The 60,948-nt window shown below is 45.7% G+C and overlaps 3 protein-coding genes across 4 annotated transcripts in view; 2 read left to right on the top strand and 1 right to left on the bottom strand.

Moving 5' to 3' along the window:
• The first annotated feature begins 341 nt into the window (after positions 1-341).
• Positions 342-57,458, top strand: LOC102914016 (H-2 class II histocompatibility antigen, I-E beta chain). 2 transcript variants are annotated; one of them, XM_076558311.1, is made up of 6 exons: positions 342-544; positions 5,031-5,300; positions 8,425-8,706; positions 9,431-9,541; positions 9,821-9,844; positions 53,736-57,458. In XM_076558311.1, the coding sequence occupies exons 1-6, from the start codon at positions 445-447 to the stop codon at positions 53,747-53,749; spliced, it is 801 nt and encodes a 266-aa protein (XP_076414426.1). In that variant the 5' UTR covers positions 342-444; the 3' UTR covers positions 53,750-57,458. The 2 variants fall into 2 exon arrangements, with proteins under 2 accessions (XP_076414426.1, XP_006997452.1); XM_006997390.3 differs by lacking the exon at positions 53,736-57,458 and adding an exon at positions 10,139-10,481 and having other exon boundaries at positions 343-544.
• On the top strand, positions 26,853-57,458 carry LOC143270017 (H-2 class II histocompatibility antigen, E-D beta chain-like). The gene is made up of 5 exons (XM_076558312.1): positions 26,853-26,985; positions 48,175-48,441; positions 51,236-51,517; positions 52,874-52,983; positions 53,736-57,458. The coding sequence occupies exons 1-5, from the start codon at positions 26,886-26,888 to the stop codon at positions 53,742-53,744; spliced, it is 768 nt and encodes a 255-aa protein (XP_076414427.1). The 5' UTR covers positions 26,853-26,885; the 3' UTR covers positions 53,745-57,458.
• A 1,414-nt stretch (positions 57,459-58,872) lies between these two features.
• LOC102914628 (H-2 class II histocompatibility antigen, E-K alpha chain) overlaps positions 58,873-60,948 on the bottom strand; it is a 5,168-nt gene continuing 3,092 nt past the window's right edge. The window contains exons 3-5 of the mRNA XM_006997392.4: positions 60,531-60,812; positions 59,826-59,994; positions 58,873-59,226 (exon numbers count right to left, since the gene is read on the bottom strand). Of these exons, the coding sequence (XP_006997454.1) occupies positions 59,837-59,994; positions 60,531-60,812 (440 nt within the window). The 3' untranslated portion in view covers positions 58,873-59,226; positions 59,826-59,836. The remainder of the gene's footprint in view (positions 59,227-59,825; positions 59,995-60,530; positions 60,813-60,948) is intronic.

Here is a 60,948-nt window from a genome sequence, read left to right as displayed (position 1 = left end):
TGCACGAGGGGACATGAACTACCAACCAACAGCCACCCTGCCCTCACAAAACAACTACCCCTTCATTTGTTAGGTTCTTGGTTTGTTTGAGACAGGCTCTTACTATGTAGACCAGGATAGCCTCTAACTCACAGAGACCCAGCTGCCTCTGCCTCCCAAGTGCTGGGGTTGGAGGCTTGGACCACCAAACCAGGCTGAGTGTCCTTTTAATGAAGAGAATAGCAAGTTTCAGAAGGGGACCTTCTTACTGAACCTCTAACCAGCAACTGATGATGCTGGTCTCCTCTGCTGCTGATTGGCTACTCACACTGACTTTACCTAATTAGCACCAGAGCAGTGAATTCCCCTGGCTCTTACTATCCTGGCAATGAGTAAAGAGAGGACATAGTTTCTACAGAGTGAACTTGTCTGCTCCTGTTATTTGGGTCTCTCATCTCCTCCAGCATGATTCGACTGTGGCTCCCCGGAGGCTCCTGTGTGGCAGCTGTGGTCCTGACACTGATGGTGCTGAGTCCTCCCGTGGCGTTGGTCAGGGACCCCCGACGTAAGTGCACACCTCAGGGGCTGAGCTGCTGGGGGTGGGGGAGGAAGGGGACGACTTCTCATTGTCCAGGTCAAGTCACTTGAATCTGCTGATATTTTCTGTGACCACCCACAGTCCTCACATGAAATCCAAACTGTTTTCCCAAATAGGAGGCTGGCTGCTGTTCTCTGAGATCTGTGTGAGCCCCCCCCCCCATGTCAGCCATTGCTCTTCAGTTTCTTCCAGTAACATCTCCAGCCTTGTGACATATTCCCTCAGGGCCTCGGGAGGATTGATAATCATGATGTTAAATTAACCTCTTGCACAGGGCTTGTGCTGCGCTTTGCCAGACAACGAGGTTTCTCTTTAAAAACAGAACTGCACATGTGTATTTTATTCTATTTTGTATGTGTGTTTCTGTTGTTTTAACTACAAAAACAGTCAAATTTTGAAGTAATCAAAAGCTTTCTCTGAAAGCATCATGAAGTCACGGGAACAGGGTGGGCATCCCAGGGAGAATCCATGTGCGTCCTCTGCAGGCTGTGAGGCCGCTGCCTGGGCACCTGGGCCGCTGAGCCCAGGGCTCTGACTTTCTCTCTCCCTGTGTCTGTGCAGCCTGTTCCGGTGTGGGAGCTCCGTGGGGTGGTGGGTGAGCTCCCTTTCTCCTTGGGAGCACACAGCAGCTGAGGCAGCCTTAGAGAGGATGGGCTGTGAGCTGTTTCCAAGTGTGTGCGGCCTCTTCTGAGAGCCTGGGGTGGGTTAGAACCAATTTTGGTTTTGTTTCACACACCTGTACTTAATTTTTTTCCTTCATTCTCTGGCTGGGACCATGGAAGAGGATTGAATCTCATCACCCCTCCCCTCAGGTCAGATCTGGCAAATGAATTTGGCATTGAATTTTAAAAAGATCTGGTTTGTGAATTCTCTGGTTCTGTCATTCAGATAAGAGACTGTGGGTCAGTGTTAGGATCATAGTTTTAATTTCTGGAAACCAAAAGTCTATAGGAAAAACCCAAAATCTACACCATGCACAGAATTGAAGTCTGGGATCTGCATGTGGGATACAAAAGACAGGGTTATTAGCTCTGCTGAAAGCTGTGATCCTGAAATTCCGGAGCCATCTAACCCCTCTGCGCTTTAACTGATGTAAAATGGGAAGAGATGGTCTTTTTCATAGAGCTGTTTAGGGATTGGGAGGGATGGTCCTGTAGAGCACTGGGGCCTGCTGCCACACTGTGTGCTTCCTCTCTATGTTATCATCTCACTCATCAAAGGACACACAGAAGCTTCCAGACTGCCTCTCACCTCATTGTCACACTCCACAGACCAGGCTCCTGCCCTTGCATCATCGTCCTTCTCACAAACTATTCTGATGGCTTCCAAAACTGTTGTTTTTTTTCTCTATTTTGTCTTTTTACATAAATCAAACCCATTCTTACTATCATCAGTGATGTCTCAAAACACAGAGATCAGTGATTCCATCTCTGAAACCCTCAGCAGCCTCTCTCTTAAAGTCATGAGTAGTGATGACTGACACAAATATTTTCCCACGAAATGCACCAAACTTGTTCATCTTCCAGTGCATTCAGTGAGATGATAATGTCTGGTGCTCGCATGGACTTGAGTTACTGTTAACAGATCTCCTGTTCATTGTCTGAGTTAGATTAAACATGAAAATGAGAAACTGTGTATCTGGTCTCACCCCATCTCTATAGAAACTACAGAAGCTCACATGACTGACTGACACCCTCTCCTGTCCCTGGGATCACATTGGGCATCTGATTTTAAAAAGATCTGGTTTGTGAATTCTCTGGTTCTGTCATTCAGATAAGAGACTGTGGGTCAGGTTTATGACAGTGGTTTTCATTTCTGGAAACTTGTTCAGTAGTTTTTTTTATGAGTAACAATCTAAAACCTCCCGCCAACCCCAAGGCTCCTGAGTGCGGCTCCTCTTGATCCCAGTCTCGTCTCTCAGCTGCCGCCCTCACCCCTGTGCCCTGTGGCTCATGAACTCAGTGTTGGCAGGAGGTGTCACCTCAGCTGAGATGCCCCCTCCCCTGACACTGGCAGTCACACCCTCCTCCTCTGGCTCTCATCAGTGACACATCTTCATTGTCACTCCCCAGAGTGCCTCTCTGTCCCCTGTCACTCAAGTCTGTCAGTACAGCTCCACCCCTCTCCTGCTTGTTCCTCGGTCTCACAGTTTTAAGCTCCAAATGGAGGGGGAGGGGGGAGGGGCATCTGTTTTCCCTCTCTGGATTCCCTGGGTGTGCAGGGTCCAGGCTGAGGGAGACTTCCTGTGTTCTGTGTGAACAGGATGGTAGTAGGAGTGGTGTCTTTTGAACTGGTGAGTGCTGCACCATGTGGGCAGGTGTGGGATCAGAGGGGGCAGGTGTGGGATCAGAGGGGGGCAGGTGTGGGATCAGAGGGGGCAGGTGTGGGATCAGAGGGGGGCAGGTGTGGGATCAGAGGGGGCAGGTGTGGGATCAAAGGGGGCAGGTGTGGGATCAGAGGGGGGCAGGTGTGGGATCAGAGGGGGCAGATGTGGGATCAAAGGGGGCAGGTGTGGGATCAGAGGGGGCAAACCCCCTGCTCCCTCTGCCTCTGGAAAACAAGAGATACAGCTGTTGGGTGCTGATCTTTGGGGAGGTGACCTGAATATGGACACCACGCCTGTTCCTCTGGCCCATGACAGGATTGTTGTGTTCTCAAGTTTATACCCAAATGGGACATTTTTCCCTTGGAGCCCTGGGACCAGCAGTAGCATCCAGCCCTAACTGAGCAGGGGACACTTGCCTTAACCAAGAGTGTGTGACAGGGAAGCCCACAGGCTGTAACCTACACAGGAACCACAGGCAACTGGGGAATGCTGGGGTGTGAGAAATAATCTTCCCCAGGAGGAGCACACCACTCGGTTATCCAATGCCCAAGGGTCAGCCTTGAAAACATACATGCAAGTAACATTCAGAGACTGAGAAAGGTTTGTTCATGTATCTAGGAATGTATATGTGTATACACGTATGTACATAGTAACAGTTAATGACAAAAGAGGCCTGGAATTTGAAAGAGAGCAAGGGGGGATGTAGGAAGCCCGGGGAAAGGAAAGGGGCAAATGATGTAATTATACTCCAATCTCAAAAATAAAAGAGTCCCACTGGCTTTGTAAATCACACTTAAGGGCAGGCCCTGGGCCCAGCAGGAGAAGTTCCAACAGACAGTGAACTCAATGGTATTCTTGGAGGCTCTTCCTTCCTTCCTTCCTTCCTTCCTTCCTTCCTTCCTTCCTTCCTTCCTTCCTTCCTTCCTTCCTTCCTCCCTCCCTCCCTCCCTCCCTCCCTCCCTCCCTCCCTCCCTCCCTCCCTTCCTTCCTTCCTTCCTTCCTTCCTTCCTTCCTTCCTTCCTTCCTTTCTGTTTTTCACCGTATAGATCTTTTGCTTACATATTATGGTTTCATATTTTGTGGTTTTTATGTTCTTTCTGTGTGTCTGAATTTGTGTGTTTATGTTTCTTATGTTTTTTTTTTTTTTGGTTTGGCTCGTGTGTGTGTGTATGTGTGTGTGTGTGTGTGTGTGTGTGTGTGTTGTTCCATCCTAATTTTTTTCCTTTGTCTTAGTTGCCTATTTGTTTTCTAGAGGAAAACGTGGATTTGGGTTGGTGGAGAGGTGGGGAAGACCCGTGGGGAGTTGAGGGAGGGGAAACTGTGATCAGAATATATTGTATGAAAAAAGTCTATTTTCAATAATAATAATAATAATAATAATAATAATAATAATAATAATAATAATACCCTGGGAGATAAATGTCCAATCAACCTCTGCATCCACTCAGGATCTGGAGGTCATAGGTCAGGGCTAAGGACAAGTGTGGGCACCTCCTCTCCTGTTAAGGCTGGGTGAGGTAAACTAGATAAGCCATGTTTGGTTGATGTCCATGGGATCTCACCGTCTTCTGAAGAGAAACTGGATGAAGAGTGAGTGGGGGTGGGGTGGGGGGAGGGACTGGGAGGAGAGGAGGGAAGGGAAAGGAGATGGTGATGTAAATGAAGAAAGGAAGGAGAAGAGTGGTGCCAGGCGGTGATGACACACGCCTGAGGCAGAGCCAGGCAGATCTCTGAGTTCGAGGCCAGCCTGGTCTACAGAGTGAGTTCCAGGAAGGCCAGGGATACACAGAGAAACCCTGTCTCAAAAACAAAAACAAAACCCCTCAAATAAAAAACAGAAAGGAAGGAAGGAAAAAAAGAAGGAAGGAAGGAAAGAGTGAGCGGGAGGGGAGGGTATGGAGGAAGGACTGTCCTGCCTCTCCTAGGAATGGGGCGATTTTCCCAGAATTCCACCGTCTCTCCTTGTTTACACCCTTGTCAACCTGTCCTGCCTGGGCCCACTCAGTGGGATGTGGTGACATTGAGGAAGGATGAGAGAGTTTGGGTCTGGTCATTTGGGGCAGCTGAAGAGGGTCTGGGACTCAGGCATCCTGTCTCCAGAGAAGAAAGTAATTCCTGTCTCCACAGCTCGGTACTTGGAACAAGTTAAATATGAATGTCATTTCTACAACGGGACGCAGCGCGTGCTGTATCTGGAGAGACGCATCCACAACCGGGAGGAGTACGCTCGCTTCGACAGCGACGTGGGCGAGTTCCGTGCGGTGACCGAGCTGGGGCGGCCTGACGCCAAGTACTGGAACGGCCAGAAGGATCTCCTGGAGGACAGGCGGGCCTCGGTGGACAATTACTGCAGACACAACTACGGGGTTTTCGATAGCTTCATTGTGCAGCGGAAAGGTGAGGGGCAGGGTGGGACCAGGGTGAGGGAGGGGACTGTGAGGGAGCAGCAGGAGGGCGTGGTGTGTGTGTGTGTGTGTGTGTGTGTGTGTGTGTGTGTGTGTGTGTGTGTGTGTGTGTGTGTTCAGGAACCTGTGTGCAGGAGCCGGCAGAGGCTGCTGGGTTCCCCTGAGCCAGAGCCTCCGGTGGTTTTAAGCAGCCTGACTCCAGCCTGGGAACAGAGCTGAGTCCTCAGCGGGAGCTGCAGCACTGTTAGCTCAGATCACCTCTCCAGGTCTGAGGAGAAAGTCAGGACCGCCCAGGACAGAGAAGGGGGTGGACACTGTGTTCATGATACATTAATCTAGCTTAAGTAGGAGAGTTAGGAGAAGGGGGTGGACACAGGGAGGTAACAATGCACCCCAGAGTGCCGGCTTCTCAAAGACAGAGTCACACAGAGGAGACCTTGGCTATGGGCTCCCGCAGGAAGCGCAGGCAAGTGTGTGTGTGTGTGTGTGTGGGGTGTGTGTGTGTGTGTGTGTGTGTGTGTGTGTGTGTGCACCTGTGCGGGGTTATCTCGGCGTCAGCCTTATACAGTGTTTGACTCTCAGGTGACATCTCGAATTTTCTCTGAGAAATTTACTTTTCTCTCCCCTCTAATTTGATGAGAGACACAGGAGGTGGCCCTGCAGGTGCCTTGGATGGAGTGAACTCAGGAGCGACTACTGTTTCATGAAGGACTGACCCTGTGTTCCTTCCCTGTAGTGGGTGTGGAGTGAGATTCCCAGGAAACTGCAGGTCACAGCTGGGGACAGAGAGGTCATGAGCAATTGCTCCTTTGTTAGCTGGAGGCTTCAGACAGACCCCAGAGTGAGGGACCCCTCTCCTCTCATGTCCCTGGTTTCCTGGACTTCCCCTCCTGCCTCAGGTGAAAGAAAGTGTGCTGTGCTCACAAAAGCAGCTCACTGAGAATGAAGTGTCAGACCAAACTGTGTGAGGAGAGTCAGGGGTGGGGAGAAGCGTGACCTGTGAAAGGAAGATTCCAGAAAGAACCGGACCTCTGCAGGGCTGGGGACTCATGAGGGCTTCATGTGGGGAGGTTAAAATGTTGCAGGTCCAGGGCCTAATTATGATTAATCCTGTCTCTGTCATGACATCCTTGACTACTGAGTGAAGCCTTATAGGATGTGTGAAATTTTCAGACACATAGTTTCCCTGCTCAAAAGCCAAACTGTCATCACTGAGTACCTGAGGCTCATGGCCACGGGTCCCCACGTTGCTGTGACCCACCCACCTGATACTTTATTCATCAACTCCTTTGTTCTGTTACTATGGAAACATCACAGAGCAATCATCATATCGAAACATGGAATGTGGGGTCATCCTACTCTGTATTCTTGGGCCATGATCACACATACTTGGCTCTAGAATCAACTGTCCCTTGTCCCTTCTGAGGTGACACTGTGTCACACACTGACCGATTACAAGGCGCCTCTGGCTTTTCTGAGGCTTCTTAGGTCTAAATCCCCTGATGTTGTTTGTCTGTTTCCTTATTTACATTTTTTACTTCATGGGATGATCCACCTTTAATTCATCATTTCCTCGTTTAATATGCTAACATTGCTGTCTTGATGAAGCTGATGTGTTTTCAGGTCCCATGTTCTTTCTCTGTGTCACCTGACGATGTTTGCCTCATGTCCCCTTGTTAGATCTGCTCTCCTGTCTGGTGTGGAGAGGCTGTGGTTCCAGGACCCCAGGACACCTGACATCCAGACACTCAAGTCCCTTCTATAAAATGAGCCAGCATTGCCATGTGACCTGTGTAGGTGGAAGTTTCTGTCCCATTAGCAACTCCCAAATACCCAGCAGCTGCTTCCCAAATAATTGACTCGGAGGCTTAATATTAATTACACACTGTTTGGCCTATGGCTCAGGCTTATTACTGACTAGCTCTTACAGTTAAATTAACCCATAATTCTCATCTATGTTTAGTCACAGGGCTTGGGTGCCTTTTCTCAGTTCTGCCTTGTCATCTTGCTTCCTCTGCCTCTGGATGGCGACTCCTGACTCCACCCTTCCTCTTCCCAGCATTCTCCTAGTCTGGTCACCTGACCTATACTTCCTGTCTGACTACTGGCCAATCTACATTTTATTAAAACAACTTAGTGACAAATCTTTACAGTGTACAAGAGCATTATCCCACTGCAGACCTGTGTACCTGCTCCTGGATACTTAACCATGTCTGGGTTACTCAGGATGTCCCTGGCTGCCCAGACAAAGTTCTGAGTTTGACAAACTGAGGTTCTGTCCCCTCAGATGATTCAGCTTGTGTCAAGTTGACATAAAACTATCCAGAACCAGTGTGTGGTGTTGAAAACCCCATTTCCAGATCTCAAGGTGGGGAGAGTCTCTTGACACAGCTTGAGAAGATTGTGGAGAAATGAACTGAAAATAAGAAAAGAAAAGGAAGGCTTCTTTAAACCAGTTTTAGAGGAGGGGGAGATTCACAACAACAGCCATGAGAATGGCTGGTACACTGTGCTATCCAGACAAACACAGTAAGAAAACCGCCTGGCTTCTTCGGGTCAGCTAGGATTCTCCCCAGTTGCCTTCTGCAGCTCGTCCACTGCTCTGCATGGGTCAGGTTGCAGACTGCAGCGCAGCCCACAACCCTGCAGCTCACAACTGACCGACCGGCCCCTGCTGAGGTGACTGTGCATCCCCGGGTAACACGTTAAGAGAACGTTGACCCAAGATACGGCATAGCTGATTTATGTAGGGCATGGCAAAAACAGACGAGAAAAGACTTCTCAGTAAGTCTCCCCGCAACACACACACAGAACTGTCGCCATCTATAGACAAGAAGAGACAGAACTTAGAGACACACTTGTGTATTTAGCTGTTGGGGAATTTACCACAGCTGGGAGATGAGCCTTCCTCTCCCTGCCAGGATGTTCACCTCCCCCTGGTGATTCCTCCAGGGAGGGGGCTGACAGCTGAAGTGTGAAAGCAGACCCTAAGTCCTGGGACAACTGTGTTAGAATCTTAATCCTGCCTGGACTTGACCTGGGTGGATGGAGCAGACAGACAACCTGGGAGGACACTCCGCCCTCGTGACTTATTCTCACCTCCCTTTCTCCTCTAGCTGAGCCCAAGGTGACTGTGTACCCGACAAAGACGCAGCCCCTGGACCACCACAACCTCCTGGTCTGCTCTGTGAGCGGCTTCTACCCCGGACACATTGAGGTCAGATGGTTCCGGAACGGCCAGGAGGAGAAGACTGGGGTCGTGTCCACCGGCCTGATCCGGAATGGAGACTGGACCTTCCAGATCCTGGTGATGCTGGAGACGGTTCCTCAGAGTGGAGAGGTTTACACCTGCCAGGTGGAGCATCCCAGCCTGACCAGCCCTGCCACCGTGGAGTGGAGTGAGTGGGAAGCTCCTGACTTGTGAATCCCCGCCCACCAGGGAGGGGGTGTGGCTTACCCCTGCCTATCAGCTCTCTGACCCTGAGAATCCCCGCCCACCAGGGAGGGGCGTGGCTTACCCTGCCTGTCAGCTCTCTGACCCTGAGAATCCCCGCCCACCAGGGAGGGGGCGTGGCTTACCCCTGCCTGTCAGCTTTCTCTGCCCACACTGTTTCCACTGGTCTGTGCTGTCCACTCCTTAAGCGCGGCTCACAGGGGCAGGTGTGCGATGCTTCAACAAGCACCGTTGCCCCCTGGGAAGCACTTGTGCCACCACACACTCTTCTGAGCCTTCCAGTGACTTCACAGGTCCAAGACCTGGTTGGCCTGGGCTGCAGCCTCTGCCTCTGGCTGGGTTGTTTCGACTGCTGCTCCTGGTGACAAGCAGCAGCCCAGGGTCATGGCTGACCTCAGGGACGTCCAGTCCCAGCTCTGCCTTTGCTTAGGTCTGCCACCCTCAGGACTGTGGGGTCTCAGAGCTCAGAGGCTTCCTGTCAGCTCAGGCGGCCATATTAAGTCTCTTCATGGTGTGAACTCTGATGTTGGATTGCTGTCAGATATCACCAGGAGTGTTCGATTCCAGCTCTTCTAGAACAGGCTTCTTCCTTGATCTCAAAGATCTCAGAATCCTAGAAGGAAATGGGATTTGGGCTGAAAACCTCTAAACATGGCCTCCGTTCTCAGGGGCACAGTCCACATCTGCACAGAACAAGATGCTGAGTGGAGTCGGGGGCTTCGTGCTGGGTCTGCTCTTCCTCGGGCTGGGGCTGTTCATCTACTTCAGGAACCAGAAAGGTAAGGAGCCTGGTGAGGGTCAAGACTCCACAGCATTTCAGGGAAGAGCCATTGCTCTGTTCTCGGGATGTCACTGGCCCTGTGACCCCAGGTTTCAGTGGACTCTGAACCCAACAGTCTGGAATTGAGCCCTCTCCCTGTCCACACTCCCCTCTGCCCTGGCTGCTGTGGGCTGTGATGCCAGAAGAATCTCGGGTAGCAGCTCAGAGTCTGGGGACATGTGTCTGGGGACAGATCTGCCTCCATGCACTTACGTGTCTATTTTGTTCTCTTTTCTAGGACAGTCTGGACTTCAGCCGACAGGTAACACCCTTCAGTCTTTCCTCAGAGACAGATCTGCTTTCCCTACAGTGTGGGCTGGGGTGTGATGGACCCCAGACAGAAACACTGGGGAAGGTGTAGATCCCAGGGTCCGGCCAGCGGTTCACACTGAGCCTTGTTCCTGCACTTACTGAAGGCCTGTGCTCTGAAGCAGCGCTGGCTTGGGGCTTGAGAAGTTCCTCTGCTCACGTCACGGTGTGAGGAGAGGCCTGGGGTGGTGAGAGAAGCCACTGCAGGGTTAGGTCTGGAAAGGCCACTGTCCCCTGTGCTCTGCAGGACTCCTGAGCTGAGGAGAGGTGACAAGGCTGAAGGAAGGAGCTCCCCTGTCTCCATGGCATGAAAGCGTGTCCTGTCTGGTTCGCATTCCTCCACTGACACTGCTTCCCCAGGCCCTGGCTCCTCCTGACTCTTGACCCTGCAGACCTGTGCTCCCTGGTGGTCTGTGCTCCCTGATGGTCCTGCTCAGCCCCTGCCTGGGCCTGCAGCCCCAGGACAGAAGTTCTCTCACCTCCCTTGTCCCACTCTCTTTTGCCCCCCACCCTTTGTCTGGAGCTTCTGAGCCAGATGATGTCATGATGCTTTCTCACATTTTTCTCAAATAAACAAAGAATGGAAATAATCTGCCTTATTGTCTTTCAAGAAGAAATAGCAAAGCGAAAGGAATGACCTCTGTAAGACACTGTTTATGCAGGATGAGCATGGCAGATTGTATATAAGAAATAAAAATTCAGTGTTATACACTACTTGTTAATTAGAATATATTTCTGAATTGGATTGAATTTGAAAAGACAATATATGATCAGATCACACACAGTTGTTCAAGCACACAAGGAGGGAATCCGTGAGACTGTGTCAGAGGAGGGAGATGCTGCTGTGGTTTTTGTCACAGTGTGGGTGAGAACACAGTCAGGGCGATGCTCTGAATCCCCTGAGTTCCGTCCTTGCTCTATGGAGCAGCTCGGTGGGAAGAGAAATGTGCTTGCATTGATTGAGAATCTGGGCGGTTCTGCTGTGGGGATCCACCTGATGCGGCAGTCTCCAGACTCAGATTTTCCTCTGTTCTCCACACACAGAGACACACATTTAAAAAAAAAAAAAAGTGAACCATTAAGTGTAACAATGAATTCAACTACAATGAAACAAAGAAACCAAGCAAAATGATGGCTTTCAAAAGTTCATATGCTGGTCAGTTATTTACTGAGGAAAACATGTTTCCTAGAGAAATCTCTAGAGAAAACAAACCTGTGAGGATCCGGGACGTGGCTCAGTGGATGAAAGCACAGGCTGTGTGATCCAAGTGACCTGATTTCACTCCTGGAGCCCACACAAAGGTTAGAGGAACAATTTTTCAAAGTTCTCCTCCTAGACAGATGGACACACATTTTTAAAAGGAAATTTTTAAATTAAATGGAAAAAGGAAAAAAAGTGGTTCAAAGACTGATTGATTTTATAGGATGCTAAAACATACATATCTATTTTCTTTCCTCGTGTTTTTGCTGCATGTGTGAACATGCATGTGGAAGCTGGAGACTCACACTTGTGTCTTCCTGAGTTACTCTCCACCTTCTTTTTGAGACACAGTCTCTCAGTGGACCGAGAGATCTCTGGTTGATCCCTCTGTCTCTGCCTCCCAGACAATGGGATTCCAGGCCACATCACCCAAGGCCTGGCTCTTTATGTGGGTGTTGGGACCCTGAGGTCAGGTCCTCACACTTGTACTTACAGATGGAGTCGTGACTCCTGCTGTACGCATCCATTTCAATAAATACATTTGATATCCATTTTCTGTTGATTAATGTGCAGTCAGAATCAGAACCCCGAATCCTGAGACTGATGTAAGAACAAGAAGAGGTTGAAGTGAATAGAAGAATCTAGCTCCAGCTCAGTCCTGTCAGTAAAATAAATCTCTGATGAATAAAATTAAAACAAAAATGAACACACAACAACATGTTATTGGGTCCATCACCATCACCCATTACTACCATCACTGTAAACACATACGAGGATAAAAATCCCCTCTGACCCTCGAAGCTTTGGTGGACAGGGGTATAATATGTTCAGAAAATGCTTTGACAATGTCTTAAAAAGTTGTGCATCTTAGCCTAGTGATGGTGGCGCACACCCTTAATCCCGGCACTTGGGAGGCAGAGGCAGGCAGATCTCTGTAGTTTGAGGCCGGACTGGTCTACAGAGTAAGTTCCAGGACAGTCAGGGCAACACAGGGAAACCCTGTCTTGAAAAACAAAACAAAAACAACAACAAAAGTCGCTCAATTTCCATATAACTCAGCAATGCCACCTCTTAAAATTTGTCACCCTTAGAACTTGTCTAAGAAAAAGCAAAACAATGCCCCCGCCCCCAGGAAGGTAGTGGCAAAGATATTTGGAAAAATATTGGCTTCTGTAGCCACACCACAGAGACAACCCAGATCCCCACCAACTGGTAACAGGGAACGACAGCCACCTTTAGGATGCTGCCAACAGTCCTGTGAGTCAAGCATAGGAAGAGGAATGAACTTGAGAAAGGTGTGAAGTGAAGGAAACCAGACACACAGACCGCAGGTCACGTGTGACCCGCTGAGGCACAACAGAGCTGTGCTCCTGGTCTCAAGCCCTCACTGTGAGACTCCCAGGTAACAGGACAGTGAACTGTACTGGGGTGGGTTTCCACAGCTCCCACCCAACCTACCACCTGACCCTGGCTCTGTCAACTTCTGCGCATGCTCAGAGGCTGAGCCTCTCTCTTTTGGAGCCCAGTAGCCAATCTTAAAAAGAAGGCGGGTTCCAGCCTCCAGTGCCCCCTTCAATCCCCCGCACAGCACCAGGTCAGGCTCAGCACTGTTGTGGGACCACACTGAGCCTGAAGAGAGATGTTCAGGAAGACCTGTGACCATTTTTGCTGTGAGTCCCAGAGAAGGAAAACAGAGGCATGTTTTTCCCAGAGTAGCAAGAGAGACACGACCTTGTGCCCTGTGGCAGCACTGAGATCACATGCTGAAAACACAGAGATCTTCCCCGTGCTGGCTCAGCAGACCCCAGAGAGCCACATCCAGACTCCTCACCGTCGGCTGACTGTGCTCCCCCAGTGTCTCCCTCCTCCCTGCTGTTATCCTGACCCTGGCAAGGCTGCCTGCAGCCACACACCTGCCTGACACAGTCTCTCCTGCCCTCTATTCCAGCATCCAGTCCCAGGGTGGCTCTGGTCTCTGTCCCGTGCTGTGCGTCCCACAGTCACCCACCCACAGTAGCTGATCTGCAGTTATTGATTCCAAGGCAGCCAGAGAAAGCTTCTTACTTGGAATCCTCTATGGAGCGCTACAGGAATGCTGACATTTAATTCATGTGAGAACAGTCCTATGGGTTCAGAGTCTGTAGCAAAGGTCTATGCAGACCGATCCAGGTTCCCAGAAACCACCTCAACTGCCCCTTCCTCGGGAAATCAGCCTCTGCTCTGCCTCCTCACATCAGCAGAAGTGGAGACTGTCTCTGCTTTGCCCTCAGTGGAGTGGAGCCCAGACCACCCATGGTTCGGGGGAATTTGTAGCACTGTTTTACCCGAACGATCAGTATTTTAAATTAATACTGAAGGAAATAAAGAGATGTACAATTTTAAACAGCTTGCTTTTGACATTCTTAATTTATAGAAACAATGTACAGGTTTCAGGTACAGTGTGGGTCAGTCCAGTCCTCCTAAAAAGAGATGTGGGGGCTGGCTCAGTGGCGAAGCACACTGACTGCTGTTCCAGAGTGTCCTGGTTCAATTCACAGCTCCCACAAAATGGCTCACTACTGACTGAAACTCCCAATCCATGACTCTGGTGTCGTCTTCTGGCTTCTCTGGGCACTGCATGCATATGGTGTAGACATCACAGACATACATGCAGGCGGAATGTTCATATACATAAAATACTCAAATCCTAAAATAAAGGTATATCATTTATAAATTATCAGAATAATATGAATGAGTTTTGACAGCATCCCTTTTAGCTGTAATCTACTGTGTGCCTGTCATATGATTTTTTTCTGCCATTGTTATTATATAATTATTAGGAAAGCTCACCTTAGCTTCCCTTGATCAGTACCTGTCACAGTGGCCTAGTTTCTAGGTCAGGGTTTCTTTGTTGGCCACAGTAGTCTCACCTTCTTCTTGGTGCAATTAAGAACTTCCCCATAATACTGGATGTGGGGGTCTCTGCAAACACCTCGCCAGCAGAGTAATGACCCCTGTGAGACAAGAAGGAAATCCTGTTCAACATGACTCAGGAGCTCCTGTTGGCAAACTTCACGAGTTTGACACTGAGCAGTTTATTTTAGGCATGTTTATGTACTGTACAATTAGGAAAAATGTCTCCTGATGTAACACAATTCCTAGTTAACAATAAAGCTTAAGGCAAAATTGCATTGAAACCCTTTCCAAAATGCATGTTACTTCCTCCATGAAGATGGGTTCCACAGACAGACTACATGTGTCATCTTCAGGACCAGCGGAAGACACGGTGTGGACTCAGTCATACAGAGAGAGTGGGGGTCACCAGGCTTGTAGCCACACCCATTCCCAGCCTTCTGGGTGGTAACAGATAACACAGCACTCCCCTAGAAGAGACAATTGTTTGTCTTTAACATTCCTGGGTTCTCTAGTGCTTATCTGTGAGTGTTTATATGATTTTTTAAAGAAAACAGAGTGACTTTAATAGAGGTCAGGGTTGAATGCATTACCTCTACAGCTATTCTAATTAATATAGGCAAGCATAAGAGAATTATAAAAATAGCTAACAGAGGACCAAGAAAGGGAGAAGCCATCTTAATCATGATGGCCATTCAAAGGTCACTTGAGAAATTTTGTTTATCTCTTTATGCAAATCATTAATTTGATCATCAATAGTATGAGAAAAATATGACACATTAAAGAAATACATGCCAGGGAATTGTTGACAGCCAAGATAATATGTGAACAACAAATAATCTACAGTAGCTGTATTTTTTATAAAACTGTGGTCCTCCATTCACGCATATCTTGATTAATCCATGCTAATACTTTCCCTGTACCTTTAGTAGTTTTACTAATCATGTAGACCATCTTTGAGACCTCCCTCTGTAGTCCAGTAACCATTCCTGGGAGGAGCAGTAAAGAGCGGCTGTGGTTGCAAACATGTAGATGCAAAGAATTGTTACAGTTTCAGGAGAGCTCTTGATTCCATTGATCAATTGCAAAGGTTTACTGAGCAAGATGGTGTAACACTGTCTATTCCATATAGCTCTTTGTAACACACAGGAAGCGGGGTATAAGTAGCATTTTCACACACACACACACACACACACACACACACACACACACACACACACAATTCCATCTAAATGCAGTTGTTTACCAAAGGGAAAGGTGTGATTAGAGGTGGAATTCCAGTAAGGAGAGATGTAAGTACATTCACAGCATAAACAATGTAATTAAAAACAACGCACCACTGACAGGAATATGGAGAGAAGCCCAGTGAATATGGGTATAGGTGGATACCATACTGTCCCTGTTATTTGTGTATAGTGCTTATGAGTGACTCCATGACACACAAATTTCTTTTTTAAGAGGCCAGGGATAGAAGTCTCTTCTGATACATTAAAGATTGTTCCTGTTCACTGCCATGCTCCAAATGAAGCCAGGTGTTATTTTCCAAACCACTGGCAAAAGATAGCTGTAATCTAGGTACAATAATATCAACTTTTGTAGAAATGAGTTATGGGGTCTTCCTTTTCCTCGTGGTCCATTGGTCACCAGACCACGAGGACAAAGGGAGAAGAAGTAAGTGTCAAACAGAGTTCAGACACTTGAGAATACAATGGAAAGAGCCTTCTGGGAGACAGCTTCAGTCTTTATCAAACAGCTCAACTTTATTCCAGAGTGAGGGGACTGTATAAAATGGGGACAGCAGCCACAGCATCACCTAATTTGCATTTGGCAGCATGGTCCTATCATACAGCTGGAGCACAATACCTAATTATCATATGGTTGGGCAGCAGGCGGAGAGCATCTGCAGGGATCTGTGCCAAAGGTCACACCTAAGATGAGTCAGGCATCCAGGCTTAGGGACAGTGTAGCTAGAGTTTTCCTGCCTTGCCCACAGTCAGGACAAATCTTTGTCACCCACCAGTCCCACAGCCGCTCAGACCCAACCAAGTAAACACAGAGACTTATATTGCTTACAAACTGTATGGTCGTGGCAGGCTTCTTGCTAACTGTTGTTATAACTTAAATTAATCCATTTCCATAAATCCATACCCTGCCACATGGCTCGTGGCTTACTGGCATCTTCACATGCTGCTTGTCCTGGCGGCGGCTGGCAGTGACTCCTTCTGCCTTCCTGTTCTTTCTTTTTTCCTCTTTGTTAATCCCACCTATACTTCCTGCCTAGCCACGGGCCAATCAGTGTTTTATTTATTGACCAATCAGAGCAACACATTTGCCATACAGAGCATCCCACAGCTTCCAAACAAGGTCAGGCGTCCAGACCTAGAGACACTACCCAGAGAGGGTAGAGAGGGAGCCCTGCTGCAAAGGGAGTCTTCCATAGTACACCAAGCTCAGAGATCTGTCTGGACACTGTGAACTGCAACCTTAATCAGTGGGGTCTTCCAACAATGTATCAGATATTCCTTTGTCATCTTTATACAACTATAATTTCCACTATCAGAGCTTTCTAAAGAGTTCTTAGTTATGATAAAAAAAAATCTGTAATATTGTATCATACTGATCAGTTAGATTTGTCCAACCAACATAACCCTCATTCATGTGGTTAAATATTTGTACACCATCTTTTGTTCACACAACTTGTGCTAAAGGATAAAAACAACCCTTAGCCTGGCGAAACAGCATCACACTGTCTCCTATTACAGGTGTGCCATTTATTCCCACAGACAAAGGCATTTGGTAGTCTCTGGGATGCTGTCCTTGTGGGATGCATCAAAGTGGAAGCCATCTGGGACTGTGCTCATTTTCAGGAAAGACACAGACAGTCCTAACCTCATCCTGGTGTTAAAAGAACATCAAGCCGTTTCTACTGCTTAGTTTCTAGAGTTTTACATCTGACCTGTCACGTTTCAACAGGAATGGATTTGTTTTTATTTACTTTTTACATGGTGTCCCCTCAATTCTAGGATAGCAGAGGATTCTTTCCAACTGCTTCAAGAAAAATAGAATTTATTTTCCCCAAATGGTGAGATCCCATTTCTGTCCTGATCTGATGTAGTTGAGCTTAATGTGAGGTATACCAAGACACAGAACCAGAGCAACAGATCACAGTTAGGAACTCTGTGAACACCACTGGGTCACATCAGGATGTCTGTGTGAAGCTTCAGGTGTCATTCCACATGATAAATGCAATTGTGTTCTTCCCAGAATTGGATAATGGAGGAGATGTGGGAAGGAAGGAAAATTCCAATCATTAAAGCAAGGTGTCCAGTTGTTATAGGTACCCATGAATTCAAGTGACTAAAGCCATTCTGATACAAAAAATCTTCAGAAGGTGACTGTGAAGCAGTGTGATGTCATAGATGAATTGGTGAGATCTGGAATCATGGGGAACTCTTGAATCTAGAGTATATTGTTTGCGAGCTTTGTGTCCTTGCATGAGGTTAGTCGGGATCACTTGATCTCTCCATCAGTTGTGGTATTGTGTTCACCAAAATATTGTGTACTCTAATAAATTTATCTGGGGTCAGAGAACAGACAGCCACTAGATACAAAGGCTAGAAAATGGTGGCACTCACACCTTTAATCCTAGCATTCCAGAGACAGAAATCCCTCTGGATCTCTGTGAGTTCAAGGCCACATTGGAAATAGCCAAGCATGGTGACCCACGCCTTTAATCCCAGAAAGCCAGCCTTTAATCCCAGGGAGTGGTGGTAGAAAGTAGAAAGATATATAAGGCGTGAGGACCAGAAACTAGAAGATTTTGGCCTGGTTAAGCATTCAGGCTTTTAAGCAGCAGTTCAGGTGAGAGCCATTGGGATGAGGACGCAGAAGCTTCCAGTCTGGGGAAACAGGACCAGCTGAGGAAATGGCAAGGTGAGATAGCTGTGGCTTGTTCTGTTCTCTGATCTACCAGCATTGACCCCAATAACTGGCCTCAGGTTTGATTTTATTAATAAGAACTTTTAAGATTCATGCTACAATCAGTGTTGGTGACACTAGTACTTTCTCTACCGTGACAACAGAATTAACTAAAAATAAGGTGGAGAAAAGGCCCTGGGGACCCAGCTTATCTCTGTCCCCTTGATGCTCTCAGTCTGTCCTCATAGCTCATCTCTTTCCTTTATCTCACTCCCGGCCCACAGAAGGGTATGGGGTTGGGAAATTTTCTTCTATGATTTTTTTGAAAATATCTTCTGTGCCTCTGGCCTGGGCTTCTTCTCCTTTCTCTTTCAATAATATTCATAGATTTGGACTTTTTCTGGAGTCCCAGATTCCCTTGAGGTTCCATGCCTGGATTTTCATTGTTGTTTGGTTGGTTGGGTTTTGTTTTGTTTTTGTTTTTTAAGATTTAACATTTTGCTTCACTGAAGTATTCTTTTCTTCTACCTTGTCTTCAGTGCCTGAGAATCTCTCTTCCATGCCCTGTACTCTGTTGGTGAGGCCTTCCTCTAAGGTTTTTGTTTGACATCCTAAATTTTTAATTTCCAGTTTTATTTCATTTTGAGTTTTCTTTAGTGACTCTAATTCTTTATTAAATTCTGCTCTTATATCTTGAATTGTTTTCATTATTACACTCAACTGTTTGTGTTCTCACAGACTTTGTTAAGCGGTTGATTCATATCTCTTCAAGATCCTTGAATATATTCTCAGTTGCTATTTTGAGGTCCTTGTCTTGTACCTCAGCTACATTGCATTTCTCAGGTCTACTGCAAAAAGGTTATTGGCTTCTGGAGGAGGCATATTGGTTTGGCTGTTCATGTGACAGTAGGTGACTTCAATACCCCACTCTTGCCAATAGACAGGTCATCCAGACAAAAGCAAACAGAGAAATCTGGAGTTAAAGAACATCATAAACCAAATGGACATAGCAGAGATCTACAGAACATTCTATCCAAACACAAAAGAATATGCCTCTTCTTAGCAGCTCATGGAACTCTCTCCAAAACTGACCAAATACAAAAAGCAATCTCAACAGATATAAGAAAACGGAAACAACACCCTGCAACCTATCTGATCAACAGCAGAAAGTGTACAAACGCATGGAAACTGAACAACTCACTGCTAGGTGAGAAGTGGGGCAAGACAGGAATCAAGAATAAACAAAAACTTCTTAGAACTGGATAGAAATGGAAACTCAACACATCCCAGACCACTGGGCACAGGAAGGCAGTTCTGAGGCAAGTTCAGAGCCCTTAGTGCCTACATCAGAAAATAGCAGAGAGCTCACATTAGTAACCTAGTGAGTTGCCTGAGAGCTCCAGAGCAACAAGAAAAAAATAACGGAAAGAATAGACAGCAAGAAAAAACAAACAAGCCCAGGGTATCGGGTGACTAAAGCGACCCTGAGGCCCTGGGCTGGTGGGCGTCACCACAAGGAACAAATATGTGATGGAGAGGTAGGAAAGATAAAAAAACAGAGCGGTGTGCACTAGGGAGAGAGGTGGAACTGGGGGCTTGACGGCGGTGACAGGAGAGGGGGGCTGAGGTCGACATGCTGTCAGTGCCCAGTAGGGTTGGCGGGATGGTGCGCAGCAGCCTGGAGCTAATACAGACACAGACTCAGCCCCTGAACCTGCTGCCTAGCCTTGGAAACCCCGGAGCTCTGGGCAGTGATGGAGGCCCGAGACGAGGAAAGGTTCACTTTCTGGATCAGACCTCCTGAGGGACCATCATGGTCCTCGATACCACAGGAGGCCACGTTGGTGTCAGAATCCATGCCGCTGTCCCAGACCTCGATGAAGCCTGAGATCCATGTGGACATATGCAGTCTGTGCCACTGCCCGGTGCTGATGAAGGATATTGGATCTCACTGTGATCCCTGAGATTGCATTACTCACCAGAAAAATCTGTTTCTAGTTGTGGTGTGGCTCATCCTCAGCACACATCTTTAATCCTAGAGCTTCCTGCCTGAATATTGTAAACAGCATTCAATAAAGTCAGCCATTAGTCAGGAGGCAGAGCAAGAAACCAGTTCACAGGAAGTGGACATAAGATTATTAAGAAAAACCATAGAGAGTAAGAGGGAGTCCGGAGAATGGATAGAGAAATGCACAGGAAGTAGAAGGGAGGGACATTGAGTTGGGAGAGAGTTGTTGAGACTGAGGAGAGAGAGATGTCTGGGACATTGGCTGGAAGAGGAATGTCAGCTGGGTGCTTTCTCTGCCTCTCTGAGCTAGCAGGCTTTCGCCCCAGCATCTGGGTCCAGAGTCTTTATTGGTAAAAATCAAATGATTGAGATTTAGTTAAAAACAGCATTTGGTACTCTAACGTGTAGCATGACCTCACTCACAGAGAAATCATGCCAGCTGGGGACAAAGAGAGAAGTTATCATATGTGGTATTACACCAGAGAAGTCCTCAAAGAAAGAGTTAAGTAGTATTAAAAGGAAAATCTTTCCCATGTTAAGGATGAGGACTATCATAATTACAGAGTGTTACAACCCTGTGTAGTGCTACATTAGATGGCTTGAAAATAGAAGCACAATGAAAATATAAATGACTTACCTGGCATTGACATAATTCTGACTATAATCACTATCAGTCTGGCAATTCATATTTTATCCTTACTATCCATAGTGGGGTTTTGTGCCAAATATGAAAAGTGGATTGATAAAATACAAGCCTTAGAAAGACATAAATGAAAACAAAAATACTCAGACATGGACAGAGGAATTTAGACAAGAATCTACCACACCACTTTATGAAGATACTGAAGAGGAGTGGCCCAAGGTGTTTCTCAGTGGCAAAGGTTTACCTTCTCTGTTCCTTGTTGGTCTGTATTCATTATTCCACTGCCAGCCTTTGCCACATCATCTGCATGCTCCAGAAAGCCAGGGTCTTCTGTTTGGATTATCTCTAGGAAGAAAAAAAAAAAACATTGTCTCTAGGGAACACCTTGCCTCCAATCTCTTTTCAAATGACCTTGTTTACCACAATTAAAACATCTGATATTTTGATTTTTCTTGAAACTTTTACAAATTACTTCTATCAGAGTAGCATCATAAACTATTGATATTGAAATCCAATATCAGCCTATTTCTAATCCATTCATCTATTGGTGCTGATCTTGTCTTTAGAGGCCTAATCACCTTTTTGCATTCTGAATTAGCATTTTCAAAAGCCAAAGATTCAATTAATACTTGCCTGACTTCTGGATCTGATACTATTCTATTTACAGCTGAAGTCAATCTTTGCAAAAAATCAGGGAAGGCTTCTTTGGGGCCCTGTATAATTTTAGTAAATGACTCAGACTTCTTTTCTGATTCTTCAACCTTATCTAAGCATTTAAAGCTGTTAAAGGATGTAGTGCCAAGACGTCATCATCAAATTTAAACTGTCTTTGCAACTCAGCACACTGATCTTCACCAAGAAACTGATCTTGGGAAATAGTAATATATCCAGCCCTATTCTGTTGTTCTATGGCCCTAGCTTCCTCTTTCTACCATGTTTGCCATTGTAACTGAGGACCGGCTTCCAATATTGCTGTTGCCAAATCTTTCCAGTCTTGGGGGATAATTCTGTTCTGAGTTGTCCTTGAATTTAACATCTGCTTCACATAAGGTTAAGGCATATAATACTTAAATCTCCTCAAATCTAACTCTTCTGTAGGATTCCATTTAATTTCTTCATAACCTTGAAGCTGCCTATCATCTCCTGGCAGTTCTTCTATAGTAGTGGGATAAACTAAAGTTGGTTTTCTAACAACCTTGGGCCCCCATCTTCAGGCTCATCATACATTAGCATGGTAGATTCTTGTCTAAATTCCTCTGTGTCTGAATATTTTCCGTACTTTCATTTGTAAGTCTTTTTAAAGCTTGTATATTATCAATCCACTTTTCATATTTGGCACAAAAATGACTACTATGACCACTAAGGATCAAATATGAATTATAAGATGGATAATAATTATAATCAGTATTATGTTAATGTCAATTAAGTCATTTGTCTTTTCATTTTCTGCTTCTATTTTCAAGCCATTTAAAGAAGCATTGTAAGGGTCCTACATTATGATACTTCCCATCTTTAACATGGGAAAGATTTCTCCTTTTACTATTACTTAACTCTTTCCTTGAAGACTTCCCAGGTGTCTTACCAAATCTGCTGACCTCTCAGTTTGTCTGCCACTGGCATGATTTCTCTGTCCTGTGGGTCATGCCCCATGTTGGGTGCAAAATGTTGTTTTTAACTAAATTTTGATTGTTCTATTTTATCAACAACAACTCAGGAGCCAGATGCTGTAGTGAAAACCTGCTAGCTCTTGTGAAGAGGCCTGACTTAACATTAGTGCAGCCATGACAAGCTGCAAACTAACAATATTAGAAGTAGGCCTCACCCATACAATAACCAGGAAAAGCCACTAACTGTACCCTGTGGGGAACCAATCAGAACTGAGACAAACAAGTACTAAATACTCTAGAACATTAAGGATCGCTTACATAATCTGTATACAAGTTGCCAATTTCCTTGCAGTGACACCAGTACCAATCACTGTTTGACAAAAACTTTTGTGCCCCACTCCTGCCCAATCAGTTCAACCCCCATCTGAATCCAGAATCCTCCTACTCACCCCTTCTTTTACTGCTTAAAAACCTTGTCTCAACTGAGCTTGGGGCTCTCCCTGATCCAACTGCTAGGTTGGAACAGATGGAGAACCCAAGCTCAAGCTTGCAATAAAAGCTCTTTGCTTTTGCATACAAACTCAGACTCCTGCTGATCTCTGGGGTGCTCATGATGTGGGCATTAACACTGAGAGGCACAGAAATCACCAAGCTGCTCCTTCCTCCATCATCATCCCAGAAAGAGAGTTTTATCCTATGCCATCTCAAACAAAACTCCAACCAGAGGTCCCTCTCTTTTACTTCCTATACTTCTCTCTGTCCTTCGTTGTGGGGAAAGGGCTATGGAGCCAGGTGTTAGTAAAGCTGGCCAGCAGGAAAAGTGTAAAGAGAGTGGAACTCAAATTGCTTACAAAAAATATGATTGGAGCTTCAGGTCAAGAAATATGATGTCAGTACATGATTCTCTCATAGACAACACTGTAAATACTGTAGACTAGGTGTGTGATTGGGTAACCTTTAAGCTGATCAGCCCAATGGGGCATTTACCCCCACCCCCATCTTGTTTTCTTTATGCTTTAAAAAGAGCTTGTTGTTTTTAAATAAATGAGTCCTTGCATGACGTGGCTCCCTGCTAATTGTCTCCTGGGAAAAAGGGAAGTTGGGGAACGGGTGAGCAGCACACTTACCTTTCCTCGGTTTCAGGTCTCCCTTTTTGGGGGACCTATGTTCCCGGTGGGATAGGACCCCACACTTCATCCTGACTCCTTATTCTCTGTTTTTTTTTTTTCCTGTCAACTGGTTGCTTGCTCCACCTCTTGACCTATGGTTCATTTTATCTAATCCTGTTTATAATATTCAAGCAGAAAGTTCTTGGATTAAAGGTGTGTGCTAGGGCTTAGCCACACCACAGCTAGAAGTAAGTTTTATAGTAAATAATGCAATCTTGGGATTCATAGAATAATTAAATATTGATATATGAAACATTGATATATGAAAAAAATATAAATAGAGTCACTGTGATGGCTGTTCTTGGTTGTCAGCTTGACGATATCTGGAATGAACTACAGTCCAGAAATGCAGGGCACACTTGTGAGAGATTTTCTGCTTGGTTTGAAGTGGGTGAATCCACTTCTAGTCCAAATCTTTGAGGCAGGAAGACACATTCCTTTAATCAGATCATGAGTCCTGAAGAGCTTTAATATGGGCCACACCTTCTGCTGTGGTTCTATATTGGGACAGAGAGGAAGGAGCTTTCGGTTCTTTGCCTGCTTGCCCTCACCTTGGTATCACATCAATTTCTTCAATGGTATGGGAGTCTACTTCTTCGGGATTCCGGCATCTATAGAAGACCAGCTGAGACATCCAGTCCTGTGGGATTTAGCAACTATCAGAAACTTGGACTTTTCATTCACAGCTAGCCAATGTTGGATTCACTGGACTGCAGCCTGTAAGTCATTCTAATAAATCCCATAATACATGCATACATACATACATACATACATACATACATACACACACACACACACACACACATACACACACACACACATACACACACACACACACACACACACACACACACACACACAAGAGTAGGGGGAGATTCATTCCATAAGTTATGTGACCCTAGAGAACCCTGACTAATACAGTTACCAAATAATAGGAGAGACACCACCCCAACTAGATGTCTTACTCCACTAAGTAAAATTTCCTGTGCCAGGAGGTTACATCTTGTTGAGTTGTTTGGAGAAGGGGCCCCATGAAAACCCCAAACATCACTGGTTACTGTCAAGGCTGTTGGATGGTCTCTATAACCTGATGGTAAGTCTCTATTATTGAAGAGAACACTTATATATGTGATTGAACATGGAGAAGTTGACTTGATGCCTAAATGGAAGCTTCAGCTCTCCTGACTAGAGTTCATGGTACTGGAAGATACTCTGCTTGCTACCAGAGAAGAAAGTATCTCCCTACCACAATCCCTGTGACTTACAATGGTGAACCTCCCTGCATGATATACTCTTGCAATTGTGGCACAAATGTTATGAGAGTTACCAACTACTTTCTGCTTGAGTTTAAGGCACATTCCATGAGATGGAGTCCATAACTGACCGTACTAATGTAACCAAGAACCTGAGACTAGATAGGTCTCAGGCCAAAACCTAATACTACTATTCTGCTAAAAGAACATAGCAGAAAAACAACTGCTAATGACATATCGCTATACCCATAGATGAGTACCTTGCTCAGCACCCAGCATAAAGCTTCTTGCAGTAGATGGGAACTAATACAGAGACTCACAGTGGGCAATGTGCAGAGAGTGAGAGACTTTGAAGCACTCTGTCCTAAATGGAATGTCTTTAATGCTTTCTCCTCAAGACTCAAGATCTAAGTCAGAAAGATCCTAAGAGCCAGAGGTGATATATTTCCCCTAGGAAACAGTGTCTGCAGACACAAAGGGACTGATGCACATATGTACCAGGTTTTCTTTTAGGCCACCAACCAGCTCCCAAATCATGACATGGAGATAATATTAGTTATGAATTCTTGGCTTTATCTTATGCTGGTTTCTTGCTAGCTTTTATAATTTAACTGTTTCTCTTCCTCTATGTTTTGCCTTGGATTGTTTTTAAACTTTATTTCCTTCTGTATGTCCTACTCCATCTAGCTGGCTAGCAGGTTCCTGGCTGGCTGGCTCCAGAATTCTCCCTCTTCTTCTTCCTCATTCTCTGTCTTCTTTCATTCTCTCTCAAGCCTAGATTTCTCCTATTTATTCTCTTTGCCTGTCAGCCCCACCTACCTCTCCTGCTTAGCTATTGACCACTCAGCTTTCTTTTAGACAAATCAGGTGCCTTAGGCAGGCAAGGTAAACCAGCAACACATCTTTACATAATTAAACACATGACCATATTCAAATGTAACACATCTTTACATTGTTAATAAAGGCAGCAGAAATAAATGTAACACACCTTCACATAGTTAAAAGAATATTCCACAACACACATATAAACTCACAGACTGGCATCATGCATAAGACCTGCACAGGTTCCGGGCATCCGTGTCCCAGCACTGGGAGGATAAAGAGGACACAGGTTCCTGCCCCTATCTAAGGAGTTAACTGCAATTAACTCCTGGGTCCCTCAACCACACCTCAGGGAAGGCCCGTGCCCAGGAGTCGCTGACCAGAACAAAGTGAACTCAATGTGATTTTGCAGACTTTTTTTTTCTCTCTCATTTGCTTTGTTTGGACATTTTTATCTATCTGTCTTTTCCTTGTTTGTCTTGATTTTCATTTGTGGGTGGGTGGGTGGGCATGTGTGTTTCTTGGTTTTTGTTTTGAGACTGAAAGAGAGAGAGAAAACAAAGTTGGGTGAGGAGGGAGGTGAGAAGGCACTAGAAGGAATTGAGGGAAGGGAAAACATGATCAAAATATACTGTATGAAGAAAATTCTTTTTTTTTTTTTAATTTTAAAAGAAAGCCCTCGGTATAGCTCCGAGTACAAAGTCAGGTGCCCCAAAACTTGGTCAATTAATTCCAGTGATTTTCACTGTAGGGTTTTTCACTTCAGGGTGGCAAATTCTGCCCTGAGAAATATCCAGACAGATAAAGAGTGACTATCAGAACAGAGTGAATTAATGTTGGGCTTCCTATACTGAACTGTCACTCAAAGTAATCTTAATCTAAGTCATAGTGTTTATATTAATATGATGTGTAATAGTTATGCAAATGAGGTGCATATTTCACAAATAGTATGATTGTGTTTATATACTGTAATTCACACTTTATGTTTAGTGTATCTTCCTAAACACTTTATAATGCATCCATGAGCAAGACTTCTTCTGTCCTTTATTAGGATAAACTAGGAGGGGGATAAGTAATAGAGGGATTTCCTCAGCAAATGGGGAAGTCACTGGAGGAACCACAGTAGGGACAGGACTCCTACAGGCTCAGTTGTCCTGAGGCAGAGTGATAGTGCCAAGGCTGAGCAGCCTCAGAAGAGGTGGCTCAGCATGGTGTCCATTCAGGTGCTGCAGATGCAAACCGACCAAAACTTTACAACCCTGAGCTGAAGCCCTCTGCTTAACAAAGGAAACTGGAAATTTCAGAAAGACATTCATACTGAACCTCTGTCTAACAACTGATGATGCTGCCACCCTCTGCTGCTGATTGGCCCTTCAGCACTGAAGGTACCCAGCCCAGCACCAATGGGTGGAGTCGAACACAGTCCTCAGTCAGCCAGGCTGGCCTGCTTCTCTGACTACCATCCTCTCCTCTCATCTACCATGATGGGTCTGTGGCTCCCCAGAGGCCCCTGTGTGGCAGCTGTGGTCCTGATGCTGATGGTGCTGAGCCGTCCTGTGGCTTTGGTCAGGGACCCCCAATGTAAGTGCACTCCTCAGGGGCTGAGCTGCTGTGGGTGGGGAAGGCAGGGTGTTAGCTTAATTTTGTCTACACTAGGTCTTTTAAAACTTGCCATTTCTTCTTTGACCACTTCTTTTAATCACACACATCTTAAATTATTTCCGTATGAAAGGATCTTGCTCCTCTGAGACCTGTGAATGGCATCACACATGGGCTCTGTCCCCGTCTTTCTCCATGACACTCCTCCAGCCTGACATCGTATTTCCTAGGGTCTAGAAAAGATGAAGAAATCAGAGTGTTAAAATGATGACCTGTCCAGAACCTCTCTAAAGTACTAAGATAGAAACAGGGAATATTTCTCTAAGATTTTATGAGCAATTAAGAAGAATTGGGAGGCTCTATCCTTGAAGACTGTGTTGTGCCCTCACTGGGATCTGTGGCATTAGTATATCTGGCTAATATCCCAGGAGGGGTCAAGGGCATCCTCTCTTCTCCCTGAATTCCAGTATTCATGAGCCCTGCACCCCTGCGATGGGGGTGCTGTTGTAGGAAGTAGTCAGTGTTCCCTTTCTACTATGGGAGGGACCCTGGAGCCGACCCTGGAACATAATGCTTGTGTCGTCCTCCTAGACAAGGAGCATCCATGGTGTGCTCTTCAGTGTAGCTTGATTTTTTCCGCCTCGCCCACAGTCAGGACAAACCTCTGTCACCCGCCAGTCCCACAGCCGCTCAGACCCAACCAAGTAAACACAGACACTTATATTGCTTGCAAACTGTATGGCCGTGGCAGGCCTCTTGCCAACTGTCCTTATCTTGCTAACTGTGCTTTTATCTTAAATTGATCCATTTCCATACATCTATACCTTGCCATGTGGCTGGTGGCTTACTGGCGTCTTCACATGCTGCTGGTCATGGCGGCGGCTGCAGCCTCTCTGGTCATGGCGACGGCTGTAGCCTCTCTGGTCATTGCGGCGGCTGCAGCCTCTCTGGTCATTGCGGCGGCTGCAGCATCTCCTTCTGCCTTTCTGTCCTTTTATCCTGCCTAGCCACGGCCGATCAGGTTTTATTTATTAACCAATCAGAGCAACTTGACATACAGACCATCCCCCAGCACAGCCAAGTGCAGACCATCTCAAACACCTGCACTCAGGCCCATGGTCCTAATCATCCTCTATACGGACCTGCTGGGTAACGCCACAAAGAACCTGAGAATGGGCTCCCACAGGACATACAGAACATCCCACAGCACTTCAGTGTCTTGAAGACTTAACAGTTCCTCTGACAACCCATGACACAGTCACTTCTTAAATGTTCTACTTCTTGTCTCTGTTGCAAGGGGGATGGTGTTTCCAACACTAGAGGACATGCACACACCAGAGCACCAGGACTCCAAACCCGAGTCCTTCTTTCCTGCAGAATATGAGGGAGTGGTCCCTTGGGGTATCAGGAGCCTCCCCCATGGCTTATCTGGCCCCAGCCCACCAAGCAGCTTCCCTGTTTAGTCCAGTGGTCAACCTCTCACATGGATATACTTGGCTTTGCCTCGTGGGGACTCTGTGGTGGCCTTAGTCCTGTGGTCCCCAGGTGGCGCCTGGGTGAGGTCTCTGTGGTGGCCCAGCCCTTGCAACAAAACCTGGGTCATGCTTCACGTGAATCTGGGTGGAAACCCCCACGGCCGACAGCCCTTGCTCTCAGTGCACCTGCAGCATTAGCAGCACATTGGTGCCTCCGCCGTTAGCAGCGGTGGCCTCTGGAGTGGCTGCTAAGCCACCCTGGGCCTCCTTGTGCTGTGGACTGGGAGGGCAGGGGGCCCTGTGCTGGGAGAAAGTGAAGCATCATCAAGTGTCCCTTCCTCATCAGTCAGGGTTTCCAAGTAAAACACGAGGCGAGAAGCTCAGTCTGAAAACCTGAATTCAGACAGCAAACAAGTGCTCAGCTGGGCACCCCATTTCCTTATTTGCTGTGTCCTGCACCCTTGTGCCGGGCAAACGGCTGCAGGAGGCAGTCACGCGGAGAGAATGAGAGCAGGCTTATGCTGCTAACCACAGGTGACAGAGAACAGCAATTTGCATGCACATGTGTTTTAACTCTCTCTCCTTCAGGAAGGCCCTCGGGGACTTGTGGATAGTAAAATCAGCTTCGTCTGCTCTGGAATTCACTCCTCGGTGTCAGATTCCTTCTGGGCAAAGAGAGTTTTGTGGTGCAGGTCTCTGCTGATGGTCTGGCTCACAACTGTCTGTAACTCCAGATCCAGGAGACCGCACACCCTATCCTGGCTTCTGTGGGCATTGCACACAAGTAGTGCACGTACACACAAGCAGCATGCACACACATGCACATGGATACAAATAAGCACGTACAATTCGGAGGAAAACAAGCTTATCTGAGGGCCCGAGAGACGGTTAGTGGGTCAATGGGCTTGCCATCAAGCCTGGCAACCTGAGTCAGAACTCTGGTCCTGCATGGTGAAAGCAGAGAACTGAAGTTGTACACATGTGCCATGGCACGTGCGCACGCGTGCGCACACACACACACACACACACACACACACACACACACACTAAATAAGATGCAATAAAAAACAAACAGAAAATTTATTAAAATATGCTATCAGTGTATCTTTCTGGGCTACATTGTGTTGATATGACACATAAATATTTAAGATCTATTTTTACTACTTTTAATTATGTGTGTGTGTGCGCGCGCGTGTGAGTGTACACGTGTGTGTGTGTGTACACATGTGTGAAGGTGCTCACAGAGTTTAGAAAAGGACATTGGATCCCCTGGAGCTGGATTTACAGGCAGTTATGAGCCACCTGATGTAGATTTGGGGAACCAAACCTAGGTCCCCTGTAATAGCATCGAGTGATCTTAACTCTCGAGTTATCAGTGTATGTACAAGTGGCTGGTAATCGTGCTAAGCACCCCACCTTCCCAAGCGCCAGCCGTTTATGTGTTGAATTCCTTACTCTTTAGCTGTGTGGATGTGCACTGTGGATTTGCTTTAACTCGGCAATAGCCCCACTGTGCCGTAGAAAAGCAGAAACAACCTCTGACCCCCTTTTGTCCCCTTTCAACTTTGTCACCTACCTTCCTCTGCCGTCCCCGGGCTCCAGCGACCACTGAAGTGTGATCCTAATTAGTCTCATCAATAAAAAACAGGGGTCAGATATCGGGCTGAAAGCTGAAAGATTGGAGGAGCAAAGGAGCAGCTACTAGAGACTTCTTACCTCTGCGAATCCTCAGACCAGAAGGGGGGTCAAGATCCTGTCTCCATCCACCTTATAGTCCTGTCTCCACCTCCCGAGTGCTGGGGCTAAAGGTGTGGGCCACCACTGCCTGGCCTCTGTGGTTAAGTAGTGGCTAGGTCTGCACTTTGATCTCCAGGCAAACTTTATTTGTTAGAACACAAACCAAATATTCCACAACAGACCCCACACACACACTTTGTTCCTCATCCAGGTCGACTTTTCAGTTCACAGGTGAGTAGGAATATGTCCCATTTGTCTTTCTGAATCTCGCTTTTCTGAATCTCGGATTTCATTTAGCATAATAGCTTCCTGTTGCATCCAGGTTGCTCCAAGTGATGGGACCTCATTCTCTTCACAACTGAGTAGGATCCCACTGTGTACACACACTTCCTTTATCCGTCCATCCATGGGTAGGCGTCGCGGCTGACTGCACACTTCACTATGGGGAGTAGCACTGCGGTGAACAGACTCAGATTTCTTTGGGACACAAAGATTTCATCTTTGGGTATTTAGTTGTATGAGGAATCTCCAGTGTTCACTGTGATGTCTGTATTAATATTCATCAGTGACAGTGTGGGATTTCCCCTTTCTCTCTATCCTCACCAGCACTTGTTAATTTTTGCTGAGCCACCCTACCTGCTGGGACAATATTCCACTGTGGTTCTGGTTTGCACTTCCTTCGTGGTTGGTGAGACTATTCCTCAAATGCTTGTTGGCCACTTGCACCCTATGTCTTGTTCTGAGAGGTGTCTTTTTAGATCCCTTCCCTGTGTTTTAATTGGCATTTTTGGTTTTCCAGTGATCACATTTAAAAAGATTGTTTTATGGGCAGTGGTGGTACACACCTTTAATCTCAGCACACCGGAGGCACAGGCAGATGGATCTCTGTGGTTCAAGGACAACCTGGTCTATAAACTGACTTCCAGGTTAGCCAGAGCTACACAGAGAAACCCTATCTTGAAAAAAAATTGTTTTATGTATATGGGAGGTTTAACTGCATGTATGTGTGTGCACCATGAGAATGCAGTTCCCACAGAGGCTAGATAACAGCATCAAATCTCCAGGAACTGGAGTTACAGACAGTTGTGGGCCACCGTGTGGGTGCTGGGAATCAAACCCAGTCCTCGGTAAGAGCAGCGAATGTTCCTAACCGATGAGCCACCTCTCCAGCCCTGGTCTTTAAAGATCTCTTTCAACAAGTTCATTATTGCTGCAGAAAATGCTGCTGTCTTTTGTGTGCTGCAAATTCACTGAATTTATCAGTGAACAGCTTTTTGGTGGCTTGTTTAGGTTTTCCTGTGTATTAAAATCATGGTGCTTGCGAACATGGATAACTCCCTTCCGATTTGGAGATTTCTGATTTTTATTGTTTAATAGCCCTTGCAAAGGCTTCCAGTAATGCACTGAACAAGGGCAGTGAGTGTAGATGGCCTATGTCTTACCAGATCCAGGAGGAAATGATGTTAGCTCCACCCACTCTGAAATTGACTGTGGTTTTATATATATATAAATATATATATATATATTATATAATATATATATATAGCCATTATCATTTTGATGTATGTTTCTTCTATACCTAACTTTTTTTGAGTTTTGCTTATCATAAACAGCATGAATTTTATCAAACACTTTCCTTATGTCTACTGAAATGACATGTTGTTTTAAACCTTCATTCATGTTGATGTGTTATTTCACATTTATTTATGTATATCAGACCATCCTTGCATCTGGAAGATGAATCATACTTGGACATGGCCGACGGATTTTTTGATGTGCTGTTGAATTTGATTTGCTAGAGTTTTATTGGCACCTTTGTTTATAAAGGCTATGACAAAGGGTTGACAAAGAGCTATCCATTTCAGTTTTTAGATGAGTGTAACTACAATGGGAATTAATTCTTAAAACGCTCCATGAAATCTGGCAGCACCATCAAGACCTAGAGTCTCCTTCCTGATTGGCCTATTTTGCTGTTATGTCTCTTCTTGATTCAGTTACTGTGGGCTGTGTTTGTTCAGGGACTTACCCCTCTGCTCCAGGCTTGCCCCATGTCTCTCAACCCTTGTATTACACAGCTAACAGATAATGCCCTTTCTTTCTTTTTTTTTTTTTTTTTTTTTTTTTTGAGTAAAACTGAAATTTATTATATGCCACAGTCGTCCTAGGGACCTCCATGCTATATATATAGCCTCTATGGTTCTATGGGTTGTGGTCTGATTGTTCATTTTATATCTAGAATCCACCAATGAGTGAGTACATACCATAACTGTCTTTCTGGGTTTGGGTTACCTCACTCAGGATGATTTTTTCTAGTTCCATCCATTTGCCTGCAAATTTCATGCTTTCATTGTTTTTCTCTGCTGAGTAGTACTCCATTGTGTATATGTACCACATTTTTTTCATCCATTCTTCCGTTGATGGGCATCTAGGTTGTTTCCAGGTTCTGGCTATTACAAATAGTGCTGCTATGAACATAGCTGAGCATGTATCTTTATGGTATGTATCAGCATTCTTTGGGTATATGCCCAAGAGTGGGATGGCTGGGTCTTGAGGTAGTTCGATTCCTAATTTTCTGAGAAACCGCCATACTGATTTCCACAGTGGTTGTACAAGTTTACATTCCCACCAACAGTGGAGGAGTGTTCCCTTTGCTCCACATCCTCTCCAACATTGGTTGTCATTGGTGTTTTTGATCTTAGCCATTCTGACAGGTGTAAGGTGGTATCTCAGAGTCGTTTTGATTTGCATTTCTCTGATGATTAAGGATGTTGAGCATTTCTTTAAATGTTTTTCAGCCATTTGTAGTTCTTGTTTTGTGAATTCTCTGTTTAGCTCTTTAGCCCATTTTTTAATTGGACTGTTCAGTGCTTTGATGTCTAGTTTCTTGAGTTCTTTATATATTGTGGAGATCAATCCTCTGTCAGATGTGGGGTTGGTGAAGATCTTTTCCCAATCTGTTGGCTGTCTTTTTGTCTTATTGACTGTGTCTTTTGCCCTGCAAAAGCTTCTCAGTTTTGAGAGGTCCCATTTATTAATGGTTGTGCTCAGGGTCTGTGCTGTCGGTGTTTTATTTAGGAAATGGTCTCCAGTGCCAATGCGTTCAAGAGTGCTTCCTATCTTCTTTTCTATTAAGTTTAGTGTAACTGGATTTATGTTTAGGTCTTTGATCCACTTGGACTTGAGTTTTGTGCATGGTGACAGATATGGATCTATTTGTAATCTTTTACATATTGACATCCAGTTATGCCAGCACCATTTGTTGAAGATACTTTCTTTGTTCCATTGTATAGTTTTGGCTCCTTTGTCAAAAACCAGGTGTTCATATGTGCATGGATTAATGTCAGGGTCTTCAATTCGATTCCATTGGTCCGTATGTCGGTTTTTATACCAGTACCAAGCTGTTTTTATTACTATAGCTCTATAGTAGAGTTTGAGGTCCGGGATGGTGATGCCTCCAAGGGTTGCTTTATCGTATAGGATTCTTTTAGCTATCCTGGCTCTTTTGTTTTTCCATATAAAGTTGAGTATTTTTCTTTCCAAGTCTGTGAAGAATTGTGTTGGGATTTTGATGGGGATTGCATTGAATCTGTAGATTGCTTTTGGTAAGATTGCCATTTTTACTATGTTAATCCTACCTATCCATGAGCATGGGAGATCCTTCCATTTTCTGATATCTTCTTCAATTTCTTTCTTTAGAGATTTAAAGTTCTTATCAAAAAGGTCTTTCACTTGTTTAGTTAGTGTTATCCCAAGGTATTTTATATTATTTGTGGCTATTGTAAAGGGTGATGTTTCTCTGACTTCTTTCTCAGCCCTTTTATCATTTGTGTATAGGAGGGCTACTGATTTTTTTGAGTTGATCTTGTATCCTGCCACTTTACTGAAGGAGTTTATCAGCTGTAGAAGTTCCCTGGTAGAGTTTTTGGGGTCACTTATGTATACTATCATATCATCTGCAAATAGTGAAAGTTTGACTTCTTCCTTTCCAATTTGTATCCCTTTGATCTCCTTTTGTTGTCTTATTGCTCTAGCTAGAACTTCTAGTACTATATTGAATAAATATGGGGAGAGTGGACAGCCTTGTCTTGTTCCTGAATTGAGTGGTATCGCTTTGAGTTTCTCTCCATTTAATTTGATGTTTGCTGTTGGCTTGCTATAAATTGCTTTTATTATGTTTAGAAATGTTCCTTGTATTCCTATTCTTTCTAAGACCTTTATCATGAAGGGGTGTTGGATTTTGTCAAAGGCTTTTTCAGCATCTAGGGAGATGATCATGTGGTTTTTTTCTTTCAGTTTGTTTATATGGTGTATTACATTGACTGATTTCCGTATGTTGAACCATCCTTGCATCCCTGGAATGAATCCTACTTGGTCGTGATGGATGATTGTTTTGATGTATTCTTGGATTCGGTTTGCCAATATTTTGTTGAGTATTTTTGCATCAATGTTCATGAGGGAGATTGGTCTGTAGTTCTCTTTCTTTGTTGCATCTTTGTGTGGTTTGGGTATCAGGGTAATTGTAGCCTCATAAAAAGAGTTTGGTAGTGTTCCTTCTGTTTCTATTGTGTGGAACACTTTGAAGAGGATTGGTATTAGTTCTTCTTTGAAAGTCTGGTAGAATTATGCACTGAAACCATCTGGTCCTGGGCTTTTTTTAGTTGGGAGACTTTTGATGACTGTTTCTATTTCTTTAGGGGTTATTGGTCTATTTAAATGGTTTATCTGGTCTTGATTTAATTTTGGTATTTGGTATTTATCCAGAAAATTGTCCATTTCTTCCTGGTTTTCCATTTTTGTGGAGTACATGTTTTTGAAGTATGATCTGATGATTCTCTGGATTTCCTCATTGTCTGTTGTTATGTCTCCCTTTTCATTTCTGATTTTGTGAATTTGGGTGTTCTCTCTTTGCCTTTTGGTTAATTTGGCTAGTGGTTTGTCTATCTTGTTGATTTTTTCAAAGAACCAACTCTTTGTTTCATTGATTTTTTGTATTGTCCTCTTGTTTTCTATTTCGTTGATTTCAGCCCTCAATTTGATTATTTCCTGGCGTCTATTTCTCCTGGGTGAGTTTGTTTCTTTTTGTTCTAGAGCTTTCAGTTGTGCTGTTAATTCATTGGTATGGGATTGCTCCATCTTCTTTATGTGTGCATTTAGAGCTATGAATTTTCCTCTTAGCACTGCTTTCATAGTGTCCCATAAGTTTGGGTATGTTGTACTTTCATTTTCATTGAATTCTAGGAACTCTTTAATTTCTGTCTTTATTTCTTCCTTGACCCATTGATGTTTCAGGTGGGTATTATTCAGTTTCCATGAGTTTGTGGGTTTTCTATAATTTTTGTTGTTATTGAGTTCTAACTTTAAGGCATGGTGGTCTGATAAAATACAGGAGGTTATTCCAATTTTTTTGTATCTGTTGAGATTTGTTTTGTGTCCAAGCATGTGGTCAATTTTTGAGAAGGTTCCATGGGGTGCTGAGAAGAAGGTATATTCTTTTGTGTTAGGATGGAATATTCTGTAGATATCTGTTAGGTCCATTTGAGTCATAACATCTGTTAGGTCCTTTATTTCTTTGTTAAGTTTCAGTCTGGTAGATCTATCTTTTGGTGAGAGTGGTGTGTTAAAATCTCCCACTACTAATGTGTGGGGTTTGATGTGCGTTTTAAACTTTAGTAGTGTTTCTTTTATGAATGTGGGTGCTTTTGTATTTGGAGCATAAATGTTTAGAATCAAGACTTCATCTTGGTGGATTTTTCCTGTGATGAATATGTAATGTCCATCCTGGTCTCTTTTGATTGATTTTAGTTTGAAGTCTATTTTATTAGATATTAGGATAGCTACACCAGCTTGTTTCTTAGGTCCATTTGCTTGGAAAACCTTTTCCCAGCCCTTTACTCGGAGGTAGTGTCTGTCTTTGGAGTTAAGGTGTGTTTCTTGTATGCAGCATATGGATGGGTCCTGTTTTCTGATCCATTCTGTTAGCCTGTGTCTTTTTATAGGTGAGTTGAGACCATTGATATTGATGGATATTAATGACCAGTGATTGTTAATTCCTGTTATTTTTTTGGTTGTGTTGTGTTGTCTTTCTGTGGTGTATGTTGGTGTAGGATTATCTATTGCTTGATTTTTCATGGATGTGTTTAGCTTCTTTGGGTTGAATTTTCCCTTCTAGTGCTTTCTGTAGGGCTGGGTTTGTGGACAGGTATTGATTAAATCTGGTTTTATCCTGGAATATTTTGTTTACTCCGCCTATGGTGATTAAGAGTTTTGCTGGGTATAATAGTCTGGGTTGGCATCCATGGTCTCTTAGTGTCTGCATGAGGTTTGTCCATGATCTTCTATCTTTCATAGTCTCTATTGAGTAGTCTGGTGTTATTCTGATGGGTTTGCCTTTATATGTTACTTGGTCCTTTTCCTTTGCAGCTCTTAATATTTTTTCTTTATTCTGTGTGTTTAGTGTTTTGATTATTATGTGGCGAGGGGACTTTTTTTTTGGATCCAGCCTATTCGGTGTTCTGTAAGCTTCTTGTATCTTCATAGGTATTTCTTTCTTTAGGTTAGGAAAGTTTTCTTCTATGATTTTGTTGAATATATTTTCTGTGCCTTTGAGTTGGTATTCTTCTCCTTCTTCTATCCCTATTATTCTTAGGTTTGGTCTTTTCATGGTGTCCCAAATTTCCTGGACGTTTTGTGTTAGGACTTTTTTGTCTTTATTGTTTTCTTTGACTGACGAATCTATTTTCTCTATCGTGTCTTCAGTGTCAGAGATTCTCTGTTCCATCTCTTGCAATCGGTTGGTTATGCTTGTTTCTGTAGTTCCTGTTCGTTTTGTCAGGATTTCTATTTCCAGCATTCCCTCAGCATGTGTTTTCTTTATTGTCTCAAATTCATTTTTCAGATCTTGGAATGTTTCTTTTATCTGTTTAATTGCTTTTTCTTGGCTTTCTTTGATTTCTTCCCATTTTTTGTTCGTTTTTTCTTCCATTTCTTTAAGGGAGTTTTTTATTTCCTCTTTAATGGAGTTTTTCATTTCCTCTTTAAGGGAAGTTTTTATTTCCTCTTTAAGGGAGTTTTTTATTTCCTCTTTAAGGAAAGTTTTTATTTCCTCTTTAAGGTAGTTTTTCAATTCCTCTTTAAGGAAAGTTTTTATTTCCTCATTGAGGGAATGTTTTATTTCTTCTTTAAGGGCCTCTATCATCTTCTTAATGTCATTTTTAGGGTTGATTTCTTCTGTTTCTTCTGTCATGGTATGTTTAGGTCTTGCAGGTGTAGAATCACTAGGTTCTGATGTTGCCATATAGGTCTTTATGTTGTTGCCTGTATTTTTGCACTGGCGTCTACTCATCTTTTCCTCTGTGAGGTGCAGGTGGTGTCTGTGTCTGAGAGTGCCTCTCTTGTTCTAATTTTTAGTCTTGGTTTAGTAGTGGTTCTTGGTTAAATTGGTGCTATTGGGCTATTTCTTCAGGGGCAGCTGATTTCGATCGGTGAATTATATACTTATGATTCTGGTGATCTGGTTTGGTGTCTGGGTAGCGCCTTCTTCTGTGTTCTCAGGTCACTTTTTGTTCATTTGTCAACTCCTCAGCTGATCTTGTTTCTTCAGACTTTAAACTGTAGGCATCTGAATCCTCTCCCAGATGGGTTTCAGCTGAGCAGGGTAGTCTCACCAACACCTCCAAGTTGTTGGGTTTCACAGGATCAGCAGCTGGGCCCTGGGTTGTCCTCAGACGGAGTGTTCAGATTCTTTCTGGTTCTGACCCACGGAGATAGCTTCTTCCTCAGATGTTGGGGTTAGGGGCGTCCCTGTTCCAAGCTGCGTCTGCTTGTCTCCGTCCCTGGTCTGTTTACCTCTGCGGTCCGCCGCCGGGCCTGTATGTCCCTATCAGCTGCCGCTGGGTCTGTCTGCCTCTGGGGGCCGCCACCGGGCCTGAATGTCCCTGTCGGCCTCTGCCACCGGGCCCGTTTACCTCAGCGGGCCGCCGCTGGGCCCGTCTACCTCTGTGGGCCGCCGCTGGGCCTGAATGTCTCTGCCGGCTGCCGCCGGGTCTGAATATCCCTGTCGGCTGCCGCCGCTGGGCCCGTCTACCTCCACGGGTCCCCGCCGCAGGCCTACCTGCGTCTGCTTGTCTCTGCCGCCGGGCCTGTCTACCTCTGTGGGCCGCCGCTGGGCCTGAATGTCTCTGCAGGCTGCCTCCGGGCCTGAATATCCCTGTCGGCTGCCGCTGCTGGGCACGTCTACCTCAGCGGGCTGTTGCTGGGCCCGTCTACCTCCGCGGGCCGCCGCCGCAGGCCTACCTGCGTCTGCTTGTCTCTGCCGCCGGGCCTGTCTACCTCTGTGGGCCGCCGCTGGGCCTGAATGTCTCTGCCGGCTGCCGCTGGGCCTGAATGTCCCTGTTGGCCGCTGCCACCGGGCCCGTTTACCTCAGCGGGCTGCCGCTGGGTCCGTCTACCTCTGTGGGCCGCCGCTGGGCCTGAAAGTCTCTGCCAGCTGCCGCCGGGTCTGAATATCCCTGTCGGCTGCCGCCGCTGGGCCCGTCTACCTCCACGGGCCCCCGCCGCAGGCCTACCTGCGTCTGCTTGTCTCTGCCGCCGGGCCTGTCTACCTCTGTGGGCCGCCGCTGGGCCTGAATGTCTCTGCCGGCTGCCGCCGGGCCTGAATGTCCCTGTCGGCCTCTGCCGCCGGGCCCGTTTACCTCAGCGGGCCGCCGCTGGGCCTGAATGTCTCTGCCGGCTGCCGCCGGGTCTGAATATCCCTGTCGGCTGCCGCCGCTGGGCCCATCTACCTCCACGGGTCCCCGCCGCAGGCCTACCTGCGTCTGCTTGTCTCTGCCGCCGGGCCTGTCTACCTCTGTGGGCCGCCGCTGGGCCTGAATGTCCAATGCCCTTTCTTAATCTCTAATTATATTGCCTTGGGCTTTCTCTTTTTTGCTTCTTGGTCAGAATAGCTCGTGGTTTGTCAGTTTTGATAATCCCTTTAACAGCTCTCTGCTTCGCCAATTGCTTGTGCCACATATTTTTGTTTTACTTTTTTAATTTATGATCTGTATCAAGTCTGGGTTACTGGAAGAGGCAGACAGGCAGAAGAAGAAAACAGGTCATGAACATGATCACAGTACATGCTACATTTGATTATTGATGTCTGTATGAAACCCACCACTTTGTACAATGAGCATACTCTGGTGTATAACTCTAAAAAAACAACAAAAATCTACCCAAACTTCCCATCCTAACAGCTTTTGCTGATACCCACAGGTAATATGTCGTGTGGTTATCTTTGCTTCTTTCTGGAAAGTTCTTTATTTTCCTTCTTAGTTTCTTCAATTATGTGTTGGCCTTTCAGGGGCATGTTGTATAATCCATCCCTGTTTGTATTGTTTCCACTTTACTAATTGTTTTTTAATTGTAGTTTGGCTTTATTATGATCTGGGATGATGCATGAGCTGATTTTGATGCAAAATTTATTGAGCCTTAGTTTACGATTCAACATGTGCTCTGTCCTGGGGAATGTGCCCTCTGCTAGGACAGCTGTGTGCTCTGCTGCCATTGGATGGGATGTTCTGTGACTGTACCTTAGGTCCGTTTGCTGTGCCTTGTAGTTTAACTCAGCAGTTTCCTTGATGATTCTCTGGTCATTGAGAGTAGGGTATTGACAACCCTATTTATTACTGTATTAGAGTCTATTTCTCTCTTTAGACCTATTAATATTTGATTTATAAACTGTGGTGTTCCCATGTCAGGTGCATGATGTATGTCTATTTATAACTATTTAGTCATTTTGTTAAGTTTATCATTGTATCAATATGCAGCCGCCTTCTTTGTCTCCTTCACTCTTTAAAATGTAAAGTCTGCCTAACCTGGTAGAAGTATTGTTACTTTGTCTCACTTTTAGTTTCCATTTGTGTGATGTATCTTTCCTCAGCCTTCATTTCTAGCCTCTATATGTGTTCATGAATGTGATGAGTTTCTTGTAAACAGTATATACTTGAGTATTTTTTTATCCTTTCAGCCAGTTTATATCAGTTGATTGGCGAGTTTAATTTATTTGTATTCAAGGTTATTTTTTATTACATTTTCCTTCCAGCCTGCCTGCCTGTCTGCCTTCCTTCCTTTCTTCCTTCCTTCCTTCCTTTCTTCCTTCTTCCTTTCTTCTTCTCCCCTCCCCTTTTTCTTTCTTTTTTTCTTTTTTGCATGCCACAGCATATGTGGAGGTCAGAGGACAATTTGCAGGATAAATTCTTTCCTTTCACCATGTGGAAACTGGGGATTAAAGTCAGGTCATCAGGCTTGCCAGCAGGTGCTGTTACTCACTGTTACTTGATGTTTCTCACTGTTACTTGATGTTACTCACTGTTACTTGATGTTACTCACTGTTACTTGATGTTACTCACTGTTACTCTGTTACTAAGGCACCTTCCCCACCCAATACTTAAGGTTCTCATTGTGAGGTATGAATTCCCTCTGCAATTTTCATTGTGTTATTCGTGTTTTCTATTTCTGTTTCTTTCCAGCTCTCTCAATATTTAGTTTTGTGGCTGTGATTTTCTCTCATTCAGAGCTTTTCTTCTCTTTCATGTACATGTCCTACTTGATTGTATGTATTCACATGTATTCATTGTAGACGAATTTATAAACAGTCTTATTAAATAAGAAACAGCCAAATACAGAGGTACAAGCCACAGAGATCAGAGCAATAGCCACCAACTAACCTTAGCTTACCACCTTGCCATTGCTTCCCAAGAGAATCAGCTTCTTCCTGTCTAACCTGTGCCTTTATTGCTGTCTGTTCTGCCTTCTCATTGGCTCTAAGCCCAGCCACATCACTTCCTCATCACTGCCTGTCTATACAGACCTCCAGGTCTCTCTGGTTGGTACTGGGATTAAAGGAGTGTATCACCATCGCTGACCTCTGTTTATGGCTCGCTATGGCCTCTGATCTCCAGGCAAACTTGATTTATTAACATACAAATAAAATATCACCACACTTCATAATGTCAGTTATCATCCTTTCGTTTCTAATGTCAGACTCACTCTAGTATGTCTTATAAAGTTGGTCCAGCAATAGTAAACTCCCTCAGTTTCTAATTATTTGAGAAATAGTTTATTCTCCTTCAGAGTTCAAGGACTGTTTTTCTGTGTGTAATAGTCTTAGACTACAGGGAGTTTTTTCCCTTCAATATTTTTTTCTATTCTCTTCAGGCCTATAAGGTTTCTTCTAAGACGTCCGATATAAATCTAATGGGCATTCACTTTATGTAAACTGGTATTCATCTGTTGTTTTAGGATTAGTTCTCTCTGTCTCTCTGTGTGTGTCTCTCTGTCTCTGTCTGTTTCTCTGATTTGGTCTCTGTCTCCATCTCCCCTACCACCACCGTGTGTGTGTGTGTGTGTGTGTGTGTGTGTGTGTGTGTGTGCATGCATGCGTGTTTGTGTATATGTGTGTATGTGTGTGTGTGTGTGCGCGTGCGTGCGTGCGTGCGTGTTCTTTGTCTCACTGTATTCCCTCCTCCTGGTGACTCAGCCCCATCTTTGAGAATGCTGTTGTAGTCTGTGTTTTCAGTACTTCCAACAATCTTATTTGAGTGTGATATGCCTTGGTTAAGAATTACTTTGGTGAGAGCTAGTTGGGATTCTTCAAACTTCTTGTATTTGAATGTATCTTGTAATTGTGTCATTATTTTGAATTCTTCAGACATTTCATACACTTCTTCAAATTGATGTCTGCTTATGGAGAATTGTGATTTTAGAGGTGTTGCATTTCCTTTAATGGTTCTTGTGTTTGTGCTCTCTTTCTCTCTCTCTCTCTCTCCCTCTCTCTCTCTCTCTCTCTCTCTGTCTCTCTCTCTGTCTCTCTCTCTGTCTCTCTCTGTCTCTCTCTGTCTCTCTCTCTGTCTCTCTCTCTCTCTCTCTCTCTCTCTCTCTCTCTCTCGTGCATTTGCAGCTAGTGTAACACTTGCTTCTTCCACTGTTATTGGATTTTGTAATAATCATTTTTTTTTTCATTTAGATAGGTGTGGTAGTTTGGATGTAATTGGCCCCCATAAACTCATTGGAAGTGGCACTATTAGGAGGTGTGGCTTTGTTGGAGGAAGTGTGTCACTGTGGGGGTGGGCTTTGAGGTCTCCTATGCTTAAGCCACACTCAGTGAGACAGAATACTTCCCATTGCCTGTTGGTCAAGATGTGGGATTCTCAGCTCCAGCACCATGTCTGCCTGCACACTGCTATGTCCCATCATGATGATAATGGACTGAACCTCTGAACTGCAAACCACCCAATTAAATGTTTTTCTTTATGAGTTGCCATGGTCATGGTGTCTCTTCACAGCAAAAGAAACCCTAAGACAATAAACTATAGAAAGTCAGTGGATTGGATGTTTGGAGCTTGGTTATGGTAGAACTCAAAAGTGTACTTGGTGTGTTTTCTTCATCTTTGGTTAAGCATCATCTGCATGCACTGTGCTGGCTAATTTCATGTCAACTTGACACAGGCTAGAGTCATCTGAGAGGAGGGAACCTCAACTGAGAAAAATTCCTCCATAAAATCAGCCTGTAGGCAAGTCTGTAGAGTATTTCCTTAATTAGTGATTGATTGGGAAGGGCCCAGCCCATTTTGAGTGATGCCATCCCTGGGCTGGTGGTCCTAGATTCTATAGGAAAGCAGACTGAGCAAGCCATGAGGAGCAAATCAGTAAGCATCTCCCCTCCAAGGTCTCTGCATCAGCTCCTGCCTCATGGTTCCTGCAATGCTTGAGTTCCTGTCCTGATTTCCTGCAGAGATGAACAGTGATGTGGAAGCCAAAGAAACCCTTTCCTTCCCAGGTTGCTTTGGTCATGGTTTTCCATCACAGCAATAGAAACCTTCAGTGATTCATAAAGGTTTGCAACTTTACAGCAGATGTTGGAATCCAGTGGTGTGTGTGTGAGTCTACTCAGGAGTCCAGCCCTCAGGGCAGTGTTGGTGTAGGACATGAAGAACACTGGCTTAAAGTCTCTCAGCACAAGTACAAGCAACACAAAGGGATATGACACCAGCAGTCCGGTATACCCTCAAGACATAGAAGAGGACTCTCAGGATGGATGTAGGAGACAACTGGGTGTTAAGGTTGAGTGGTTATAGCTGTAGAGCTATGAATGGTATTTCTCTCAGTCTGAGAACTGAACATAGTTGGTCTCATGATTCTGGGGACCATGGCATCAGTAATCATAGGCTCAAGGCTGTGGGACACAGCGCAGGACTTTGTGCCTTGTTATGTGGCTGCAGTTGGTACTGGGGCTTGGGGCACTCTCAGCAACACTGGTAGAGTTATCTACTCAGATGGTCTCTGTAGGTCTGAAGGGACAAGAAAACTGTTATCAGGAATTTGGGCACCAGAAGCTGCGACCTAGTGTCCTAAGGTGTGGAGACCTTTCCTGAATAACCTAGGCCATAGGAAGACAATGTTCAGGCTTGTGGTATGGTTATCCACACTCCAGAAAGGTAGAAAAAAACACAGTACTGCAGAGATGTGGCTTTTCTGCCATCCTGGAACTGTAGGATATGGGTATAAATGTCTGTGGAAGCTGGGCAGTGGTATTATACGCCTTTAATCCCAGCACTCAGGAGGCAGAGGCAGGCAGATCTCTGTGAGTTCAAGGCCAGCCTGGTCTACAGAGCAAGTACATCCAGGACTACACAGAAAAACCCTGTTTCAAAAAAACAAAAACAAAAAAGATAAGGAATGTCTGTGGATTACCTAGGGAGCCTGTGGTGACCCATGGAAAGCTGTGGTAAGGACAGGGCTCCTGGCACTGTCAGCTACAGGACATGAATGAGTCTGTCCTCGGGCCTTGGGACAACTTGAATGCTGCCAGGGGTTTTTGTAGCAGAGGCCACATTCCCAAGGCCAGTTAAGACTGGATGAATCTGAGATCAGAGCTGCTGGGAGTCACGTGCCTGCAGCTGTAGGAGGAAACAGGGATTCGCCAGCTCTTGCTGGACACATGGGAATACAGTCATCACTTAGCACCCGTTGCCACACCCCAGACTTTGTGGGATGGAGGGGAGGCATTTCCTGGCCCTGAAAGAGCAAGCAGGATGGGATGTGAGTTTGTTACCATGGCAGCAACTGGTCCTGTGGGATGTTGGAGGGGCTACTACCAGGTGAGGTGCATACCAACCCAAGGCTTCTACTGGCCAGGATGGGGGGGAGCTGGCTGTCAGCCTCTGCAAAGACACCTTCTGCCGTGACTGGGAACTGGCATGGGTTCTTGGTACCGTGTGGACCAAAGCAAATCCCTTCTCTAGAGCTAAACAGTCACTATTAGGCCACCCAGCTTCCCAAACTGTCACATGTGAAAGGACTGACACTCTCCTGCTGTGAAGGCCGTGGTCTGCGTCTATGACAAGGTGTGGTGGTCCTTTCCCATTCACTTTTCCCTACGGTGGGGTTTCCACAGCTGTGGTCTGGAGGTGCAATGTCCCCCACAGCGCTTATGTTTGAATACTCAGTCTCCTGCGGTAGCGTTGTTTTTGAAGGTTGTGGAACCTTTAGGAGGTGGAGCATGGCAGGAGGAGGTATGTCACTGGGGAGTGAGCCTTGCAGCTTTATAGCTGGACCACTCCTGATATCTCTCGGCTTCCTGACCGCACAGGCAATGTGGCGAGCTGTACGGTGCTCCTGTCTGGTGCTCCTCCCTCCTGCTCTTCCCTCCTGCTCCTCCCTCCTGCTCCTCCTCTTGCTCCTCCCTCCTGCTCCTCCCTCCTGCTCCTCCCTCCTGCTCCTCCCTCCTGCCCCTCCCTCCTGCTCCTCCCTCCTGCTCCTCCTCTTGCTCCTCCCTCCTGCTCCTCCCTCCTGCTCCTCCCTCCTGCTCCTCCTCCTGCTCCTCCCTCCTGCTCCTCCCTCCTGCTCCTCCCTCCTGCTCCTCCCTCCTGCTCCTGCCTCCTGCTCCTGCCTCCTGTTCCTGTCTCATGCCCCTATCTCATGCTTCTGTCTAGTGCTCCCACCTTGTGCTCCCACCTCTGCACCTTCCCCACTATGACAGACTGGACCTTTTATCCTTTTATCCTGGGCAGGCGTCTCCATGATGGGTGAGGTGACCTGCCGACGTCCCACACAACCTAAGTCAGAAGCTCATTTTCTAGTAAAAGGGGGACCTGTAGGTCCCTGGCCCCCGTTTTGGGTAACTGTTGCCTTGCTTGCTGACCTTGACCTTGATATTCTTCCTATGCTAATTCCCTGCCAGGTTCCACCCTCCTGAATGCTTAAGGGAAGATCCTTGTCTGTGTATCCTGCATAATGGGCCTTAACAGTTTAGATGCAAGATTGTAAAATATCTTAGCGAACTTCTGCCCTCTGGGGTTCTCCCATTGTGCTGTAAGCCTGTATTTAAGACTTCCTCCCTCCTTCAATAAACGGCATTCGGCAAAAAAATTAAAAAAAATAAATTATAAAAAAAAGAAAAAAATTAAGCCTAGAACAAGTAACAAAAATAAAATAAAAATTAAAGAAATAAAAAAATTAAAATTAAAATTAAAAATAAAATAAAATAAGGACTCCACTAGGTTGTTTCAAACCAGATATTTAGTTACAGCAGAGAAGCAGCTAATACCCACCTCCAAACAAGGACCTGAGGCTGACATTTGTTCTTTTCTCTAGTAAGATTGAACTCATGGGCTTGGGGTGCTTGGTAAGTTCTCTGCCACTGGGATGTACCATCCTTATATTTTCATCTTTTTTTTAACGTTTTGAACAGAGTATTGCAAAGTTGTTATGGTTGGCATTAAACTCATCACATAGATCAGGTAGTCCTTGAATTGCCATCCTCCTGTCTCAGTCTCCCAAGCAGCAAGACTAAAGTGGCACCACCATGCTGCTTGTGATTCACTTTGTTATTTTGTTTTTGTTTTTTTCTCCTGAGTTACCATGGCAACTCTCTGTTTGGCTTGGAGTACCCGTCACTGATTGGCTGATGTTCAGAGTTCTCCCTTTGTCTTCCCGGTTCCTCTCTGAGCTAGAATCAAGCCCGGTGTTCCGCCATCTTGGCTGGTATCTCCCCAGGGAGTTTTACATGAGGTGTGTAGGTTGTGATACACCATGACATCACTGCCAGATCCCCATCCCAGCCTAACTCTTTCTCACACTGCCATGGACGTGCAACGTGGAGAAGCCATTTGACTCCACTGTGCGTTTGTTATGAGTGACAGCGGTGGTACTCACTGCACAGGGGTGTTTGGGCAGCGGGAACTCTGCCCGCCCGTCACACTGCGTTCACCCCTGTGCCAGCTGGTACCGTCCCACCATTGGCCCCACAGATGCTTCCTCTACAACAGCAGATCCACCGCGACCCCCTACAGTTTCCTTTTGCTCGGGAAGTCACGTCTTCGAAGCGATTGGGATCCCATGACCCCTGCAGCCTGATTGCTGAGCGCCTCTGACCCTCACGTTCTCAGCCCCATGTCCTCAGTTTCCTTGAAGTTCATCGACTCTTTCCGACTTTTCACAAGGGTGTTTGTCGCCACACCCGCTTCCTTCCCCTTATCCACCCTCATTCTTCTAGATGACATCAACTTACTGTAGCTTGAGTTTTCCTGCCTTGCCCACAGTCAGGACAAATCTCTGTCACCCGCCAGTCCCACAGCCGCTCAAACCCAACCAAGTAAACACAGAGACTTTATATTGCTTACAAACTGTATGGCCGTGGCAGGCTTCTTGTTAACTATTCTTATATCTTAAATTAACGCATTCCATAAATCTATATCTTAAAGTAATCCATTTCTACAAATCTATACCTCGCCATGTGGCTGGTGGCTTATCGGCATCTTCACATACTGCTGGTCATGGCGGTGGCTGCAGCCTCTCTGGTCATTGCGGCGGCTGCAGCAGCTCTCTTTCTGCCTTTCTGTCCTTTTATTTCTCCTCTCTGCTAGTCCCGCCTATCTTTCCTGCCTAGCCATGGCTGATCAGGTTTTATTTATTAACCAATCAGAACAACTTGACATACAGACCATCCCCCAGCACAGCCAAGTGCAGACCATCTCAAACACCTGCACTCAGGCCCATGGTCCTAATCATCCTCTATGCGGACCTGCTGGGTAACGCCACAAAGAACCCAAGAAGGGCTCCCACAGGACATACAGAACATCCCACAGCAACTTACCCTTCTGAGAAGCCGCTCCTTAGTGTCCTGTGCCACGTCTCTAGCATCTGCCCGTTATCCTCTGTTAATAGACGTGCCTCTGTTTGAATTCCCTTGTCCTTGGATAATTTCATCCCTTACTTCCACAATTTCAAACTCCAAGAGTGGAAAGGAGAGATTGAATTTCCCCTCTCAGGGTTCCCAGGGGCAGCAAGGCCTGACACAGGATCAGCACACAGGGGTGTTTTGTAGACTGACTGTTTTAGATGGATCCTGTTTAAGGTGAGGGTGAAGACCTGTGGGCATGAGAAGGGGCAGCAGGTAGTGGATGGAGCAGGATCAGAAGGGTTTCCCTGTCCTGCATGGTTTTTGTGCTGGTTAGTTTTAACTGTCAACTTGACATAACTGGAATCAAATCACCCGGGAAGATCGTCTTAGTGAGGAATTATCTATATCAGGATGGCCTGTGGGCATGTCTGTAAGGGACTGTCTTGATTGTTAGTTGATGTGGGTAGGCTCAGCCCACTGTGGGTGGCTCCATTCCCTAGGCAGGGTCCTTGAAGGATATTAGAGAGGAGGAAGCTAAATGAGAGATGTGAGGATCCATGTGTTTATTCTCTCTCTGCTCCTGACTGTGGACACGATGCTGTAAGTTCTTGTGTTGAGTTGCTGGCAGTCATAGACTGTACTCTGAAATGATCATACAAAGCCCTTGCTCCCCCCTAAGTTGTCTTTGTCAGGAGGCGAGTTCCTTGCAGGTGTCATAGCTCCCTTCGCTGACCCCCAGTTTGGGGCATTCCGAGTCTCCTCCCAGACAGCCTGTGATGGAGTGTGTTCCTGTCCCCACAGCACGTTTTCTGCTGCAGCTGAAGGCCGAGTGCCGTTACCTCAACGGGAGGGAGCGTGTGAGGAGTGTGACCAGATTCATCTATAACCAGGAAGAGTTTGCCCGCTTTGACAGTGACGTTGGGAAGTTCCTGGCAGTGACTGAGCTGGGGCAGCCCATAGCTGAGGACTTGAATAGCCAGAAGGACGTCCTGGACAACTATCGGGCCTCAGTGGACAGGTGCAGAAATAACTATGCGCTTGTTGAGTGGTTCCTGTTGAAGTTAAAAGGTAAACATTGGGCTGGAGATGCATAGGTGAAAGTGTGTGTGTGTGTGTGTGTGTGTGTGTGTGTGTGTGTGTGTGTGTGAAACTCTGAGGCACTTGTGATCTTCTTGAGGATTCTTGTTGGTCAAAAGGTCCTCCAGGGGAAGCAGAGAGCTCAGTGGTTCAGAGCAAGTACTGTCCTTACAGTTCTTAGTACCCACGTCTGCGGCTCACAGAAGCCTGTAACTCCAGCCCCAGGGGATCTGAGTCCCTCTACTGGCCCCCATGAGTGTTGCACACACACACACATGAAAATGCGTGCACACACAGAAACACACACACACACACACACACACACACACACACGGAAACATATGCACATGCACTCATGCATGCACATAATTAAAAATAAAAACAAAATATTTTTTAAAGTTCCTCCTTTTTGTTTGTTTTCTTTCTTAGCATATGTATTTTACATCATTAAAATGGTTAGACAGTCTGAAAAGATGGCTCAGTGGTTAAGGGCGCTTGCTGCTCTTCCAGAGGAGTCAAGTTCAGTTTCCAGCACCCACGGTAGGGTAGGTCGCTCATAAATACATGTGTAAGAGACAGTGAGCCACCCCAATTAAATGTTTTACTTTATAAGAGTTGCCGTGGCCACTGTGGCTCTTCATGGCAATAGAGACCCTAACTAAAACATTAAGCTTCGCTCATTGTCCACTACCCTGAATTCCAGTATTTTCCTCAGTGATTTCCAGAATCTCCCATGCACATTTTAACCAGGCCTGATGCTGCTTAGCTTCTTGAAAATATGTTATTTTATTTTTAATTACATACATATATGTGTGCATGTGAGTGCAGTGCTCACAGAGGCCAGAAGAGGGCGCTGGATCCCCTAGAGCTAGAGTTAACAAGTGGTTGTGGGCCCCCAGAAAAGAACTTGGGTCCTCTGCAAGAGCAGCAAGTGCTTTTAACTGCTGAGCCACCTCCCCAGCCCCCTTGCTTAGCTTCGGAGGTGAGATTGGGCCTATTCAGGGCTGTGTGGCCATAGACTGTTTATGAAATTTCTCTGCTGACACTTCACTGACATTTGCTTTGGTAATTTCCCCAGTTTAGGGTTTATATTTTTATTTTTCATTGCTTTCTTTGAAGACATTTTTTTTTCATCACAGGCAATTTATTTTGTTCTATTCATTCACAGTTAATACAGAAAATACTTGGAAACATTTCCATATAATGTTTGACACAGAAATCATCAAATAGAAGTATACAATGTTAACAGGAGGCAGTACATTTATAATTTATAACCCCAAATGTATTTATAAATTAGAAATGGAAAGATCTACAAATGAAATTATGAAGGTTCACCAAAGTCATTTAATCTGTCAGTTTCTCATTCATTTTTATGAATGAATTTTTTATACATTTGTAATAGATAGAAATAAACCAGAAAAAAAAGAAGAAAAAAAAAAGTGGTGGAGGAAAAGGTGAACACTGCAAGAATACTCAAAAGGGCTGAGAGTTGCAAACGCCAAGAATGGCTTTGCATAGTAAATGGAATAGAACAACTCTGAACTATAGCTTACTTTTCCTGGTTTGGTCTGACAGAATGATTGAATGCTTTTGTACAAAAACCAGAGCCTTAAAAACAAGGATTTGGTGAGATTGTAAAATGGTGTGCCACTTTGGCAAAACAGTTTGGTGGTTGGTCAAAATGCAAAACATTGTTACTCTGTTACTCAACAATTCTACCCTTAGGAATATATCCTCAAACTACTGAAAATGTGCACCTATGAAACATGTACATGAAGGTTTACAGCAGTGTGTTGCTAATAGTAAAAAAGTTAAAACAACTCAAATAGCTATCAAATACTGAAGACATTTTTATTCATGAGAATTTCTGAAAAAATGTTAGTGTGTGCCAATCGGTCCTAGAAGTGTCATTTCTCAGGATTGAGAGGAAACGTTTCCCCAGGTTCCTCCTTTAAAATGAATGCCCCATAGAGGCTGGTGTGTGAAGGACTGTCCCAAGACCAAGCCCCGGTAACAGTGAGCCCCAGACCCTGGCTGGGCCTCAAGTGTCAGCTCAGAAAGAGACACAGTTATACAATGACAGCAATTCTGATTTCAGGTAAGTTTGTTTTGCAAAAGAGAGTGTCACGTCGTGTGTCTGTGTGTGTATGTGTGTGTGTGTGAGAGAGAGAAAGAGAGACAGACAGAAAGACAGAGACAGAGGCAGAGAGACAGAGACTGAGAGGCAGAGACAGTGAAACAGAAAGAGACAGAGAGAGAAGAGAATGCCGTGTCACGTGTGTGGGGATCACAAGACAGCTTGCAGGACCGAGTCTCTCCCTCCACCACATGGGTCCTGGGAGTTGAACTCAGGTCACCGGTCTTGGCAGCAATCACTTTTACCTCATGAGCCATCTCACTGGCCCTAAATGTAAAGACTTTTTAGATTTTTATTTCTTCCCAAACCCGGAGAATCACCTCTCTCTGTGCCTGTTTCCCAGGGTAGAACCATTCCTGAGCTATTTGGGGGTGTACGTGCCTTGAGGTGCTGTGCCCACAATCCGGCCACACTGCTTTCAGTTGAAAAACTGAAAAGATTTCAGTTCAATAATGAATTATTTTTTCAAGCTATAAAATAAAACCTTAGAGTTCCTCAGATCTAACGGGCCCCTGCGATCAGGATCAACGTCACGGAAAGTTTGGGAATCCTGCCTGGACTTGACCTGGGTGGATGGAGCAGACAGACAGACAACCTGGGAGGACACTCCGCCCTCGTGACTTATTCTCACCTCCCTTTCTCCTCTAGCTGAGCCCAAGGTGACTGTGTACCCGACAAAGACGCGGCCCCTGGACCACCACAACCTCCTGGTCTGCTCTGTGAGCGGCTTCTACCCCGGACACATTGAAGTCAGATGGTTCCGGAACGGCCAAGAGGAGAAGACTGGGGTTGTGTCCACCGGCCTGATCCGGAATGGAGACTGGACCTTCCAGACCCTGGTGATGCTGGAGACGGTTCCTCAGAGTGAAGAGGTTTACACCTGCCAGGTGGAGCATGCCAGCCTGACCAGCCCTGCCACAGTGAAGTGGAGTGAGTGGGAAGCTCCTGACCCTGAGACTCCCCGCCCACCAGGGAGGGGGCGTGGTTTACCCCAGCCTATCAGCTCTCTGACCCTGAGACTCCCCGCCCACCAGGTAGGGGGCGTGGCTTATTCCACAGGGAATAACGCATAAACTTTCCAAGTTACCAGCCTTTATTCCTTACCTAGTTCAATGTCTACACCCACTATACTGCTGATTAAGAAGGGAGCTACGTGGAAATGTTCCCAAACAGAAAGTCATTGAAAAATAAAATAATTAGAAAGACTGAGTGAAAGTTCCGAGTGCCTCCTGCTAAACATGTCAATGAAGACAAATATCGCCAGCACAGCACACAGTAGGAGTGAGGTTCTCTGGCAAGAAAGTGTACCTCTAAAGTTTAGGCCATGACCCCAGAAAGGAACTGAAACTAGATGCACCTCCTCAGGACAGCAGCTATCAAGAGTAAAGTGGAGCTGCTGGCCCAGGCTTTACTGGCCATCCTACTCTCAGCCCTCGGGAGGCAGAGGCAGGCAGATCTCTGAGTTCAAGGCCAGCCTGGTCTACAGAGCAAATTCCAGGAAGGCCAGGGCTACACAGAGAAACCCCATCCTGAAAAACATCAACAACACAGTCAGTGAATGATGCATTTCACCAACTTCAGTTCTCTACAGTGCAGAGGACTCTTAAGTGCGATGTATGTCCTCCACAACAGGCTGCTTTCTCCAGAGCTCCCGGTGATATTGGACCAAGTTACTCATGAACCCCAGGCAGCCGCCCCAGTTCATGTCATCCCACAAGTGCAAGAGAAGGTGGACTCCACACCTGAAGATGTTTGATGTGCAGATGAGTCCAGCAGGGGACGAAGTGCAGATGAATCTGTAGCAGGACAGAGACAAAGGCCGCTCTGGGTCTGGGTCACGATGTACATGGTTCCTCTTGGTCTGGTTCCACTCTGACCCTGTGTCTGTGGCTGGTGCCCTCAGAAAATGCCTGCGGGCACCACAGTTGGCTTCTCGGTCTGATATGCTCCTTTTCTGTTGGTTGTAGAGACCGCTCGTGGGTACCATGTTGTTGGCCAGCATGTGTAATATGCAGCACTACCCAGCCACCGGCTGCTGCGGCTGTGCTAACAGAAATGCTGTCACGAGTTCCATTGTGAGGGCTAGTGTGGATTATAAAGCAGCAGCAGATATCTGCCTTCCCATCCATGGCTGCAGCTGCAGTCTTCCACGCAGGCGGCTTTGTGTGGCTCTGGAATGTCTTTCCAGGAGTGGCCAGCTCTGGCTCCCCTAGAGCTCTCACTATCAGGGCCCCAATGAGGGGTGCTGACTTTGAGATAAAACCCACACCTGGCTTCCCTCCTCAGGGGCGCAGTCCACGTCAGCACGGAGCAAGACGCTGAGTGGAGTTGTGGTCGGTGTGCTGGGTCTGCTGTCCTTTGCAGGGGGGCTGTTCATCTGCTTCAGGAACCGACAGGTAAAGAGCCTGGTGGTGGTCCATAGTCTCCATAGCACTTCAGGGGAGAGCGGTTGTTGGTTATGCTGTGGCGCTGCTCCCCGTGTCTGGCCGCTGCGGGCGGCGGCCATGCCAGTGGAAGAGAGTGCTGATTGGAAGAATCACAGCCATGGTTACCTTTTTAGAGTTTTATTTTAGAGAGAAGGGGGGGAGAGAGAGGGAGGGAGAGAGGGAGGACAGAGAGAGAGGAGCAGATGGAAGGAAAGAGCGGAAAGGAAAGAGAGGGACACACAGAGGGCCCACCCGCTTTTTAGGCTGGGACACCATCACAGACTGATGACGTAATTAAGGACCGAAGCCTTACAGAGGCTTTGCTGAAGTTAGTTATCAGGGCGTCAGTAGAACCTCTGTGAAGACGGCCATCCCCTAGGTGACCTCAAACTCTAAGCAGCTTCTGAACGCAACAGTCTACGGCTGCTAGGGTGCAACCTGAGGAACAGTGACTTGCAGGTAAGAGAAAGAGTAAGCAGCCTGGAAGAACAGGTTGAGAAGCGCAGAGAAGGAAGAGCTACTGGGCACTGCCAGGGTCCGGCCAGCGGTTCACACTGAGCCTTGTTCCTGCACTTACTGAAGGCCTGTGCTCTGAAGCAGTGTTGACTTGGGGCCTGAGAAGTTCCTCTGCTCACGTCACGCTGTCAGGAGAGGCCTGGGGTGGTGAGAGAAGCCACTGCAGGGTTAGGTCTGGAAAGGCCACTGTCCCCTGTGCTCTGCAGGACTCCTGAGCTGAGGAGAGGTGACAAGGCTGAAGGAAGGAGCTCCCCTGTCTCCATGGCATGAAAACGTGTCCTGTCTGGTTCGCACTCCTCCACTGACACTGCTTCCCCAGGACCCGGCTCCTCCTGACTCTGGACCCTGTGTTCCCTGGTGGTCTGCTCAGCCCCGGCCTGGGCCCACAGCCCCAGGACAGAAGGCCTCTCCTCGTCCCTGTCCTGCCCCCGTGGATTCCCCTGCCCTTTGTCTGGTGCATCTGAGCCCATCCTGTGGCACTGTCCCTTATCACGTTTTTTCCTCAAGTAAGCATGCAGTTTTAAGGACAAGATGTAGAAAACAGGAAGGAAAGATTACATCACCACAACAGAGCTTTCATTTAGTTACAAGTATGTGAGGTAATGCACATGCTGAATTCTGAATTCAGACATTCCGGGTGTGGGTCTGTGTGTGTGTGTGCGTGTGTGTGTGTGTGTGTGTGTGTGTGTGTGTGTGTGTGTGTGTGTGTAAATCAAACACGATGTTCTACATTGTAATTACATATATATCCCTGACTGGCCTATAAACTAGGTTGACCTCGAACTCACAGAGAGCCACCTGCCTCTGTCTCCTGAGGGCTGGCATTAAACGAGTGTGCCACCACACCCAGCTGGCTTGAACTTAATTTAAAAAATTCAAAGACAGTTCCTACGCATTCAAAACAAACGTGGAGATTGAAACAAGTGTGATAATAAAGTATGCAACAGGCATCAGGCTGTCAAAGTAACCAGACCTTCCTGCCCCTTGTCTAAGACACAGCACGTGGCTCGTCAGAGACTCACAGACGTCATAATGACAGCTAGAAATGAGTTTAGAGTGAGCCAGAGGGTTGGTTCACACGATGGACGTCCGCCCCTCTGTGGATCTTCACGGAGCAAGACGCTTGCTGCAGGTCACAGGAATGTGAAGCAGGAATTCAGCGGACTATAGCAAAAGCTAACACCTGGAAGACGCAGGGCTTTTCCCGAGGAAAAAGCCAAGCCTCAGGGAGTCTTGGTGTTACTCGGCTTTGTAAACATATCAGCTGTTTTCTGCTATGGATTTCATGTGTACTTTTATAGTTTTCCCAATTGACTCTTTTTCCTAAGAACTACTCAACAGTGTGGATTGAGGCATTTGGATGACAGCCTCAGGCAAGGCTTCCTTCCTCCAGGCCTTTTGTCTCTCCTTTCTTAGCATTAGAGTCAGAAATCTCCTTTAGCTACATCCAAGGCCAGAGCTAGCTCCCAACAAGAGCATTTTATCTGAGACACCTATCAACACCTAAAGACCAATGGCAGACAGAATAGAGTCTCCTGAGTTAAAGTAAATATCCATTCGAAGACACCATCCAGGTCAGGCGGACCTCAGACCCTCCTTTCTTACACAGCCTTAGCAGAACTTCCCTCTTGACGTTTAACTTAGAACAAAAGGGTTTTTGCACACCAGGTACATCAGGCTGTGACACAGCTGCCTAGATGTCCCCACCCTGCCAGTAACGACACCACCGAGTTACCAAGACAGTTACAGCCCTGAAGAAATATAAGCAGTTTTATTTTACTCATGATTTATACTAACATTATAGACTCCTAACATTTTACCTAACCACTTCTACGAATGTAGTTTGAGCACATAAATTCCTTTTTTCTGATATATTAACTGATTTTAGCTCTTAGTTGACCTCCTCCTTTACCACTTCCTTTTTGGGTTGTAAAAGAAAGCCTGAGAGTCACTGCCTGAGGAAAACTTTTCTTCCTTGATGACCTTGTAAGAATTCAAGCCTGGTGACCTCGCCTTAGTCAGAGCACTGCTATTGCATGGGTGTATAACTGTAAACCCCAGAGACTTGGGGGAGAACTAGATTGTAAGAGAACTAGGCTGGAGGAGAACTAGATTGGAGAACTAGAAGACAGAAATAGAAGGATGAAATGGAAGGTGAGGAGGAGCCGGATGGGGGAGAACTAGGTGGGTAAGAACAAGATGAGAGAGAGAAGATGGGGCAGAACTAAGATGAAGGTTTAAGATGGCACTTAGAGGGAACAGCAGAAAGATGCAGGGAGGATCAGGCAAGAAAGGAGCTAAGTAGGAGAGCAGAGTAGAAGCCATGTAGAGGGAGAACTCACTCAGAAAAATAAAGTGAATGGATTAAAGAGTTTCGTGTACGTAGATTCATTCAGTATCATCAAAGATTAATATATCAGCTGGTTGTAGATTCTTCCACGGACTGTGGGAGAGGGCTATCGAGGGGCTGAGGGGTGATGTCATTCTGTATACTGTGACTATATGTTGTTCTGATTGGTTGATAAATAAAGCTGTTTGGCCAATGGTGAGGCAGAATAAGGTTAGGTGGGACATTCTAACTAGAAAGAGAAAAAGGCAGAGCTGGGAGATGCTGCTAGCCGCCACCAGGAGAAGCAAGATGGAAAGATACTGGCAAGCCACAAGCCACGTGGCAAAGTATAGATTTATAGACATGGTTAATTTAAGATATAAGAGCTAGCTAGCAAGAATCCTGCCATTGCCATAGATTAAAAATAATATAAGCCTGTGTGGGTTTGTTTGGGTCTGAGCGGCTGCGGACCAGGTGGGACACAGGAAAACTTTCAGCTACAAGGGGCTGGACCCCAATAGTCCTGTCAGACACTAAGCTTGGTTCCAATCAGAGCTGAAGAGTTAGTTTGAAAAGTAAACTCAAGAAGCGAACCATCCGCTCAGAAGACCTTTTCAGTGCAGCGATTGCAGTGCAGCGATTGCAGTGCAGCGATTGCAGTGCAGCAATTGCAGTGCAGTAAATGCAGTGCAGTGATTGCAGTGCAGCGATTGCTGCAGGAGAATTTACACGCCATCACGAAGGACTCATGCTAGTGCAAACTCAAGGTCTCTGTTATGCATATTTTAAGCTTTATTATGTATTATTTGCATAAAGTATATTTTCTGGGTGTGATATTGGTTGCATTTGACAACATCGGCACCTTGATCTTTCCCCCAATAATTTTCTTATCTAATGAAACCTCACTGCTTACATGTGGAGTTTAAATACAACTTAATGAGTCCCCAGATTGCTAAATAGAGGTAAGAAATAGACACAAACCAGCAAATAAAATAAATAAGTAAAGTCTTACTCTGGTTTTCTGGAGCATTTTTCTGTTTGCAGAGTGATTTAGAGGAAACATCTTGAGTATATTCAGTCGTACTGTCTCCCTGTCTATCCCTTCAAGTGTTTACCTGTACCCATTTCCCCAGTGATGATTTATAGTTCTCCAAACAAAAGTCTTCCTAGTGTGCTGTTAGTGCTGGCTGAATATCTGGCCTTTTTAGTATCATCTTCTTGACTTTGTTTTCATTTGTTTCTGGAAGATTTTTTTTTTTTTACAATGGCTTTGTACCCTACATTTTTAATTTTCTTATTAATACTATGCATTTGTCTGTTATTTTTCTTACTTCCTGAGTATCTGGTTATATGAAAAAGGAAACGATTATATTTTGTATTCTTTGAAATCCTAATACCTTTTTGTTGATTTATTTTACCATTTTTTCACTGCCCAACACCATAATGTACTAGATACCACATGGGGAGTTTCAATGCTCTGTTCCATGTCTGATGTGCAAAGCAAGACAGCTGTCCTTCCAAAGGTCAAATAAATTGCTTTTTATTACAGATTTCTTAAGAAATCAATTCTTTCAAAAAAAGAAAAAGAAAAACAAAACAACTTTAATGTTAAATTCTACCACAGTCCATTTTCTGAGTCTAACCAGGTGATCAAAGGCTTTTCTCCATCTTTCAATTAATGTGGATTGCATCAACTGATTCTCAAATGTTGAAACACTCTGGCCTTGCTGAACAAATTCTTATATTGTCACTTGATTGAAGCTTCTAACATTCTCTCAATAGTTCAGCGCCTCCTTTCCACATCTGATCTTTCTGCTCTTGACAGTGGATGTAACACTTTTATGTTTCTGCCCTGAAATTTACCACAGTAATGGCTGGAAACTGGAGTTGTCAAAAAATAAACTCCATCTTCCATCAGCTGCTTTTGTCTGGGTGCTTGTTATAGAAACAGAAATGAACTGAATGGATCAGACCAGAAAGCCGAGTCTGTGAGGCTGGAACAAGGGAGAGGCGGACAGAGTGAAACCTTCAACAGCCCTACTCTAGTGACCTACTTCTGTGGCCAGACTCACCTGGTCCACTTCCCAAAATGTCGCCATCATCCAGAGAACAGTTGTCAAAACATAAGACTATTGAGATTCAAGCTACAGCATCCCACCCCTGGCCCTCAGGTCTCCTGGCCATCTCCTAATGCAAAGGACTCTGCAGCAGGGGTCACTGATGGGTAGTTGCGGTCTGTAACATGCGTGGATCTTTTCAGTTTGCCCCCACAGCTGTCCCCTCTCTCTCTCCCTCGTTATCCAAGGCCTGGCCCTCAGATTTGAGATTTATTTTCCTGAAGATATGGATAAAAGCCATCTCAAGAGCCAAATATCGATTCTGAATCTCTCCTTTTAAAAAATCTATTTGGGGAGTTTATACATAAGTATACTATATCTGTATATTTACATCATTTCCACCCTTCCCTCTCTTCTCCAGCTCTTCCTATGATCCCTCAACAACTTCCTCCCACTTTTAGAATTCATGACTTCTACACATACACACACACACACACACACACACACACACACACGCACGCACGCACGCACGCATGCACGCACTCACGCACGCACATGCACATGCAAATGTACACAGCATGTGCACATAGATATATACTGAGTCCAGTTAGTGTTGTCCTTATTTGCATGCTGAATCTCTTAAAACTTTCTTTGAGGATTTTACATGTGTATAAAATGGGAGGGGGTCACATTCACCTTCATGTCCCCCTCCAGCTCCCCACAGACTTCCCCCCACGTTGATCTTGAGTACAGCAGCCCTGTTCTGGGGTTTGTCAGATGAGGAAATGTCTTCAAGTAATAGCATCCGCAGATACCTAAAACCCTGGTGAACCTGGGGTTTCTGACTAACCCCTGAGCTTGTAAAAGGTACTCAACATGCAGACTTAGAGGGAATACACATGTTCCTCGGACTCCTCCTCCCCGCCAAGAACTTGCTCAGACACAAAAAACACTTCATAACTCATCCAGGATGTTTATTTGTAGAAAAAAAAATACACTTTGGAGAAACAGCAAGCCACGAGTAGATCGAAGATACCTCCATGCAGTGCTCAGAAAGTTCCACAGAAGAGGAAGAACCCCGTGATATTCATCACAGGAATTACGTAGTGACTGTAAATGATGGAAAATAGAAAACAGCGACAGGAAGGAGGCAGAGTGCCCCAGACAGACATTAGACCAGAGAGCCATTCTCCAGGCTTAAGGCTGGAAGCTGCAGAGGTGCGTCTCCCCACAGAGGTGAACAACTGAGAAAAGGGACCTCAGCCACTGTCACAGCGAGTTTCTTCACTGAGCGTCTATTGAAGGCATCGCCTGTGGTGGGACACACATGGTTACCAGGGAGTTCAGGACAAGTACCCGGAGCCCCTCACTTCCTCCCTCATCCCTCTTGATCATTTGACTCTGGGAAAGTCCTTAAATGTTGACTTGGGTTCCCAACAGGAACTGCAAACCCTATTTTGCACAAAGGTCAACATGCCTCGCCTCCCCCTGGATCCCTTTAGAAGCGTCTCTCAGACTAAAAGGTCAGTGCTACTCATTTTCCAGTTCATGCCATGGATCCAAAGGCTTCAGAATCTGGAGCCGAGGCTGCTGCATGCTCAGAAGTAGCTGAGCCCAGAGGCTAGACTCCCCAAGTCACCAGGATGCACTGTTCTCATGTGAGTCAATGGCCTTGGGAGCTGAAGAAAATTTCTAAGACTCAAAATGTGGTCCAGGAGCAGCCATGGAAGGGATCACAGATCCTGAAGGTTTGGATACCAGCCAATGCTACGGCTTGATCTGCTCCAACAAAAGGGATTAAGAGGCACCGGTCTCCCCACCCTTTTCTTAAAGGCACCACACACCCTTGCCTCTGCCTTCTCTCCTCAGACACAGGCACATCTGTCAGCCTCTGGCCATGTCTAGCCTACCTCCAGGCATCTCACAGGGCTCCTTGGCGGCGTTCTGCAGCATTGCGTCTTTGCATACCCTTGATGATGAAGACAACCCCAGCAATGATGCCCACTAGACCCACAAACAGCCCGAGAGCACACACCAAGTTCTCTTTAGTTTCTGGGAGGGGGGTTTGCTCTTCGAACTCTGGGAAAAAATAAAACAAGGGAGCTGTCAGTTACTGTGGTGGGGGTAGCGTTGGTGACTGATGTAATAAAGAAAGTGAGTTCTGGGGCTGGGGAGGTGGCTTCACATTTAAGAGGACTGGCTGCTCTTGCACAAGACCTGGGTTTCATCCCCAGCATCCATATGGCAGCTCACAACTGTCCATAGCTCCAGTTGCAGGGGATCTGACATCCTTTTCTGACCTCTAGGGGAACCAGGCACTTACATGGTGCATAGACACACACAGAGGCAAAGCACTCAGACACATACATTTTTCTCTCAAAAGTGGAGGATCCTGGTTGGGGAGAGAACAGAGGTGTATAAACTGCAATCAGTGTTATGAAACACTGTAAACTCTGTTAGTTTTGGGTTCTGGACATTGAATTTGAGGCGCCACACATGTGAGGCAAGTGTGCTACCACTGAGCTGTGTTCCCATCCCTACGCTATGGATGCTAAGGGTCCAGAATCCAGCATCAGAGCAGGAAGTCTTAAAGTGAACTAAGGGATGAGGCGTACCCCAGTGCTTGAGCAGAGGCTCCTCCAAACCCCAGTGCTCCACCCTGCAGTCATAGACATCTGTGGTGGATGGCAGGAAGGTCAGATAGTGGAATTTTCGGAAGAGGTGGTCCTCCCTGGGTAGAAACACTGTCTCTGATACACCCGTGATGACAGGCTTTCCATTCCGAAGCCAGGTGACATTGACCACTGGAGGGGAGAACTTGTCGACGAAGCAGATGAGGATGTTGGGCTCCCCCAGGCTCACGGGACTGTTGGGGAGCACAGTCACCTCTGGGGCCACTGCAGGGGACATAACATAAATCAGCTTTTCGTTCTCTCCCTGAGTTCCTCTCCTCCCCATGCTGGCCTGTGGCACAGTTGTGCTTCAGGACAGCTGTGCCCTGAGGAGTCATGTTATCCAATATCCAGCTCTGAC

Source organism: Peromyscus maniculatus, chromosome 21 (genome assembly GCF_049852395.1).
Source record: "Peromyscus maniculatus bairdii isolate BWxNUB_F1_BW_parent chromosome 21, HU_Pman_BW_mat_3.1, whole genome shotgun sequence".
NCBI classification, from domain to species: Eukaryota; Metazoa; Chordata; class Mammalia; order Rodentia; family Cricetidae; genus Peromyscus; species Peromyscus maniculatus.
This window is presented reverse-complemented; position numbering and strand designations above follow the sequence as displayed.

Bases quoted from the DNA above. Each gene is read 5' to 3' on its own strand.
- LOC143270017 (XM_076558312.1), top strand. From the start codon at position 26,886: ATGATGGGTCTGTGGCTCCCCAGAGGCCCCTGTGTGGCAGCTGTGGTC. The intron at 26,986-48,174 runs GTAAGTGCACTC...CTGTCCCCACAG, and splicing joins TTTGGTCAGGGACCCCCAAT to CACGTTTTCTGCTGCAGCTG. The intron at 48,442-51,235 runs GTAAACATTGGG...TTTCTCCTCTAG, and splicing joins GTTCCTGTTGAAGTTAAAAG to CTGAGCCCAAGGTGACTGTG.
- LOC102914016 (XM_076558311.1), top strand. From the start codon at position 445: ATGATTCGACTGTGGCTCCCCGGAGGCTCCTGTGTGGCAGCTGTGGTC. The intron at 8,707-9,430 runs GTGAGTGGGAAG...CTCCGTTCTCAG, and splicing joins CCCTGCCACCGTGGAGTGGA to GGGCACAGTCCACATCTGCA. The intron at 9,542-9,820 runs GTAAGGAGCCTG...TCTCTTTTCTAG, and splicing joins CTACTTCAGGAACCAGAAAG to GACAGTCTGGACTTCAGCCG.